The sequence below is a fragment of the Glycine max genome, chromosome 1, assembly GCF_000004515.6.
Source record: "Glycine max cultivar Williams 82 chromosome 1, Glycine_max_v4.0, whole genome shotgun sequence".
NCBI classification, from domain to species: domain Eukaryota; kingdom Viridiplantae; phylum Streptophyta; class Magnoliopsida; order Fabales; family Fabaceae; genus Glycine; species Glycine max.
Window position 1 is genome coordinate 4,441,968 of NC_016088.4, and position 72,089 is coordinate 4,514,056.

The following is a 72,089-nucleotide window of genomic DNA, read 5'->3' on the forward strand; positions in this document are numbered from 1 at the left end:
GAATGACTGATTTATGAGGGAAGGGAAAGAAAATATCCCAATTTTATTCTTTCCTTGGTTTGTTATAGTATAAAAGAGGGGAGGAAATATTAATAATATTGTGAGGTCTACTGTTTATTTGTTCCTTTATCTTTTCAGAGAAAAGGAAGGAAAGCAGTTGTACGGTACAAAATGACATAAATATATACTTTTCTATTAGGAATATATATAACTTTATTTTTTTATAAAATAATTTAATAACACCTTTTAATAAAAAAAATATTTTAAATTTTTTAACCAATACTCTAATATTGTGTTTGGTAGGGATAAAAGTGTCAAATGAAAAAGTGGATGGAAATAGGAGAGTTGAAGGTAATTAATACAGATGAAAGTGGTATGAAAGTTTTGAAAAAATGGTGAGGTCCCCACTACAATGTTTCCATGCAAAGCAGAGAAGATGAGTGAAATAATTAGTGTTTGAGTGTGAGAGGGATCAATAAGACAATAACATTATTTTATCAATTTAGTCCTATTTTTTTCCCCTTTGCTTGACTCCCAAAAGACATAATTGGTTATTGACGTGTAATCAGGTAGTTTATCATGGTACAGGTACTATTTAATAATTGACGACAAACTTTGTAACTTAATATGCCACCAAAGGCATATAATCAATTATGCCTTACTTTTATTTTCTCTTTTCAAAAAACCGTTTTCATAGAGAAAAAAAATCTGGATATATATTATTTTGAATAAGGGATAAGATGAGAATTGTGTTAATGGTTAAATTCTTATTTTTCTTATCTATCGAATTACTTTAATTCAAATATTTGATCCTTTTTCATTCTTTTTTACTTTAATCAAATAATTTTACTTTCTGTTTTCTTTTTATTTTATTTCACTTCTTTTAATTTCATTTTATTTTTTTCCTCACACTTTAATTCTTTTTCTTTTCTCTCTACCAAACACAATATAAAAACACCAATTAACATTTGTCATAAAAAATTGATACAAAAATTACCATACATGGTTTGAAAGTTGAGACTCAGTATGGTGATTTTACAAATGTTACATAAAAAGACTAAAACTACATTTTAAAGTTGAATTTAATTAGAATCAATTTACATAAGTATGTAATTATAAATTCTCATTTATAATAAAATTATTAATTTTTATATTTATTTTTTTAAAAGTTACATTTATGTTAATTTTTAATCAGTTGACAATATAAATTTTGTGAAATTACTCGGATATAAAAATTAAAGTTTTTTAAAAAAATTCAAAATTATATTGTATATTTTTAAAATTTAAAATTAAATGTGCACATTATCCTAAGTTGAAGGGAGTAAATTGAAATTTTTCCTATGAAAAATAATGATAACTACTATTTCGTCTAAAAAGTAATAAAACAAATAATTTGAATACATCTTCCAATAACATCATTTTTAAAATTATTCTAATTATTAAATAAAAATATTGATAACCACTATTTTTTTTACATTCCAACTATTATTTATATTAATTGTATTTTAAATATCTAAATTGAATCCTATTTTTATTTTTTATTAGTTGTATTCACTTTTTATTTGATATGTTTTTAATAAAAAAATATTATTCAGAAAATTATGTTGTGCCATGCGCACTTAACCTAAGATGATATAATATTACTCCATTCATTTTATTATAACAAATTTATATTTTTAAATTATGAAGGGTGGAAATAGTACTACGTGCCTTGCGCGCACTCACCCATCATTAGAAAATAGGATTTTAACATTGATTATTAAAAACTTTCAATATCGATTATTAACCGATATTAAAACTATCGACATTAAAAGTCTCAACATTAATATCAGTTGTTTTCTAAAACCAATGTTAAGCAAATTACACAACATCAAATTTCCACATAAGAAAATAACAAAAAAAATAAAATATTTAGAAGTACACATTGGTTTTTTTATGAAAACTGATGTTGTCACTAAAAAACAACATCGGTTTTCCAAAAACCCGATGTTGTCAGTCAAACCGATGTTGTTTTTGACTGACAACATCAGTTTTCATCAAAGACTAATTCCAAAAACTATTCCACGCCTTCCTCATATGCATGACTCATGTGACTTGCGTTCATCCAACTTTGATCCATCTAATTAATAACTCTATGATACTGATAATTGCTATGTATAGGTATATTTTAGGATTAAATCATATAAGAATTATTAATTTTCCTCTCTTATTTCTACCTTTTTGTGTGGATAATTGAAATTCTAACATCATTTAAGTTTTTATGCAGAAAGTATTCAAGTTTATGAATTTATAATAATAATTTTTGCAGAAAATATAAAGTAAAGTCTGAGAAAACAAATTGAAGATCTGAAGTTGCTCGCTTAGCGCGTCTCAGACACTCAGCATGACGCAGTCACTCAGTGGGAAGAACACGCTTAACGCCATGAAGTATGGAGAAGTCTGATACGTGAAGGTGCGCTCAGCGTGAGTCATGCACTGAGCGCGAGGTTACTGTCGTACTCGCTAAACGTGGCAATCACGCTTAGCATGAAGGTTGCGTGAAATCCAAGCTAAACTATACCTATAAAAAGAGGAAAAGGAGAAGGAGAAAGGACACAAAACTACATAGAGAATATTCAAGAGAATACAATTCCTTATAAAAGGCAAAGACTAGAAGTAAGAAAGTCAATCATTAGGAGTCACTCTTTTCCTTTATTTCCTTTCTTATCTATTCCCTTAATTACCCATTACCCTCTTGCAATTGTAAAGTCTCTCATGACAATGAGAGACTAAAACCTTTTTTGTTGGGAGCTTAGCAACCAACAACTTTTGATGTAATTACTCTTCCTATCTATTTAATATTATTACTTTTTCATTATCCTTTTCTATGCTTAATTTCATTGTTTATGGTTTGATCACACATATGCATGGTAAGTTTTAGGGGTGACATTGAGAAGTGTTATTCTCTAATAGAATTGGAAAAGAGTATCTAAATAATTCATCTCTAGTGATAGAATGATTTTATTTAGTCTTGTTATACATCTCTATTCTGAATGCAATTCAACTGTTTTACCTCTTAAAGGGATTTGTGAGAGAAAATAGATAAATTAACTCTTTCACTTGAGGAATCATGGTTATAGTATATGAGTAGATGCATGTGATAATTGAAATAATCTTAAATAGAAAAAAATTATTAACATTACAACAAGAGTAGCTCTGGTAGGCTAAGCCCCCAATATTCTCATCTTTTGAATTAACTTTTGCTTCTAATATTGGCTTCTCTCATCTAGTTTATTTTAATTAATTAATTTAATTTAATGTTTGTTTTTCTCTCTTGTTTATTTTAATTTAATTTTATGCCAATTATTTTACTGTTCTTTTCACAACCTTTTAAAGCAATTTAATTATTGCTTGATAATTATATATTCACCTACCTAAGTACAAACAAAGTTCTTGTGGATTCGATACTCGAACTTCCGTTTTAACTTTACTACTTGTACACATTGGTGCATTTGCCAATTGATTAACAGATACTTACAAAGTTTTTCAATGCATGAAAATCTCACTTTTTCATTAAAGGTGTGACCCTATCCCATTCAGGAATAAATATTTTTATAGAAAATTCATACGTAAAGGTTAAGTCTTTTTTCTTAAATTTAACGAAATTTCAGTAACATTTTGCATTGATCTCCAAGTACACGACATGAAAACAATGAGATTAATTCCACGACAATCAAGTATGCACTCACAGAACAAAAAAAAATGCATTGTACCAAAATTTCATCAAATTTAAGAAAATATACTTAACCTTTATGCATGAATGTACTATAAAAATATGACTCTTCCCAAACTATCCAAACGGACAATTCAAGATTTAATACAACGATTAATGCAAACTGTCCGTAAGAATCATTGTATTAAATTTCAAACGGGAATATAAGGTTCACTCACGAGGAACAATAATTATATACAAAGCAATAGTCATTAATGACATAAAACAAGGTAAAAAATGAGTCATCATAAGAAAAAAGAGCCTAACAAAAGTAAGAAAGACATTCGTACATGTGATAATGGTCACTAACAGTCTCCAACAATGAATATCGTGATCATGATGCAAACAACAAAAGTAAAAATGCCTAAAAAATTACATAAGCAGTTAGGCTTGAGTCTGCATGACTTTACTTTAGGCACTTTATTATCTTATGTCTAATGGGAACGATCATATTAACATACTATATTTCATTTGATTCTATCTTGGTATTCAAGTCTTTGAATTCTTGGGCATAAACATCTAAATCTAATGATAAAATATTTCACCAAGTTCATTTGGCAAACAACATTCTGTTCTGAATCCTGACAAGTATATGTTGAAGCAGGTTTATTGGTGGCATGACAAATACAGGCCTAGGAAGCATGCATAAGCTACGTTATGATTTAGGAAGTGTGCATCACAAATATTCCAAATTACATCAACAGTTATAGACAACATGTCTTTCAAAATCACAAGTCATAACAACCTTCACAAAGGTCTACAACAGTGAAAACACAAATCAAACATGGAGTAGCAACCCAATAGGCAAATAGTAGTAGAAACTTGACTCTCTTTTCTCCAAACAAAGATTGCTTACAATGATTAGTTCAAGGATTGTGATATTATAGGAGTTAAGATGACACACAATTATTGATGATAATGGATAAACCAAAGTAGATAGTTAGAAGAGAAACTTTATTGAAGTTGCTACAATAATTTTAAATACAGACAATTACCTTGCTTCGTACACATTCTACTTTTAGGCTTTTATATAAGAGGTTGGCTTAGCATTACATTTCTTTTCATCATTTTTCAAAATTAAATAACTATAAAACAAACCATAAAAAACACAAGTCAGAATGCCTTGCCCATTTTGCCGACCATTAATACTTAAACATAACAATAGAAGTGTTCATGGATTGGCAAGTACATCAATTTGTCCCAAGTAGTAAAGTTAAAACGGAAGTCCAAGTATCATATTCACAGAGACTTTGTTTGTACTTATGTAGATGAATATTTGATTAAGAAAAAGGTTTAGAAAGGTAGTAGAAAAATAGTAATTTAAATTGACAGAAAATTAAATCAAACAGGAAAAAGAATTAAACATGAATTAATTAATGATAGAAAAGATGAGAAAATCCAATATTATTGTAGAAGGAAATTCAGAAGATGAGAATGTTGGAAACTTAACCTACCAAAGCTACTCCTTGATGTAATATTAATGATTTTTCTCTATTTATAATTATTCCAATTTACACCTGCATTTACTAGCATACTCTAACTTTGGTCCCCCACATGAAAGAGTCTATTTATCTATTTTCTCTTGCAAATTCCTTTAATAGTGAATTATATTAAGAATAGAGATGTATAACAGGTTAAACAAATATGAACCTATCCTTAGTGATGACTTTATTTAGATACCCTTTTCTAGTTCTATTCGAAAATAATGTTTTCCAACACTACCCCTAAAACTTATCATGCAAATGGGTGATCAAGCCACAAGTAATAATATTAAATGCATGAAAAAATAATGCAAATGTAATAGTCATAAATAGATAGGAAGAGAAATTACATCAAGAGTAGTTAATTGTCAAGTTCTCAACAAAGAAGGTTTAACCTCTCTTTGTCATGGAGACTTTACAATTACAAGAGGAAAATATTTAGTAAAGGGGGAAAAGATAAGAAAGGGAATGAAGAAAAGAAATGACTCACATTGCTTGCTTCTTCTTCTAACCTTTGTCTTCTATAAATAATTGTATTCTCTTGGAATTTTTGTGTATCTTTTCCTTCTTCTCTCTTCTTCTTTTATAAGTGCAGATTAGTGGGTTTCTTGGACTAAACCCGCCTTTACTTTTCTTAATTAGCCATGATTTTCTTAATTATTCTTCTTTTCTTAATTAGCCATGCTTTCCTTAATTAGCCACCTTTTCTTAATTAGCCTTACTTTTCTCAATTAACTTGCTTTTCTTAATTAGCTCGCTTTCCTGGGCTTTATTTTACTCACTAAGCATCATAAATTCATCATTTTTAATTTAACAATTATTTGCTTAAAAAGGAAAAATTAGGAGAGAAAAATTACAAATGCTCAAAAAGGAAAAATTAGGAAAAAAAAATTACAAATTCCTATATAATTTAACCTCAAAATATACCCATATTAGCAATTATCAAAAAACAACTTTTACCAATTTTAAGGCATGGTACAAATAAAATAAAGAGATAGAATGTAGTAAATAGAAGACTAACTCATAAGTGTATAAATAATGGCTGTAGGACCCAATCTTTGCTAATTGCTCACGCAATGCTTTGTGGTCACTTGCAAATCACCCTGGATAAACAACATTAGGACAATGTACAATATATATTTGGTGTTCAATTGATTTATCAAAAATTGATGTTCACAACTTTATGTTATTTACGAGTATGTCATTACATTTTTGTTAATATCGATTTTTTTTAAAATTGATGTTAAAAACAATATTTCTAGTAGTGACCCTCACATCTTATTTAATTACTAATTAAAAATACTATACTAAATTATCATCAATTATTGAACGATACATTGCAATCACAATGAGAAAAATGGTTTTCCACGTACATTTTGCTTCATATTCATAACATACTTTACTTTTCAACTTTTAGAATTGTATACTTTATTGAGTTGTTGTCAGAGGAGGGCATGCCGGCATGGCAACAGCGAGAACTTTCGGTGGAAGTTTGCTGATTTCTTGTCATATATGATGCGAGTGTTATATTTATAACGTTTTTTGATATTATTTTTTATATTTTTTTCTTTATCTCTTTCTACTACATTCATTATCTTCTTTCTTAGGGCATTTACTCTGTTTTCTCTTTGCATTTCTTTCTAAATTGTGAAGTTTGCTATAAATTATTTTACAAAGACATAGAACAATCATGTATGAAAATAAAATGAGATGATACTATATTTATTCGTAGAATAGTTAAAAACTCAACTATTGAAATTTATTTGGTGTATTTGGTTTAACATTTCAAAAGATATTTTTGACATCTTGAACAAATAATAATTATCGGCATGTTTGGTTTTATGTATAAGACGTGCTATCTGTGTTTTTTCACGAGTTGTTTTTACTTTGTTTTATCACAATATCAAATAATTGAAATCAAACATAAACTATAATTATTATATCTGAAATGTAATTTTTTACTTCTCAACATTTTTCCAAACACGTTAATTACATAGTACAACTTTCGAAAAAAAGATATAATATATATATATATATATATATATATATATATATATATATATATAATATGTAAATTATTTTTTCTTCCTCTTATTCTTATTTATTTAGAATCTTCATTCTTAGCACTATAGTAATCTAACTCTTTCCTTTTGAAGCTAACTCCACATCTTGAGCATTATCTTGGAGGTCACCACTTCCCTTGTAATGATATCTTTGAGCCACAATCAGAAAATAAACCAAGTTGAGGACTCCAGTTCCTGCTACCAGATAGTAAAAATAATCAAGCCTTCCAGCATTTATATCATTTGTCAACCAATCTGGGTGGCTATGTGTTCTAGTGACATGATGAACAGTGGTGACTAGTGCACTGCTAACATAGCTAGCCCCAGCAAAAGAGCAAGAGAACAATGCATTGGCAATGCTTCTCATATGATCAGGGAATTGCCTGTTGAAGAACTCAATTTGTCCAATCACATTGAATGCCTCACACAGGCCCATCAGGACTAGTTGTGGGACCAGCCACAGGACTGACATGGGGGCAATTCCAAGTGGGCTTGGATTTGCATTTGCCAAATCTCTTCTCACTTTTTCCACCAATGCAGCAACAACCATGGATAAGATGGAGAACACCATGCCAATTCCAATTCTCTGAAGGAGTGTGATCCCCCCCTCATGCTTAGTGACTCTCCTTAGTGTTGGCACCATGATTCTGTCATAGAATGGAACCCACACACCTATGGTGATGAATGATATGACCCCAAGTGAACCGGCTGGGATTTGGAATTTTGGTCCAAGGTGTCTGTCCATTTTCAAGGCTTGTGACACAGTAAATGTTCCTTGTTGTGCCATGGAAGTAAAACCTAGGATCCCAGCAGCCCAAATTGGGAAAATCCTTGCCAAGCATTTAACCTCTTCCACTTGTTGGATGCTGACAAGTTTCCACTTATTTGCTCTACTCCTATCAGGGTTTAGCTCCCCCTCCATTATTACAGCTGCTTTATTCAAACCCCTATCAAAATATAAATCAGCCCATGTTAAGTTAAAACATTTGTATACAATAATCTTTCTAGCATTTCCCCCTCATCAAATTGGCTAGCTAAAGTATACTAAAATAATTCCACAAGTTAGAATCCAAGTTCTAGAAGAAATCGGTATACATAATAATATATTATATTTTTGGGTCATTGTAGGTGCATTTATCAGCTTTGTTGTGATTAATTTTTATAAAAAAATTTGATTAATTATCTTTAATGAAATCTCTCATCTCAATTATATTTTTTTCATTTATAAGATTTGCACTTGAGATATTACTTAAAAAGACCTATATTACTCAAACCAATAATTTATTGGTATATATAATACACTATATTTTGATTCTAAGATATTATTTGTAGCAACTTTAATTATTGGTCAATGATATAGGATAATGAAACACGCACCCATAATTGTAATATATGATAAAGCTCTTGCAAATGCAAATTGGATACTCCACCTCAATGAAAGAGATATCCATCTTACTAACCTAAATTGGTTGGTCAATGGTAGCTTTGACAAAACGTTTGTCCCAATAAGTGGAGGATCATAGAAAACCCCATCAACATGCTTCTCACGTGGTAGCTCAACTTTTCGTTTTCTATAAGCGGCCACTAGAACTTGTGCAATGCTAGTGAAAATGCTTCCTTCTGGCTTCACATGGACGTAGATCCTTGTTCCCACAAAGAACATGATGATGGAGCAGAACATACACACTGTTGGTATGGCAAAACCTATCTTCCAGCTAACGGAGTCTTGGATATACACAACCACTGTTTGAGTGATCAACAACACCACCGTGAAAGTGGTGTAGTACCAATTAAAGAAGCTATTGATACCTTTTTTCCCTTCATCTGTGGAGGGGTCAAATTGGTCCACACCAAATGGGATGCTACATGGCCTTATGCCAGCAGAGCCTACGCTTAATAGGCAAAGTCCCGTAAGTAGAGCACCTAGGTGAGGTGTGCTAGCTTTAACACATTGGTTCAATGCTTGTTGCTGAGGAGTGCATGGTGGAGGATGCAACTCTGGTAACCATGCTGTTAAAGTCACCACCACCATCCCCTGTCACAAAAAATTTCAATAGAAAATTCAGTTAGTTTTTCTTTAATGTATAGGAATCAAAGAGAGGTATTATAAAATAATTCACACATTATGTTAATAAATTGAATTGAATATCTTTTTTTAGAAAATTCAATTAGTTATGTGCCTATGTATGTGTATGGAACAAGACAATAAGAGTAATGCTATATCTTTTTACTATTCATCATTCATTAAATTTTCTTGCTTTCTTGTAATAAAGCATTATTGAATGAGAAAAAAATAAGTATATTTAATATTTAAAAATATAAAATATATTCAATACTTCTCGTGTAAAAAAAATAAAAATATAAGATGCAGTAGGAGAATTTGGAATTGTTATCGAATAAACATCCAAAAATAAATGTCGAAGACAAAAGATAATAAGATACCATTGATGTCACGTTACGCATCATATCTATGAAATGGGAAATGATTATATATATTATTCGGTTTTGTTAACAATGAGTGAAGAAATAAAGTAGAAAAGTTAGCTTATATTTACCTACGTCAACCACTTTTTGAGTTTAAAAAGCTAATATAATACATAGAATAATATAAGATATAAAATATAAACACATATATTAAACTAGAGATTTTTTTAAAAGTTATTATGCATCCTAGTAAATATGATGAATATTTTTATTTATCTAACTATAGTAGTATTATATATACATGAATATTTTTTAAAAATAAAAATAAATAATTTTTAAACAATTTTTCAATCATATATACCAAATGTATATAATGATGCAAAAAAAAAAAATATCCCTGATACACCTCTGTATCCAACACACGTTCAACTCGTGTATGACTATTATATTATTGTAAAGCCTTCAAATATAATCCAAAAGTTTCGCAATTGCATTGTCATGTCTCTTTTTTCTTTTCACTTCTTTTGTCTCTTTCTGTGTTTCCATCCACGGTTCCAGTGACTCCACGAAGTGTCTGATTTTGAAAATTTTCAGTTTTATTGTATAAATAATTATTCTTATTTTAATTTATTAAAATTTAAAAGTAAATATAAGAACTATATAATTATATAACAAATTCATTCATCACTTTTCTACATTGATGTTATTTTTTCATTGCATCGCTATCCATCACATTAAAAGTTTTATTTGATACTTTCTCTTTTCTTCTACCTTTCTCTTTGTTGTATAATTTTTTTATGCAATTTAGAAATACAGTTTCTTTAAAATACAATTCTTTGTTAAATTAAAATGTCAGCCGCTCCAAGTGATTATCGTAATAAACGACAACAAAAATGATCGATTTGGGGCACACAAATCTATTTCACACCTAGTAAGATATAGAGAAAAAAGTATGAGTATAAAAGGCGATATCAAGTGATACATAGATAAAGAAGAAAAGAAACGATGAGTGATAATGGATGCTTGGAGTGAATGAATGTCCATGTGTATCATTATTCAAAACAAAAATATAAAACTTAGGATATAAAAATCATGAACATATAACAATTCTAGGTTATATATATTACAGCAAATTATCAATGGTGTTATGTTGTCCAAGCCAGAAGTTACAGCAAATTAACTAAGTGACCGTATAATAAAAAGAAAAAAGAAAATAAAAGTGACAATAATGAAGCTAGTTCAGTCAGATTATTAATTCTACCACGTCTAACTAAATTTAGACATGTACGTTGAAAGAAATCTGTACCAGTAGAGAAGAAAAGGAAGCAAAAGCTATGGTCCAGAAGCGACCAACATAGGCATCAGAAATGAAGGCACCAATCAAAGGGAAGAAGTTGGTGATACCACTCCATATGTTGAGAATATTTGAAGCATAAACTTGGTCCAAATGAAACTCTCTCGTCAAATACACCATAAAGTTAGCAAACAAACCAAATGCAGCCAACCTCTCAAACGTTTCATTGCCTGTAACATTAAAGCTTCAAACAAAAAGTTAGCTTTAAAAAGAAAGAAAATCTAGTTATTTAATATTGATCACCTTTCTTTTGTGAAAGAATGATGACATGATTATGGAATGAAGGAAATGAAAATAGAATAAGACCTAAAATAAAAGGCATGGCCTTCCATCCTCCTGGCTTCTTATTGGATGATGATCTTGAACTATTCCTGCTTAGTTCTTCACTGTTTTTTTCCCTTTCTGCTGCTGAAGTAGTTGTTGAAGAGATACCATTTCTACAGCATAGTAGGGACCAAGAAGAGTGAGAGAATTTTTTTCCCTTATCCTCTGAAGCAGACATTATCTCACAACAATCAAAATTTCTCCACTGTATGTATTGCTATAGCAACCTCTATTCTACGGTTCTATAAATGTTAGGTATTAGGTGGGTTGGAACTAAGAACAACCCAAGACACTTATTTATATAATGCTCAATGATTGAATGGTGTACCGTGTACGTATATAAGGATTGTGCACCGTAGCATGGTATTCAGTTTGTATAATACATCCAAACGAAAAAAGACTAAGCGAGTGCTGTGTTTAGCATTCTGGCTCATGCACGAGCGAAATTAATTAATGTAAATGGATTGCGTGCAGAGTTTGCTATTCTCAGTAGTGGACGTGTGGGGACCATGCACCTACGTTCAAAAACCTGTGCCCCGTGCCACTATCTTTCTTTAACGACCACTTGTTACATACGTGTAGATTATATAGGTTGCATGCTAGGATTAAACTCAAAGAAAAGTATTTACGTTTTGATTTTTACTGAATTATGTTTAAGAATTGAAATTATTATGATTGAATGTACTCAGTGTGTTATTCATACTGATTATGAATATGAATGATGAAGGTTATAAATTTGGGAGAGTTTCATTGATTTCACTTGTGAATTGGTAAAGAGTTTATTTTATATGTAAATAATAATAAAATATTTATAAATAATATATCAATTAAACATTTTAATAATATTATAATAAATTAAAATAGTAAATTATAACTTAAATAATCAAGTCTAGTAATATATTACTACTAAATAATAATTTGTAAATGTTATAATAGTGGTATATCATTCCCATGAAAAATTTAATATTATTAGAGAATAAAAATTTAATGTTATTAAAACAGAATTTTTTTTCCGATAACAATACATATTAAAAGAAGGCATTCGTAAAAATTAACAAGTTAAGGGAAAAGTTTGACAATTCTATGGATGATTGAGTAATTAAATTGGAACAGTTTCAGAAACTAAATACCAAAATAGACTTATTTGGAAACGTGTTACTCACATGGAGTTGTTCTAACCATTGTCGAGAGCAATTTGCTAGTCAAATTAACTAGTTTTGTGCGGTTAAAGTCATACTTGCTCGTTAGTGGTTTGATCAACCACAATGACGTCACGTTTTTTAAAATTGAGATTGACTTCTATATGAATTGTCACGCGAGTTTCATATTTATAGAAATAATAAACTATTCATCTAATAAAAAAAACATTCAAATTAAGCTCGTTATGTCATTAAGTGGTTCTCTATATATAATGAATCTTTTACAACTATTCGAGATATGTTATACTTGATGTTTGACCATTTAATAAGGCTCATGCCTCACCCACACAACTAAGTGTAAAAGTTTCAAATGCTTTTAATTATACTATTTTATTATTTTTCTAAAAAAAATAGTAATGTGGCTTGCAATATGCGACTTGATATTTTTGACTAGTGTATGAGACCCTCTTGAGAGTAAGTCCTATTTTTAATTATTCTGAAAATATAAGTGGCATACATCAAACTAGTAAGTTTAACTTTAATCACATGACATGCAACATGCTAATCAAAATAGCTAGTTCTATGCCAAGTTCACCAGTCAAGGTTACTAATTTTTCTTTGATTGTGTATATGATATGAAACTAGATAATTTGACTAGCAAGTTCACCAATCAATTGTTAAAACAATCTCATGTCAATAATATGTTATAGAACAACTCATAGTATCTGAAATTGCTCTATTTTTACCAATCAACCATTTAGTTGGAGAAAGCATTACAATTTTGAACGAGTTGAATTGACACTACCAAATTAAAACATTGTATATCTCACTTTTGGCAACATAGTGACAACCTTGCAAGGAAAAAAAAAGGAGGAAAGCTTGGTGGGTAGTTTGACTAGCAACTATTTGGTCTCTATGGCTACACATGAATGCTATTAAGATTATCTTCAATAATGATAATTTGAGGGTTGTAACATAGTTAATTAAATTGAGATCATGATTCGGGTTAAAGTCAAAGCACTACCACAAAAAAGACAAATGACGATGGTGGAAAACAACATACAAAGATGGTTTTGAATTGTCTTTAAAGCTAACGTCGTCAAAAGTGTAACTTTTGACGATGATTCAATAAACACCGTCTTAAAAAAAATATTGTCTTCTAAAACGATCGTTCACTAAGCAACGTCTTAAAAAGTGGTCTTAAGGTAAATGAATTTTGATGCTCATTCTATGAATTAATAGTCAGTGGAACCAAACATTTGTTTAAACAATTTATTTTATAGTATTTGAGGGGGATATTAACATAGATATCATTTTGATCATGGTTAATTCAGGTTGATCACATTGTAATTAGAGTTAACTTAGTTAGTTACTCTTGTAAAATAATTAGTTATTGTTTTATCACCTTGTCTTATAGAAGTCATGTCCTACTACAATTCTCAAATTCTTAACAAATCACATTGTGAATATATGAACTTTAGATCTTTCCATATGTCTCGTGCATCATCCATCCAAAGAATGTTTTGTCTGATCGAAGGTGAAACTAAATGGACTATCCAAGAAATCATCATATTATTACATCTTTTCCAAGCTGCGTGAAGAGGATGATTTGATGCATATCCTTGAATTGAACCATCAACAAATTCAAATTTGTTTTTTGCACTCAATGTTGTCAGCATTGATCGACTCCATAAACTATAATTCGAAAAATCAAGAACTGAAGAAACCAACGCTATTGCAAGATTTTCTCCCGGATGAAGATAATATGAAATGAATGTTTAATGACTAATCTTGCTTATCTTTATTCATAATGAAACCCAACGAGAAACCAAACAAATATAGAAGAACCAAAGGATAAGAAGTTGCGCAGCACAACTCTTCAAGAGAAGAGCTCTGCTACCATCACAAAATCCATCTCTGCTATGGATGAAAAGAAAACTTGCAAAGGAAGCTAAAGAACAAAGAAAATGGAGGAAAATCTAATTAACATAGAATGAGAATTAGTTTACAAAAGTGTTGACTATTACAGATTATATAATTAGTTACAAGAGTAACTAATTTGTAACTAAGCTAACTCTAGTTACAATGTGATAAACCTGAATTAGAGTTACAATGTGATAAATCTGAATTAATCATGATCAAAATGATGTCTATGCTAATACGTGGGAGGAGGGTCGATTACAACATCATATGCACCATGAGGTCTGTCACCAACGTGAGTTAATCAGCGCCATACACATCTGTACTGTTTCTGAATTCTGATAAATGTAGCACCACAATGGAGCATCAGTTTGGACTGTAGCAGAAGTATTCATTTATTCTATATCAGATTTTTATTTTTTTTTTTGTGTTGTAATGAAGGCCTGTGGTCACTTAGTAGAATAACAGAATTTGTAAGGTTTTGCACTGTATATGTTTTTTATTTGTAGAATTCGGAGATAGACCTAATTGAAATTTTATACCAACTCAGGCACATGTGTTTTTTAAGTGCTTTTACTCTTTTATTAAATTATCTTACTCAAATAACCTTAAAATTGGAAAGTATTTTTTTAAAAAACAAAATCAGAACGTGAGGGGAACTTTCAAAAGTTTTGACAAGAATCTACAAAATGCCGTGCGATCTCCATCATTGATATATAGTTTTGCGCCTGCGCCGGCCAACATCAACATGATCACTTTACCAATATACAATGATGAGACATTTCTGCATTTCATGACCACTATTAAAGATCACTGTGATTCAATTTAATAAAATAGGTAATTTAACACCTTTACTTGTCACTAAGAACTTCATTTTATTATGGACACTTTGACATACACAATATGCAAACAATATATAGATAAATAATATCCCACATTCCCCCTCGATTTCGCAAACGCTGGTTCTGTCTGTCACTAAATGTTCTCTATTATCATCCTTGACTTCAGAGCGAGACAAAGGCATTATTTGACATTCATCAAGTGGAAATCAATCCAAAAAAGTTGTGATAAACAATGAACCACTTACATATCACTACCTATTTTAAACGGATAATATTTTGTATATTAATTCAGTATATAAGAATGTTAATAAGAAATTAGTAAAAATTTAAATTATTTATTTTAAACGTCAATCCAAATTAGAAAGGAATCAAAGGATACATCTATATTATGCAGCTGCATTAAAAAATTTTAAAAAGTATTTTATCATCCATTTTATGATGATCCTATCGGTCTCAAGTTAGATGGATTCAAGTGAAACTTGAAAATAATAAGAAAAGATAACATAGATTGGGCGAATAGATTCATTGCAGTTTGTATTCTGTAAAGTGAGATCTTATAAGCAATGATTGCGGCCAAAATATGAAAAGATTTGGATAAGAGAGCAAGGATAATGGGGTTGCTTTCCAAGTTTTTGGTGTTGGATGTACGACTTTATTGTATACTGTTACTTCAGGTGTAAATACTGGAGGCCACTATACTTTTTTATTGTTGTTTTGGACGAAATAGATAATGAGACAGAAAAATAAAATATAAAAATAAAAGAGTCTAACATGTTTTGGTCTTAATAATTTTTAAGTTAATTTTTATATATTTTTGTCTATTTTTAATTTTTTTTTGTTTGCTGCCATTATTATTAATTCTTGTTTTAAACGTGATGATCAATAACTTCGTGATATTATTAATTACTTGTGAAACAAAGTTAATCATCATTAAATATTTCAATAATTTAATAAACTTTTTAACCATATAAATACCAAAAATTATATACAATTATGTTTATTTACTTTAAATCACTTATAAAACAAAATTAACTATATATATAGATGTAATTTATCACATATTTAGGTGCATAATGGATGTAAAATTTCGAATATACATTTAGTTTTTTCCTTTTATTATTAGCATTGTTATGAACCAACACCAAATTGATGACACTCCTTACTAATGAAGAGGTAACCAATGGAACAGAATCGTCTTGTTGGAATGAAATTTTAGTGGTATAGAAAATATTTGAGAATGGGAGATATTAGACAGTTTTGGAGGAAGAGGTTACTTGTACAAATGATCACTTCTTGATTTGTGACTTGATTGCGTCTTGATACAAACTCTAATACATCACCTCTATTTATACTAATGACTCATCCTAAATCAATGGTTAGGATTTTTCCAACACACACTTAATCTAATGACTACAAATGATTCTTGGGAACTTTTCTCATAAATACAAAGTTACTCACATTCTAGAATATTTTATAAGTTACTCTAGAATTATCTTCTACAATAGATTTCTCTAGAACATTCTTCTAGAATTTTAGCTTAACATGTCTTCTAGAACTTAGGCTTTTTGATAAGACCCAAAATCAAGTTCATATTTCAACATCCCCTCTTAAACTTGATTTTGTTACTCCAATCAAACTTCTTAGCCTGGCGAAGTCTTCTTTCTTAAGTGGCTTGGTGAAGATATCAACTACTTGATCGTGAGTCTTTGCGTACTCCAAATGCACATCCTTTCTCGCGATGCACTCTCTAATGTAGTGGTAGCACATATCAATGTGCTTATTTTGGTCATGGTAATCTGGGTTCTTAGCCAAAGCTATTGCTGACTTGTTATCCACGAAAATCTTGGTTGGCTCTTCTTGTAACAAGCCCAACTCTTTTAGTAGATTTCACCACCAGATTGCGTGGCAAACACATGAAGCAGCAACCACATATTTTGCTTCACATGTAGAAAGAGTAACAATCGATTGCTTCTTTGACATCCATGTGAAGGTAATGTCTCCCATGTAGAACACAAAGCCAATAGTGCTTTTGTGGTCATCCACATCTCGACTCCAATCACTATCGCTATATCCAACAAACTTGTAATCATCAGAAATAGAATAGTACAAGCCAAAATTTGTTGTACCTTTGATGTATTGAAGAATTCTCTTTGCCGCCTTTAAATGAGTGGTCGTTGGATTCTCCATGTAGGGACTAACAACTCCAATCGCATAGAGAATATCAGGCCTTGTGCATGTTAAATACCGTAAACTTCCAACTAAGCTCTTAAAGAGTGTTGGATCCATCCTTTCTCCTTCCTCGTGCTTTGATAGCTTGATTCCAAATTCCATTGGTGTGTTGATTGGGTTAGAATCATTCATCTTGAACTTCTTAATCACCCCCTTAGCATAGCCTTCTTGAGTGATGAAAATGCCTTTATCTTTTTGCTTTACTTCAATGTTGAGGTAGTAAGGCATGCAACCAATGTCGGTCATCTCAAACTCTTTCATCATCTCTTTCTTAAAATCATCGAACATGCTTGAATTGCAACCTGTGAAGATCAAGTCATCTACATACAAGCACACAATCAAGACATCATTATTTTGGGCTTTGATGTGAAGTGGATGCTCATATGGACACTTGATGAAGTTTCTCTCGTGTAGGTACTTGTCAATTTGAGCATTCCAAGCTCTTGTAGCTTGCTTTAACCTATAGAGTGCCTTTTTGAACTTTAAAACCTTGTTTTCGTTGCCCTTGACTTTGTAGCCTTAAGGTTACTCAATTTATACTTCTTCTTCAAGGACTCCATTAAGGAAGGAAGATTTCACGTCCACTTGATGTATCCTCCAATTATTTTGAGCTACTAATGAAATAATTAGTCTAACAGTTTCTAGTCGAGCAAGGAGAGCGAATACCTCATCATAGTCAGTACCAACTTTTTGACTATAGCCTTTTGTCATCAATTGTGCCTTATATCTTTCGACTTCTCCTTTAGCGTTCTTCTTGGCTTTGTACACCCACTTCACACCAATTGCCTTGTGCCCTTTTGGAAGTGAAACTAACTCACATGTGTTGTTCTTCTTGATCGCCTTGATTTCTTCATCCATAGCTTTTTTCCAATTCTTGTTTTCAACGACTTCTTGGAAACTCTGGGGCTCACAATCAACAAATAGACAAAAGAAAGTAAGATTATCTTGATTTTCAGCTACCTCATAAATTTCTTGTAAACCTTTGAAGCGTGGAACTCTTTCACTTGTGCAAAAGTCTTCTTGAGTATTTGTAATTTATGAAGTTGATGGGTGTTAGTCGTGTAGAAGCAAGTTTCATGATGATGAATCAAGTTGATTCAAGTAGTTTTGATGATGACAAAGATGATGACAAAAATCCCAAGAGAATGATTTCAAGATGGAGTCAACAAGTTCAAGATCAAGATAAAATCAAGATTAATTTCAAGTTTCAAGAAATGACATCAAGAAGAATCAAGATTCAAGAGAAGATGACTTCACAAGGAAAGTATTGAAAAAGATTTTTCAAAAACCAAACATAGCACAGTTTTTGTTTTTACAAGAAAATTTTTTCTCAAAATTTTCTAAGTTACCAGAGTTTGTACTCTCTGGTAATCGATTAGCAGTTTCCTGTAATCGATTACTAGTGGCAAAGTTTGTTTTCAAAAGCTTTTAACAGAATTTGCAACGTTCCAATTGATTTTTAAATGGTGTAATCGATTACAATATACCGGTAATCGATTACCAGTGTATCTGAATGTTGAAATTCAAATTCAATTGTGAAGAGTCACATCTTTTCATAAAATGCTTTGTGTAATCGATTACATGGTTTTGGTAATCGATTACCAGTGACAAGTTTTGAATAAAAATCAAAAGATGTAACTTTTCCAATGGTTTTCAGTTTTTTCTAAAGGTTATAACTCTTCCATTGATTTTCTTGACCAGACATGAAGAGTCTATAAAATCAAGACCTTGACTTGCATTTTTAACAACAATTATTACAACCTTTACACATAACTTTTTAATATATACTTTTACAACCTTTGAATCTCTTTGAACATCTTTTTGAACTTCTTCTTCTTCTTCTTCCTTTGCCAAAAGCTTTATAAGTTTTCTGGTTTCCAAACCTTGTTCTTTCACAGAAAACAAAAGTGTGTTATTCATCTTTTTCATTCTCTTCTCCCTTTGCCAAAAAGAATTCGTCAAGGACTAACCGCCTGAATTCTTTTTGTGTCTCTCTTCTCCCTTTTCCAAAAGAACGAATGACTAACCGCCTGAATTCTTTTGTGTCTCCCTTCTCCCTTTGCCAAAAAGAATTCGCCAAGGACTAACCGTCTGAATTCTTTTTGTGTCTCTCTTCTCCCTTTTCCAAAAGATCAAAAGACTAACCGCCTAAATTCTTTTGTGTCTCCCTTCTCCCTTTTCAAAGAATTCAAAATGACACAGTCTTAGAATTCTTTTGATTCTTCCCTTTCTCTTAAACAAAAGATTTCAAAGGACTAACCTCATGAGATATCTTTTGTTTCCCCTTCACAAAGTTTCAAAGGACTAACCGTCTGAGAACTTTGTCTTAACACATTGGAGGGTACATCCTTTGTGGTACAAGTAGAGGGTACATCTACTTGGGTTGTTGTAACTGAGAACAAGAGAGGGTACATCTCTTGTGGATCAGTTCAAGTGGAGGGTACATCCACTTGGTTGTTCAAAGAGAACAAGGGAGGGTGCATCCCTTGTGGATCTTTGCTTGTAAAGGATTTTACAAGGTTGAAAAGAAATCTCAAGGACCGCAGGTCGCTTGGGGACTGGATGTAGGCACAGGTTGTTGCCGAACCAGTATAAAACTCTTGTGTTTGTCTTCTTCTTCCCAACATTCTTTAATTTCCGTTGTGCACTTTAATTATCGCTTTTACTTTTGGTTAAGTTTCTATTTCTATTCTTTACTTTCTTAACATTATAGTAAAAGCCTAATTGAATTTAGTAACATTAAGAAGGATAGATTTTTAATTAGTAAAGGTTCGTTAATAATTAATTCAACCCTCAATTCTTAATTATTCCGAGGCCACTTGATCCAACAAGTCATCATCTACAACTAACTTTTGTATAGAAAAGTTTTTTAAAATGTATATATTTTCCCCAATTTATGGTTCTTTTTGTAGGATTGTAAATATTTCTTGTTTAGTTTTTATCTTTGCTCAGTAGAGGCTATTCACATGGAATTAATGTAAATTTCACTTCAATTTCAGGTAGAAAGGAGAATAATTGGAAGGTGTAGAAGCTGTTGTCTCGCTAAGTCGAGACTGTGCGTTTAGTGAGTATCATCTACTAAGTGAGGCAGCAGCTTGCTTAGCGAGTAAGAGGAATCTTGAAGGGAATCTGTCACACTAGCACGCGCTCAGCGCATCATCAGCTCGCCCAGCGAGAAGTTTGTCTCTTCTGGAACTTAGCGTGCCTGGCTTGCTGAGCCAAAATCCACTTACTCGCGCTAAGCGCGAAAATGGCGCTAAGCACGCCTTCGAGGTTAGAAAGCCCTTTTTAAGCCTGAAATGAAGAGAAAAGAGAGAGATTGGCAGATAAAGTGTGAAGAACAGAGACTAGAGGCGCAAAACAGAGCAAGGAAGCAAAAACCTTAGCTTTTAGGAGGATCTTAGGTTTAGGAGTGATTTCTAGGTTTCTAGAGGTGGAGGAGACATCCCTACCACTGTGTGCTCTGTTATCTTCTCTGAAAACCCATTTCCTACTTGTGAAAGGTGCTGACTTGTGATGGGAGACTAAACCCTCAGTTGGGGAATCCTACTAAGAACTTGATGTAAATTCTTATCCTATCTATTTGAAATTGTTTTTATGTGTTCAATGTTTCTATCTGTGCTTAATCTATGCATGCTTGTGGCTTGATCACCCATTTGTATGTAAAGTTAGGAGCTTTAGCATTGGAAAATGTACTGCATCCTTAGAATTGGATAGAACGAGATAGGTTATCGTATGTCTGGACACGGAGTGCGATAACTTAGTTGTTTTATGTTGTGACCTTAATGTTGTTCGGTTAAGCTAAGTTCGACGAGACATCGAAGAACGAAGTTTAATTAGAATTGAACCATTCATGCGAGACATCGATGTTTAGGAATGTTGTCCTCATCATAGAACACAGGAACATCTTTGAATAGAGAAAAACCTTTAGTTGCATCAAGTAACTTAGTAGGAGGACCCAACGCTTTTAACTATCTGTTTTAACACCCACTTGCTGATATTTTCTGTAATTAGTAATCAAAATAGCAAACATCGTAGCTTTATTCATGTTCATTGTCTTTTTATACAAATGCCTACTTATTGAATGATGCTTCACTAAATGAAACAAATTCCCTGAGTTCGATACTCGGTTTCTTACCGTTTTATTATTACTTGCACGACTTAGTACACTTGCCGGTTAGATTTACGCATCCATAATAACAAATAACACTGCGGCATAAACAGTGGGGTAGTAGACTCCTTTCTTGATTGTTTTGTCCTTGATTTCTCTATGCTATCTTTGAATCACGAAAAAAAGTTATAGTTTCCATCATGTGGTCCCCAATCCCATTCTCTTTCTTCATTGAAAATAACATCTCGACTAATGATTGTCTTCCTCGAATTAGGATTGTAGAGCTAGTAGCCTTTAGAATTGGAGTCATAACCGATGAAGATGTACTTCTCACTTTTGTTATCCAACTTGCTTTTTTTTCTCATCCAGTACGTGAACATGAGCAATGCTTCCAAAGACTCTTAGATGTGAAATGTTAGACTTTCTTCCACTCCATGTTTCTTGTGGTGTTTTTCCCTCATACACTTCTTGTTAGAGATTGGTTGGAAAGGTGAACTCCTTTGGAAGTCTTTTGTTCTTGAGCATGCTCCTTGCCATGTCTAAGATTGTTCTATTCTTCCTTTTTGTCACTCCATTTTGTTGGGGTGATCTTGACACCTTTGAGGGTCGTTGAATTCCATGATCTTCACAATACTTTTGGAATTCATTTGGTGTGAATTCTCCTCCACAATTGGATCTTATGGCTTTAATCTTAAGACCACTTTCCTTCTCAACAAGGGCTTTGAACTTCTTGAAATTCTCAAACACCTTTGATTTATGCTTCAAAAAATACACCCATGTTTTTCTTGAAAAATCATCAATGAAGATAAGGAAATAATTACTTTTACCGAGTGAGCTTGGATTGATCAGATCGCACACATCTGTATGTATGAGTTGCAACGACTTTTTAGCTCTTGAGCTAGACTTCTTTGGAAACTTTTCTTGAATTACTTTCCAAGTAGACATCCTTTGCACACTTGATCGGGGTGACTAATGCAAGGTAATCCTCTCACCATTTCCTTCTTGGAGAGCAACTCCAATCCTCCAAAATTGAGATGCCCAAATCGAAGAGGCCAAAGCCAAGATGCATCATTATAGCACATCTTGAGACATTTTGTGACATCATTTTGAATGTTGAGCACAAACATTCTATTTCTTGACATCGGCACCTTAGCAATCAAGTTACTTGCATTGTCTCTTATAGAAAGGTTATTGTCTTTTAAGCGAATATCATAACCTTTCTCTAGGAGTTGCCCCAGGCTCAAGATATTACTTTTCATATTCAACACATAATAAACATTTGAGATGAATTGATGTTCACCATTCTTCAAATAGATAAGAATGTTACCTTTTCCTTTCACTTCTATCTTGGATTCATCTCCAAAGGCCACATTTTCGCTCACCGATTCATTAAGTTCCACGAACATGCTCCTTTTTTTGCACTTATGATTGCTTCCACCAGTGTCTAGGTATCATCTATTGTCTTCACTTCTTTCTTTACCCAGGCAATCCATGAATAAGGTGTCACCTTTTTTTCCTGCTTTCTTCCATATGGTTTGCCTTCTCTTCAACTCTATTTCTACTAGGAGCTTTACATTCAAAAGCATAATAACCAAACTTCTCACAATTGTAACATTTCACATTTGACTTGTCGTACCCCGATCTTGAGTTGCCTTGCCCACAACCTCTTGTTAAGCTTCCTCCTCTTTGAAAGTTGTAGTTTTTATCATAAGGCCTTCAACCTCATCTTCTTCCTTAATCTCCACCACAACCTCGTTCTCATTGGCTTTTATTATTATGACTACTTTCTTTGTTGGTCGAATTAACTTGCGCCTTAAGTGGTTGCTCCGTGACCCATTCCTTTTATTTTTCTTTTCTTCATAAGCTTGTAAAAAGCCCAAAAGTTTCTCAATGGTCATAGCCTCCTAGTCTTTTGTTTCTTCGATAATGGCGAAAATGTGTTCAAACTTTGGATCTAATTATCTAAGAATTTTCTCCATAATTTTTACATCATCAAGATTTTCACCGTTTCTATTAAGTTGATTGGTGATTGTTAAGATTCTAGAGAAATAGTTGGAGATGACTTCACCTTCTTTCATATGCAAAGTTTCAAACTCGGCTCTTAAAGTTTGAAGACGTACCTTTTTGATCAGATCTGCTCCCTTGTACAAGGTTTGAAGCTTCTCCTATGCTTCTTTCGCTAACTTTGCTTCTGAAACATTCTCAAAAGCATCATCTTCTAATCCTTGATAGATTAGATAGAGAGCATTCTTGTCTCTCTTGAGTATCTCAAACTATCCCTTTGAGTTTTAGAAAGACTACCCTTATTCTCTGGCTCGGTGTAACCTTTCTCTACTATCTCCCTAACATCTTGCACATTGTCATAGTTGCTCTTGTTGTGAATTGGAACTTGGAATGAAACCAAGCCCGTACTCGCTATCTCCTTAGAAAGGACCTCCTAACTCTGAAGCCAATTTGTTGGAATGAAATTTTAGTAGTGTAGGAAATATTTGAGAAGGAGAGAGATTATAGAAAGTTTTGGAGGAAGAGGTTACTTGTACAAATGATCACTTCTTGATTTGTGACTTGATCCAAACTCTAATACATCACTCCTATTTATACTAGTGGCTCCTCCTAAATCAATGGTTAGGATTTTGTCAACACACACTCAATCTTATGACTACAAATGATTCTCTAAAACTTTTCTCATATATACAAAGTTACTCACACATTCTAAAATATTCTATAAGCTACTCTAAAATTAGTTTTTATAATAGATTTCTCTAGAACATTCTTTTAAAAATTTAGCTTAACATGTCTTCTAGAATCTTCTAAAACTTAAGTAAGACCCAAAATCAAATTTATATTTCAACACGTCTACTTTTAAAAAGTAAATGGAAGATAAAAAAAATGTTATATTTTATTATTTATATTTAGTGTATATTCAGTGATGTTTAAAACCACTTAATCTCACCTATTCTATCTCCGGACTAGAATATAGCAATATGGATCTCCACTAGAATCTAGCTTGTGTTTGTATTTAAATTCTCATTCACATAGCTCCAACGTGCATTATATATTATGACATAAAAATATAGTGGGATGCATATGTGTATAGCTGATACTAAACCAAACACACTTCATTTTTTTTAACGTGAATTTGGTTATAGTTACAGATTTGGATCCCATATGTTAAACCAAACACAAGCAGCTCTAACCAAAAAACAAAAATTGTTCACATTGGGCAAGCATGTTTGAGAAAAGTATGATAATTTTTTTTTAAAAAAAAATGTCAATGTATCCTTTATATTGCTTCAATTTTTGCTTTCAAGAACCGGTAACCTGCATGACCTGATATGGAGTACATGATTAAGCTGAGACATTATTATTTATTAATGCATCATATGCAAGTGTATATTCCTCAGCTTTAACACTGGCTCTTTAACCATATCTATTGATGAGCACAGATTACCCATATGCATCGTATCAGAATGACACTTGACTTGAGCATTATAAACAAGTTTTTTCAGATTAAATGCAGTGATAGTATATCATTTAAACAGTGGTCATGACACATTCTTTTTAATTCACAACAAGTTGAAATTTTTATGATCTAATTATTTTACTTTTACCATAACCTCAAGGCTCATGGTGTGTCCTCCACTTTAGCTTTGACACTGACCTTGTAACGGTAGTGTTTGGCACAGAACATAAGGTAGACGAGATTGAGTGCACCTAATCCCGCTATGAGGACGTAATAGTAATCCAATCTTCCTTTGTTGATGTCATTGTTCATCCAATCTGTTTTCCCTACCCTTTTGAGTCACTTTCTACACAATGGTCACCACCGAGGTGCCATTGTAGTTTGAGAATGCCACCAAAAGATATTGCAACGATATTTGACCAAATAGGATCGTCCCAATCCTATAGAACCTATCACTAAAATACCCCTACTAGAGGGAGGTAGGATTAAGAGGAGGAAAAAGGGTTTTTCGTGAGATGAGAAATCAAAACTATTAGTCCCTCGCAAGGTTTGTAAATTAGTAATTGTCCGATAATTAGCAAGGAATGTACATCTACCTATGCTACCTATGCTTCTCATTCTCTCCAGCGATTCACTGTTGTAGAATTCAATGTGTCCAACAATGGTAAATACTTCACAAAATCCTAACAATATGAATTGTGGGGCTAGCCATGTGGCAAACATTGGTGCACCAAGTGAGATAGCCACACCCCTTCTATGTCCTTCCACCAACCCAGCAGTTACCATTGCGAGATTTGAGAACATGTTACCAAGTATGATCTTTTGAAGGCTTGTAAGTCCTTCTTTTTGTTTGGTGATTTTTGCTAGAGCTGGTTGCACAAAGAGTTCATAGAATGGGAGCCATATACCAATGGTGATCAAGGACACTACACTGCATGATGCAGAAGGAATTTCAAAGTGGGGTCCTAAGTGGCGGTTCAATTTCGTGGCCTGGGATACAGGAAAGATGTTTTGTTGTGCGATTGGTATGAAACAGAGGATCCCAGAAGCCCAAATTGGCATAATTTTAATCAAGCATTTGACTTCTTCAACTTGCTGAATGCTGCAAATCCTCCATGAATTTGTGACTCGACCTTGTGCATCAAGTTCATTGTCTTGTATCAGAGCGGCTTTGTTCAAACAACTATGCAAAAATCAAAATCTTGACTACACAGTTAACAAGAAGTTTGTCCTCAATTAGACTAATGATGATATTCTTCCCAATGAAAGAGCGGCAGAAACACGTTGTTTTTCACGATGAATTATTAAGTGGTCAAGAATAATCATCATTATTCTCATTAATCTTTATATTATACATAGTTGAGCACGTCACGTAGGAATTGGTCCAAACTATAAGCACATGTACATTTGGGTTATTTAGTTATTTCTCATTATCACACTTTTTTTAAACACTTATTAGTTAAAATTTATTATAAATTTCAAACTCATCCGCAAAATTACTCACAAAATTTTATAATTTTTAATAAATTTTAACTAATAACTAACAGTATATTCAAAACAGTATGATAAAGATGGTATTGCTTACATTTCTTTCTCCCAAAAATCTTTTACACTACTCATTTACCACATTTTATGGAAAACAAGGAGAAGAATTCTTTCAGTACATTACCTAAGTTGTTTGGTTAAAGGCATCTTCAGTACCGTTTCATCATCTTCCAACAGGGGATCATAGTAAGCATTCTCTTCATTTGATGGATTCTGGAGGCGATGTTTCTTACAAGCTGCAACAAACACTGGTGCAATACCAGAAAATATGGTTCCCTCTGGTGGAATGTAAGCATAAACTTTTGTTCCAGGAAAAAAAAGGATAACTGCACATACCATGAGCACACCTAGTGTGCCAAACCCCAATACCCAGTTTTTGTTTTGGATGTAAACTATTATTGTCAAACTGGTCAATTGGAACAACGTTTGTGTAGCGCAGTACCAACTAAAGAAGCTGCTTACACCTTTCTTTCCTTCAGGGGAAGTTGTGTCAAATTGGTCAATGGCAAAGAGAATAGTGCATGGTTTGATTCCACCTGTGCCTATAGCCATCCAACACAACCCTAGTATTAAGATGGCAAATTGAGTAGTTGTTGGGGGAAGACACACTTGCTGGCCAGAAGGGTCAGATGTGCATCTTGGAGGATGAAATTGTGGCACCCTGGCTGTCAATGTTAGTATCAACATTCCCTAATTAATCACCAACTAAGCAAATGATTAACTCATGCTCGTCCAAAAACAAAGACATAAAAATATTATTTGATTGCTTGAATCATTTCATTCCTGTAACATGGCAATTGCGCATGTGTGTCAAGTTGGATGTCACTTAGGTATTTAACGTACTAGTTCAGCCATTTTAACGGTGTTAGATGATACCAGCTAACTAATAATGACGGGACTAAATTTATTGATTACTTAAAATTTGAAGAAACATTTTTTCACTTTATTTTATTTTATTTCAGAATTAATTTGATTGATAATTTACAAATTCATGAATCATTTGTCATTTTGTTAATTTTAAGAACTAAATTTGACCAATTAGTATAATTTCAAAGTCTAAATGGGTGATTCATTCTAAATTGTAACCTTAGCTAATTTTGTGAATTTGTAAGCTGACAAAATGAAATCACAGGAATTTAATGTGACTAATTAAATTAACTGTTTTTTCTTAAGGGGTATGAATGAGTTGAAATGATCTAGGAACGAAAGAAGACTAATTAATATTTCCTAGAAATAGACTTATTTTTGTTAAATAATCATTTTTTTTCTCAGCTTTGTAGGAGACGTTTAAATAATAATAAAAAGAAAGATTATTTTTTATAATTAAACCAAAAATGTGGCCCAGCAACAGTTACGTTGTGGACTCGAAAGAGTACTATTAGGGAAAGGCATGTGTTAAAATCAGGAATAAATTAAAAGATAAAGGATGTTAATTTCTTGCATTTATAAACTTGAACCTGAAAATACAAGTTTGCATGCTATATACTTTCTGTCTTATAATAACTGTAGTGTAATAAAAAATAAGTTTTAAAATTTTAACTTTTAATATAAAATAAGGTTAATTTTATAAAATTATTATTATTTATTTATTTATTAACTTTTTTGATATGTGAAAAAATCTATGACAACAGTACTTGACATGAAACGGAAGAAGTACATGCCTAATCTCCTTTGATGAGTTACGGATACATGCAGGTCATGCTTCTCTGGAGGCTATTAAATTCGTTTGAATAAAGCAAAACAAATGGGGAAGGTTGACCACTAATTAATATGCTAAGAGAAAATAATGTTTGAAGATAAAAGGTAAAAATTCCCTTAATATTTGAATTCACATATCATCATAAATGTATTCTTGAAAATAAGCTTTCTCGTTCAATTATATATTTTTTTGTTTAAATTTATTCGCAGGTCTTCATATTTCTAAAAAAAGCAATTAAGTTTCTGAACTTTTTTTCCATCTTTTAATTGAATTCTTGAACTTTATTTTTTTCCAATTGGATCCTTTTGTCTAATTGTTGCTATGAAAATTAATCCCAAATTTCTAATTAGAGATGCAACAGTGAATTTGTATTTCTGAAATGTATTGTAAGCAAAACTGAACCAGTTGTGAAATTTTTCTGCAAAGTCAAATAATTATAAGAGATTCACGAAAAAAAATTTGGTTGGAATTAACCTGCACAGGGTACAACTCTACAAAAATATCTTATAATTGACTTAATTATGGTTAAAATCAAGGGATCCAATTAAAAGAAGAAAAATTCAAAGACCTTTTTTTTAATCAGTAAAATATACTTATATTGTATGAATACCAGTGGTACCAAATGAATACAATTACCAATCGTTAGGTAGGCCAAGACTTAAGGTGAAGCAGTAATTAAACCCATACCACGGAATGAATATTACCTAACCCAACCAGGAACGTCACTACCAAACATAAAAAGAATCAAAACCCACCCCGCAATAACATAGTATTGTCTGGCTCACCCAATTCCCACCACATATAATCATGGATTTTTGTTAAATTCACGTTGGATTACTTAGTGGACACACATTATGAATTCTTGAGTTGAGAGTGACTCCTAAATTGTCGATTCATCATGACAACTTGTACGACTCCTGTGAGACCAGGAATAAGTGTTATCAAACTGGAGGATGATAGATTGGGTTTAGAAAGGTGAAAAAAGAATGGGTGGTTTGAGTCATCAATATTGAAAAAACTCCTATGGATTATTGTCCATGATGAATGGGAATTGGTGCAAAAAAATAAATGATTTGAAGATGATGAGATATTGAAGTTTACATTTGTACATTACCCATATTTATACAAATAAATGAGTCGAGCTTTGAATGGAAGAGATAGCTTAGTTATAGGTTGTTGATTGTCATCGGTGTTATCTTGGCCACTACCTTTCTGGCACAAAGGACGAAACTTTGTAGGATTCTATTGCTATATATATTAGGTGATCTATTATTTTCACGTGACTTATACCAACGATTGAAATCGCACCGACAATATAAACAATTTAGATTGAGTGTTAATTAATAACGTTTGGTTTGTGCTATTAAAAAAAATCAGTGTTTAGTCAAATCTTCTCGTAGAAAGCATTATGCAATTACATCGTCTTGAAACAAGTAATGTGAGTTCAAATTGTATGGGAAAAAGTAACGTGGGGTCAAATCGTTTTGAAGAAATGAAGATTTAGTCAATTTGTATCAGAAAAATGCGATGCTCAGTCAATTAATGCATTGTTCAGTGTTCATTCAATCAATAAGGGTAAACTAACAATCAACATAATAGGTCATAATTAACAAGGGCAAACAATTAATTTCGTGTGTGTCCACCAATTTCACAGTTGGGAGGTTGCTTGTTTCTTGTCGGCTATTGATGTACTCGTCCATGTTCTTGTGGTTCAAATTGTTCATCAGGAACAATAGGTTGTTCTTCCTAGATGAAGTCATTAGTGGAAGAACTGCTGACAATACTTTGGTGAAAGGATGCAAACGAAGGTATGGACATACTTTGCATGTACTCTGGTGTTTGAAGATTTGTACTCATGAGATTGCTCATAAATTGTTCTCCGCTAGCACTGAAGAACTACATATCGTACCCATAATCTTCTTGATGATGATGATGAGATTGTGGTATGAATTCATATGATTAAGCATGTGGTTGTAGGCCTTCATCATGTATGTTGGCAACGACTGATGGACTTTGTTGTGGAGCTGAACGAGATGTGGCAGCAACGTTTGGATAAGTTGCAAACCATGTTAAGCAAATTTTTGAATTTGCTCGGTACCAATTCATGTAGTGACTCATATGTTCAATCTTTCCTAGAATTGGTTGGTCAATTAACACATATTTGCATCTTTCCTTCAAAATTGCAATCCATCGTTAATGTTCTTCTGTCCAATTTGTTTTATTATGTCCTCTCATGTCAGTATGATGGACTTTGTCAAGATTATGCAGTGGATTTGTTATGTCTTGACAAAGTCCAAATTGGAGCATGACTTAATCAGTTTTATGTCATACTACCACTGGAAAACAAATTAAAGCTACACAAGCACTCCATATTTTGGAATTCTTGTATGCATTTTCTGGTATAAATGTCTCAAAACCTTTATAAGGCATCCAATGGAACTGAAAAAATAATTTGCGTTAGTTATTTTATAAACAATGTAATTGATGTTTGAATAAATAAAACAAAAAACAAATGGTTCTACCTCCTCGTTGCTCATGTTGTCAAATCTTAACCTGTAGCCTATCACATCACCACGTGGGATTCTAGAAAACCAAAGGCCTCTATCGCTCCATCTAGTGAAATAAAATATGTTAGTGTCAAATATATTACCAAAACTAGACTTTGTTTGAGTGAGAATTTTTCGTTTACCTGATTGCAAGCGAATATGACAGTTGGCACTCAACCCTTGGTTGAATGAATGACATGTTATACCATGCCCAAGACTGTAACAACATTGTACATCCTCCTGTTTTTTTTATGTGGGATAAATAATCCTACACATTTCTCTGTACTAATGTGCTAAACTTGCCAAACCCCAACTGTACTAGCCAACCCGATTAAGATTTGCTAACAGGGGTAGATACTTCAGGTGAACTTTGTTCTCTGACTTGTCTAGCATCAACACCCCACCAATATGCCCTACAATGTATGCTCTACAATGGGCTACTAGTTGTTGTGGTGTGGGTTCTGTTGGGAGAGTCAGCATGTGTTCTTTTAACCATTTTAGTTTAAGTGTTAATCCCACCAGTGCATTCTCTGGAGGAACAACACCTATATATTCTTCACACATTTGTTTCTAGTCATAATATGTTAGGCTAATAACTGGTCTTCCATCAACACGTAAACCCAGCTGAAGAATAATATCTTCCAAAGTGATTGTGCATTCATCAATAAGAAGATGAAATGTGTGTGACTCAGGTCTTCACCTTTCAATCAAAGCAGTCACTAAAGTGTCATCGATTTTAACTTGTTCAAGTTTTTCAACATTTTAAAAGCCAACTTGAACCAACAAAGGTTCAATTATCTAGGACTTGGAGAAAGCATAGTCTGAGTATATGACTGGATTACATCAATTGTTACCTGCAGAAATCAAAATAATAACAACATCGTTACTTGTGAATCATAACATAGTTAACATTCAATTAAACAAAATGTATTACATATTTCTCTAAATCTATGAAGGTGTTGTTTCGAAAGAAGAGGAGCAATTGTAGATGCCATGGTTTAGGCTTTGGTACTAACGTCAAGAAGATCTTGGTCGTTGATTTTGTCGGTGGGATATTGGTTGTTCAACGTGTGTTGCTCCAATCAGTGATATCTAGGCCGTTGATTTTGTTGACAAGATCTTGGACATTCAATGTGTGTTGCTCCAATTGATGATATATAGGTTGTTTATTTTGTTGGTGGGATCTTGGTCATTCAACACGTATTGCTCCAATCGGTGATATTTAGGCCGTTCATTTTGTCAGTGGCATCTTGGCCGTTCTTTTTGCAGTGTATATGACAAATCATTAAACATTATAAATATGGTCTACACTGAGACAATCTGATCTATCACCTCAATCAAAAACCTTTCTATAACCCTAATCCTAAACCATGACTTCATCATCAATCAACGCAATTGTGTATTATGATGGTGCAATCATAACAACTAAACATGGTTCAACGTTTGTAAGCAGTTTACCAAAGATCATTCAAGTTGACAACAAAATGTCATTTGATGCCTTGAAGCAAGTTATTGGAAATAATATTAGTCTACCAAATGGTAAAGTGGTCAAGTATATACATTTTCGATTACTTGATTACTTGTATCATTTGTTGGTGATTGTGGCCAGTACAGGGCATGCATGTTGCAAGATGATGAGAACGTATGACTATGTTTTCTATCTTCGTCAAAATCTTCAAGCTCACATGCTTGGAGTTATATATTGCCACCAAAGACACACCCACACAAACATGTGCACATCCACCACCAATTTATGCCAGCTCTTTGAATTTGGAGGGTTTGGATAAATATCTCCATGAAGCAATGAACCTTGAATTGAGTTTTAAAGATCCCTCCCCCAATTTGTTTGATTGCTATTTTTAATATATTGGTATATGCCTATCAATGTAAGAAAATTAAAAATTTTCTAGTAGAAAAAAATATGAACAATTAATTCATAAGATAATAAATAAATCAATAATGTTACATGAACACAAATCATAGTGACTAATTGATTATATTGATTTAATTTGTTTTTTTTGCATGCATTATATATTAATTATGTAAGAGAATCTTTAACTTACAAATAAATTTAGTTAAAAAGTTTATCCTTGTAATATAGTATACATTTTTGTATGTATTGCTTAAAAAAATTCATCCCTTGTACTTTCATTTATATATATAACTTTTTATTTTAATATATTGACGCGCGCATATATATATATACTAATGTATAAAAATTTTAAAATTTGATAAGGTGAAAAAATATTGAATAATTTATTTAGGTAAGAAAATAATAAATAAAAATGAATATATTGATTAAGTTGATTTAATTTGATCTTTGCTATGTATAATTAAATATATATTAATTATGCAAAAGAAATTTCAATTTTTATTGGATAAAAATCTTTTCAAAATTTAAATTTCTTTTGCATAGACTAATCTAGATACATTGCCTATAGACATTTTTAAAAAATTGTCACTGATTGGTATTTCTTAATAAAGAATATTTTTCTACTCATTAATTTTTAATTAAAATTTTATGTAATTTTGTTGATCAGAGAGTGATCTTACACATGTTATTGTATGGCAACGGATTTAAAATTGACGGGATGAATTACATAAATTATTGATTCTCTATTTATAATAATAATTAAGGCATATATAAAAATACATTAATTGTCTATTCATTAAAAAGAAAATGTAAAAGTTCAAATTGTTTAATTTGAAATAATGTTTTTAATTTCATTTAATTGTCTATAGACATTTTTAAAGAATTGTCATTAATTTCTAATAAAAAATATTTTTTTACTCATTAATTTTGGTCTGATTAATTATTTTTCAATCAATTAATGCCAATTGTTTTGTTTTCACGTCATTAATATAAAGATTTTAATATTTATCATAATGATTTAACTAATTTATTGAATTTGTTAACACAAATTAGTTGTTATAAAACATTATTTGTTACTTATTCCTTATTGATTATCTTTTCAATTATGATATTTATTGAATAACTTTCTTTCCCTCTACTAATTTAAGTTTTCTTTTACGTGATATTTGTATGTAAATTTATTAATATATATATATATATATATATATATATATATATATATATATATATATATATATATATATATATATATATATAACTCTTGGAGTTAACATTTTTTATTAAATCAAAGAGAAGTTATACTTAACTCACGAGAAGGAATAATTTACCTAAAATTGCATTAAAATTTAAATTATTAGAGTTAAATTAATATTTTTATTTATTGTTGTTATACTCTTAATATAAATAAAAAAATTCTTGCTTACTATGACTTAATTAACTTATTGAATATGTTGTTTTATCTAGTGTGGACATTATCATACAAATTTTGGCAAGAAGGTTTTACAAATTATTTTTGCATTTAAATTTTTTTTTATTACTATTACAATTTAACCTAATGAAAAATTGAATTTTTAAATCAAACTGTTGGGATGAACTTTTTTTATTAAATTAAGTAGAGAAATTTACGCTAAACTGATGAGAAGGAACAACTAACCTAAAACACATTAACAGTTACATTTTTAGGGTGAAATCATTTTTTAATCTATTTTTTTGCCCATTTAATATAAATATAAGTTTTTTCGCTTAATTATTAACAGAAGACTTAACCAATTTATTGAATATGTTATTTTATCTGACATCACATCAATATTTCCTTATACGATGAAACCGAAAAATTTATACAAACATAGACTTGATGCATGATTTATTGTAAAAATTTTCATTCTCTTACCAATTTGGGAAATAAGATTTTTCATTAAGTATTTAAATTGTTTTGGCATTTAAAAATCATTTTTATTGCAATGAAAAATTTAGAAATTTTATAAAAGCATAAGCTTGAAGCATGATTTATTGCAATTTTAAGATAAAATAATTACTACAAGTATAAATTATTTAAAAAATTACAATTTTATTAATTATATATATATATATGAAAAATAAAAACTATTTATATTTTATTGAATCATATATATATAATAATGATGAAAACACATCCCGTGCATAACACGGGTAAAAAATCAGTATTAAATAAATTTTAACTAATTATAAAAAGATTTAGAAATAGAACGTTAACATTCTTCTTCTAAAAAAGAAAACTAAAAATCATACATTATTTTCGTCTGGCGCATCAAACGTGAGTGCGTTGATACTAGCCCTCGCTTTCTTGGCGTAGGGTGAAGGGTCCATGCTGAAAATAAAACAAACGCCACGAACACGCTATCTCTGCGAGCAATTAGCAGTGTGCGTAATTACAAAGTGTGGATAACATAATTGTGATCATAATAACAAAAAGTAGTAACTCCCTTGAAGCATTGTTCGTTGCTTCCTTCGCGCTCTCACCCTTTTCCCCCTTCTTTGTTTTCTTCCATTCTTTCTTGCTCGCCAGCACCACTCCTTCTCTGTTTCTCTCTCGCCGAGTAACTGTTCGACGAAATGCCCCAACCATGCACTTCCTCACCGCACCCTCCTCCCTTTCGCTGCTCTCGCCCCATTTGACCCCTTCCCTCGTCCCCCCTCTCCACTTCCCCGCCTCGACCGGGGGGGTGCGCCGGCTCGCGGTTGAACCCGGTTCGGCTCTCCATTCTTCTCTTCTGAAGGTGAACCGCTACAAGGGTTTGTGGTTGTCCTGCACTGGGTTCTTGCGGCGGTGCAAGGGTTGGAACGGAGAGTTTTCATCTCTTGAGTCGGAGATTTTGGAGTTCATGCAGAGTACCGGTAAGCCCGAAGTGTTTCCGACCAAAGAAGAGTTGGTTGCTGCAGGGAGGGTGGATTTGGTCAACGCTATTGTCAATGAAGGAGGGTGGCTTGCGTATGGGTGGGATTTGAATGGCGGGTCCGGTGAAATTCGGGGTCTTGAAGATAATAGTAGCGGTGGAAATGGAATTGAGGGTAATGGGGCTCAGGCTTCTGGGGTTTCTTCTTCTTCTTCTCAATCAGATAATTCAGTGTGAGAATCTTGTTATGATGACGCACCTCTTCTTGACTTTTGCTTTTCAATGCTCCGTTTCCCGCTTTTCCGTGTTTGTGCATGTTTGGAATTTCTCTTTTTGGTGGCTTGAAGTGTGCGGGGAAGGTTTGAGGGCCCATGTTGTGTGTAGGTTTACTCTTGCTGCAAGATTCTTGCAGGGTAGGTGACATGTAGGAGTGACTTGAGTGTTATTTGTGAATTGTGACAGAAAGATATAGGGGAGACTTCACTGTATAATTACAAGACTTTCTATGTTCGATTGAATTGAATGTTAGGTGATACAAAACTAACGAGAAAATAAACTAAATATAGTAGACATAAGAATGTTGCATTAGATGAGTTGGCATACTAGATAAGATAGGATTTGAGAGAAAGGTGTGGTGTCACTAGAACCTATTACAAGAAAGATGGTAGAATCTTTCCTTAGGTAGTTTAAGCATGTGGAAGCCCGAGTGGCTAGTGAGCAAAGCAAATCAGATAAAGGGTAGCCCAATTGCTACAGGTAGAGGGAAACCAAATAAAGTTCATTATGTGAGATTTAGAGGCCTGTAGTTTCTCTGTAGATATGAGTTATGATAGAACCTGATGGTGTCGTTTAATCAATTTGGCTGCCCCACCTAGTGGGAAATGGCTTGTTTGTTGTTGCTTAATCTAGCAATGAAGAGCTAATTTATAAGTACTTATAAGTACCCTCAATTTTTTTCATTCCGTTGTATTTTTCCTGTTGTCATATAGATGAATTAGATGTAACTTCAAGTGATAAACAGTATACTGAGTGTTAGTTTCTGTTATACAGGGACATTGAAGCTGGTGAATCTGGCATTGAGGGTATATTGAGTCGGTTGGAGAAACAAAGAAATAGATCTTTTGGACTTGACTTGGATAATATTTCTTTTGAAAATAATGAAGATAAAGATGAATGGGATCATAGAACTACAACGGATGCAGTAAGTAAATATTATCCCCTTCAAATGCTCTGAGTTGTTCTTTAGTTTCCATTACTAAGTACATCATATGCCAAAAGTATAAAAAAATGAAAAGAAATATATCACCTATGTTGAAGTTCTGGATCATTTGAATATTGAAAACTTATAACATTCACATTTCCGATGTTACTTCTATTATATATTTCTACCTATCAGTTAAAGCTATTTAAGCTATAGTTTTACTATTCAATGCACATGGCAATGAGCTGTTACACCCTGAAGCTGAGAGAGAATCAATTTTGGAAATATTACTTTTGAGTTTTGATGCCCCTCACTACTCTGTTGAAGTTTTAAAATTTTTCTTTTGGTATCTCCTGTGTTGTAAAGGTAGCTACTGGCCTAGAAAATGGTAGCATAGCATCCTCATCAAGCTCTACAAGCAGTCATCTTAGTGGTTCTCAGATCAAACATGATCCATACGGATCTCAATTAGGTACTGAAAATTTAAGAAACTCGCTTAAGCCAGAGACGTGGAGGAGTTGGATTGTTCAGAGAACTGGTTTTCGGGATACAGATTTTGAAGGTAATCTAGTTTACATTTTCAGGTTGTGTCTTATTATTGTAGTCTGGATCAACTGATATCTTCATAATTATGACATAACAGATGCTGAAATTGTTCCCAGTGAAACTGAGAAAGGAGGCATGAGTGATGCTTCAGGACAACCAGATATCCTCAACAGAAGGGAGTTTTCTTCTGAACATATAAACAGAGAAACGGGTTTATATTCTCTTGATGGAAATACAAATCACAATGACATTAAATCCCGTATCCAGAATCTGGAATCGGAGCTATCTTCTATACTTCACTTGTTGAGGTCTAGCTCGGATAAAATTACAATGCAGATGGTGAGTGCAATAATTTAATAAGCTAATGATGATTAGACTTGTCTGTGAATTTTCCCAACAAAAAGAAAAAAACAACACAAAATTTACCTGTATGCTGCCTGAGAGTTGCACCATGATCCTATGATCTTTACTCTTCCAAAAGAAAGAGAAGGGGGTGGGGGGATTTCATTTACAAATTATTGGAAATGAAAAACAGTGAAGTATATTCAATAATTGATCTTTGCTGCAGTTTTCTCTTTTTTTTAAGCCCTAGTGAAGTCTGCTTACTCATTCATAGCATTTTTTATTCTTTGCAATAAGTTTGGACTTGGCTAATTTGTATGAGGATAAATAAGAGAATTGGTTGCCACTTATTTTGGAGGGCAGATGGGAATTTTTGTGTGCAACTTGTTTTGGGCTGGGAGAATCAAACAAGCCAAGGGAGTCAACTAAGGATACAAACACAATATGTTTATCCATTTCATCTTTATAATACCACATATTGAATTATATACACCAAGAAATTTGAATGTTACTAAAACTCTGCATTAAAAGTCTATCCAATATTGTTCACTAAAGAAACTTAGTTGTTACTTCTCTTTTATCCAAAACCTTTCATTTGTTTGGGCATCTCTTTATTTCTCATGTCTTAGTATGGACTTATAGATATGCTGTGTGTGGCTGTGTGCATTGACTGGTGCCAGCAAGGAGTTTCACAGGCTCTGTGCTAGCAAGGAGTTGTTGTGTGATTTAATTGGTGTAGGAGTAGCTACTAGCTACCACACACTTAGTTTTCTACACTGCGAAGAAACTAGAAGAATGGTTCTCTTTCAATATAATAGTTTTTCATTCACTGTCAACGTTAATATGAAGGCCTCTCCTCGGGATCCTAAACTAGTACTGATTTGCTTCCTGTATATTCTTCAACAGGTCCAGAAGAGCTCTTCTGATGGTCTAGCAAAGCTTTCTGATGCTTGGGAATTCCAGGAAAATGAGATCATGAATGCTCAGGGCAGATTGCGTTCTATACGGGCTAAGTTGTCAGTGTTAGAAGGAAAGATGGTGTTGGCAATAATGTATCCCCCAGGCACCATTCAATTAATGTGTCATATATATATTGATAGATCGATAGATTACCTAAATCTTGACCATTTTACATCCTTTTCTCCCAGGGATGCACATAAGGTAGTTGAAGAAAATCAGAAGAAGATTAATAATGCTCAAAAAGCTTTGCAAATTCTGAAGACTACTTGTGTAGTTTGGCCTAATAAGGCTTCAGAAGTTCTTTTAACTGGATCATTTGATGGTTGGTCCACCAAGGTATAATATCTTTCTGATAACTTTTTATTGTTATAATAGATATTAGAACCTGTATGTTTGTACTTTTTTTAGAAGAAAAAGAGATTTTTTTAATCATAAAACATGTTTAACGAATATAACAAACAAAAAAAGCAGTTTTAGTGCTTTTCTTTTAAGCTAAAAAGAGTAGATTCTGATAAAAAAAAAGTATTAAAAGATTACATCATGAAAGTGCATTTTTAAAATGCTTTTCCAAACTCAACCATAATGTATTCAGATTACTTCTAATGCTTTTCAGATTGCTTCTATTGAGCACATTCAACGTAAATACATAAATATTAACTAATAGTAATTATATTGCAGAGAAAGATGGAGAGGTTAAGTCTCGGTGTATTTCTTTTGAACTTGCAGCTGTATCCTGGAAGATATGAGGTTAGTTGTATTTTATCAACTAATGATTTCTTAAACCTTTTGACATTGTGCCCAATAAGATACACGTAGCAGGCAGTTTAATTATTTGTTTTTCCATTGCAGATGAAGTTCATTGTAGATGGAGAATGGAAAATTGATCCATTGCGCCCTGTTGTTACCAGCAATGGCTATGAGAATAATCTTCTCATCGTTCATGATTGATGTAACAGAGAGTAAGCCTGAGATAACATCTGTAGAAGAAGAGGATGACATGCTCTAGGTTAGTCACCCATTTTTTCCATTTTTTCACCAGTGTACAAAATATTCAGCGAGTAGTTCATTGATTCTTTTACTTAGTCCTTGTACCACTTCTAGATGTAGATATCTTGATTGATGGCGAACTAATCCCATTCAATCATTTTTAGCACGATCATGTAATTGTGTAAGTGGTGCCTCACCATATCGAATGATACGAGTAAATGTTGGTAATAAGGTTGCATAACCACGTATTCTCTGTTTTCAATATTGTTCTTGGCACACTTTCTGATCAACTGTAAAAGGTGAGAAATGATTCGGTTTAGCATATTTTTAGAGTTCTAGAAATTAATGCTTTTGACATCCAGCTTGATATTTGTCTTTTCCTTATTTATGCTTCTTCAATTGATAAGTAGCGAGGGTGGAAGAAACCATATTTGGCATTCCAATTTCCAAAGTCCCAGTCAATTCGAATATAATAAGAAACCGAAATAATTCCTTTCACTTTCTGTTGGGAGAATAACAGAATTAAATGGACTAAAATTTTGAGTCTTCCAGTAACAAGGAAAATCATATGGCGAACAGTCACCCACTTATACTCAGAATGTCATTGCCATGTTCTAGCATAAGTCCATAAACAGGAAAGAGATGAATAGCTATCTATTTTTTGTTTGGTTAAGAGGATCATCCATATTTACTTCCCTTCATAGTTCTCAAATTTGTGAGGGGCCAATGGAGCCTATGGCTTTCCTGAACAATGCAGCCTCCAAAATAATATTTGAGAAGCAGAAGACTTTCTTGGCATGTACCAGCTATATATTGCCACTGGAGGAAGTTCAGAACCAGAACCAAGCTGATGGCAACTTCTTTTGACATGCATATCAAATCAGCGTTCAATCAAGTTTGAGAACAATCTAGGGCATGGTTACAGCAAACGTGAACCCACTTCCACAGAAAACAATAACTGATGCAGCTTCATTCAGATCATAACCAAGACTTACTGTAACAGGACTGATTCGGTCGCGAGTATCCCCTAAACCAAGTTGACCATGCTCACCCCAACCCCATGTCTTTATTTCTCCATGCTCTGAAAATAAGAAGGAAATAAGTTAGCACTTTTATGTGATTCTAAACTTGCTTGAGCTTAAGAACAAAAAGACTACATCTTGCCTGTGACAATGACAGAATGCTCAGCTCCAGTAGCAATATCAGTAATTTTCGTCCCATCAAGACCAGGGACTTTCTCCAAATTGACTTCTCTTAAATCTACTAGATAATAACAATGCATAACATGAATGAGTAATGCTATTTAAACATTTTCCATGATACAAAAAATCGCATTTTTCTCAACCCACATTATACTTATGAATTTATGCAGTGGTCGTAATACTAATTTTTCACAAAGGTGCGCAATCTATAATAGTTCTACATATTGGATGCCTCTTTTGGTCTCCCGAATCCATTGAGAACTTTCCAAAATATACACTCAGTTTACAAGACTTTATTTGCATTTAACTAGTGACCAAGGTTATGTATGATGGTGGCAACGAATGGATAGTTTAAATCTAGTAATATGGAACTCGATGACAATAAGTGACATTCTCAAGGATCAGACACGTATGCAACAAGAAAGTACATAAATTATGATGTCTTTATGATTTAAAGTTATTCAAATGCATTACGAGGTAAATGCTTAGCTGGGCTTATGTTCTGAAGATCACTAAGCACTCCAAGGTGATTTCCACCTAGCATACAAACCTCCCCCTCACCTATGCAAAAAATTAAAAACAAAATACGTATTAAATAGGGAAGTGACAATAAGTGAGGAAATAAAAAAAAAAAATCTGTTGGGTGTGTAGTGCCAATAAATACCACTCATAGCTAAAGCATGGTTCCACCCCAGAGCAACTTTGGTAAAATTCAATGAAGAGTTTAAGCACTGAGGAACACGAGCATCTTCAAAGCCCTTGAAGCCTCTTCCCCAGGTGTAAACATGCCCATCAACTGAAGATAACAGAACAAGTTAGAGAAGAATATAATGCCATTTTCAGGCTAACTATTTTTACTGAAAAACAGAAACAAGTTAGAGAAGAATATAATGCCACTTTCAGGCTAACTATTTTTACTGAAAAACAGAAACCACACATATCATGTAAGGGGAAAGCGGTGGATTTACCAGATACTGCAGCACTATGGTCACCATTAGCAGCAATTCCAGCGATTTCAACACCTTCAAACCCACTAACAACTTTAGGAACATTAACAGATTTGACCCTATCGTTGCTGACACCCAGTTGACCACGCTTCCCAGAGCCAAATCCATAAACTTGATTTCCTGTACAATCTGCATCACAATGAACGACCTTTGCCAATTAAAGGAGCAAAATGAAAGTACTACAAAGTGAGAGATAAACACATTATACATATTCTAGGAAACAACCAGAACCAATCCAATACCTTTTAACAAGACAAGGGAATGGCGCATGCCACATGCCACCTGCTCAACATGCTGATCAACAAAGCATGACACTTTGACAGGAGAACAGTGTGAGGCATGATCCCCATGCCCCAGTTGACCAAAGGAGCCATCCCCACAAGTGAACACACACCCATTATCTGAAAACCAACCAAAGAACTAATCAAAATACAAAATTAATAACTTCCAACTTGGAACAAACCTCAACAATATATAGTGCATCTTTAGTTTGTAGTTAGAATTGAAATGTTGATACTAGAATTACTTTTGTCTCAAACGCAATCTTGCAACAGAAAAATCTAACGGATAAAAGTAAAATGAACGCAAAAGAGTAAGGGTCATGATCTGTTAATAAAACTACTTTCGCAAATTTTACAACGAATTTCCAAATATGCACAGTCATATACTTCACAAAAACAGTGGAGACAGAGACAGAAGAGTGCAAACCTGAAACAAAACCAGAGTGGCCCCACCCAGCAGAGACATGGGTTATGAAGTAGCCATCCAATGATGTCACAGCCTTGGGATACAAAGAGTTACTCACAACCAACCCATGGCCTAGTTGGCCAGAATTGCCCCTACCCCATGATAGTACCTTCCCAGCTACAATATTTTAATATAATATTAACATCAACATAAATTGCAAAGTTGAAACAAAACAAAACAAAGAAAAAAGAAAAGATTGAGTTGATACCAGAGGTCAAGGCAATGACATGAGCGCCGCCACAGGCAAGGGAAGAGATGGAGGAGAGAGAGGGTTGATGAAGGAGTTGTGGAAAGTGCTCATCCTGAAGAATTTTTGTTCCTAACTGACCCTCGGTTCCAGCACCCCAACTCCACACTCGTTGTTCTGATTCATCCTTGTCATCTTCGTTCTCTGTTTTTTTTGGTTCTTCCATCACCCCTTTCAGTTTGAGTTACTCTATGTCTGTCGAGTGTTGACAATGTTCACTGTTATCCCACCAAACAGACTCTTGTTGTTTTTGCCTTTTCCAGTAATAATAATATGATAAGTGGTGTGGTTTTTAATATTAATAGTGACCGATTAATTTTTTGAGAGTTTAATATTTAAGTTTTTACACTTTTCATCAATCACAAATTTTAAAGGGGTTATATACATGACAATTAATAATAGTATAAATTGTTTTATATTTTTAATAATTTAATTTTCTTTTTTAAACAAAATACCAGCTTTCTAGCTGCAAGGTGTATTTGAATAAATTCAAAAAAAAAAATAATATCTTGGAAACTCTTGGAATTTGTTTAATGGTTAGAATATGATAAGACATTAAAGCATAATAAAAATATGATAAGATAAAAAAAATGATAAGTTTTAATTATATTTAATGTTTGATACACATCAGCTAATAAATCAAATTATAATAGGATATAATATAAATTAAATTTAAATGATAAAATTATTATTTTGTTAAAATTACATAATTTTCTATAAATACAAGTGTAAAGATCCAATTAAAAAGATGGTTCGGAAACCTAATTAAAACTTCAGGAACCTACCAGCTAATTTATCCTAAATTCAAAAAATGAGCTTTTTACGGAAAATAACGAGTTAAAATAGCATTTTCATACTAGTCAAACAGCCTATTATATATTTGACTTGTTACGTTCAAATTTTAATCAAATTAAAATTTAAATAAGTAAACTTAGTTGGTTTAATAAATGTATTAATTTTAAATTGTAATAACTAAGTATTTTCTAAACTGATGAAGAAGTGTGAATTGGTATAAATTATTTTTTTGATATTTATCTTTGATTACTACAGATAAAAAAAACACTTGAAAAATGTAGGCACATTCTGAACAAAAAATTCCCCTTGTGAATTTATATAAAAATTAAATATAGAAATGAAGAAAAATGTGTTGAAGTTTTACAATGAGGCAACAACCAAACCGTTCAACTAAATTGTTGGCAAATCATTGAACACCACTGTAAACTTTGGTAGAGTTTAAACAGGAAAAAGTTTAATTCATACACATTCAGTGTCATTGATCATGTTCATTTCTTTTATAGTTGTAATAAAAAAATAGTATAATTTAATTGATTTCAATCATAAATATTAAAACACGTATATAATAAAAGATTTAATTCTTAGTTTAAAGCACAAGCCCTCAAACTTGTAATCAATGTCTGAGTTGGTCATGAACCAATGACTGCAAAATTGCAATAAGCAAAACCAATGAGTCAAATTAATCGAAGAAAAAACCTATAAAATAGTCTTCAAATTATATAAATGGAGCATTTCAGATTTTGATATTTTATAAATCCTGTATTATTTGCTAACTTTAAAGAAATCTTTCATTTTTTTTTTACGAGAAATCGCTCACTTTACTCTTCTTTTTTATAGTCATTTTATAAAATCGGAGACTAACAGAGTTTTAAAGAACTGAGGAACTAAAACACTCGACATACACACTCTTAACAACTAACCTATGAGTATACTCAAAAATAAAAAAAGGTTTTGTGATGTGAACAATCATGGAAGAACATCTTACACTTTCAAATCCAAAGAATTGACGAGACAACAAAATGTAAATCCAACTATTTACATTACATCTACGATGTAGGTATTAAACATCACAACCAACTCCATAAGTTACTTCCCAGTATCTCATTGAGCACATACTTAACAAAAGGGAAAAAAGAACTACAAAGAGATCTAAAGCCCAAATTCAAATCATTGATACAGAATAAGACTACCCTCTAACAATACAGATTTTCATAGTCAGAGGATATCATCATAAGCAACAATTTCTCTGCCCTTGAAAGACACTTCTAAAACTGAGCTACCTGAGCTAGCCTCGCTAAGTTTGGTATTCCCTATGGGTGAAGCAAGTCTGTTACCTCTTCCATGCTTGCTCAAAGGTACCTCAGCACGCACAAGCTTTGACATAGAACCTTTGTTCCTGCTATTACCAACTCCTTCCCTCCACATGGCTAGAGGGTCCGTTGCCCACAACACCTGAACCTGTTAAACACAACAATCTCTTTCAAACTTACCTTATAAATCTATTTACAATATATTTAAAACAATGATCCGAAAATGAACACGTGTTAGTTCCTCATCACTCTTGTTTCCCGTGCATTTCTCCTCACTCCAGCAGCAGGAATTCATGTAACCACTCCATATTAGGATATCGGTTGGACGACCTCAAATATTCCTTTGCTTCTAAAGCAAGGAATTCTTCTTTTTCCATTTTTTGGTTCAAAATTGATTTTAAATTAAAATAGTTTCAAATAGCATTTGCCTTAGGTATAAAGCTAACTCAATTCACTACCAAATCTATCTACTTGCTATATATTAAAACAATAATCATTCCGATTGAACATGTGTCATCACTCCTGATTCCCGCGCATTTCTCCTCACCCAGACAGGAATTAAATGTAACAATTATGTGCATGTTTGAATATCAGTTGGAGGACCTAAAAAATTCTTTAGCTCCTAAAGCAACAAATTCTTCCTTTTACATTATGTGTTTTAGAATTTGGGAATATACAATGAAATTTTCGAAAACACTATTTCCACTTTTATTCAAACATAGCCTACCCTGTTGAGAAACTCTGAAATTAATTTTTGCTTCAAAATTGATTTTGAATAAAAACAGTTTCAAATAGCTTTTGTCTTGATAATAACGTAACTCCACTAACAAATCAATTTTACTTACAAATTAATCAATTTTAACTCAAATACGTTCACCCAAACACAAAGGTTAAAATTTTACCAAAATTCTAAACTATTGGTACAAAATATGTCAAATTTGTTCAATTTTCAGGCCTTATAATTGTTGCTTCAAATTCAAAGCTTCCAAATTTTATCTAGTTCCAAACTAATAAGCTGAATATTCGTCTATCTAGTTCAAAACTTTAGTCAAAATTCTAAACATTCAATATCAAAACATGAGTTCTGAAACCCTAAATGTGAGAGAGAGAAAGGGGAAAAAGTAAGCACCATTTTAGAGTTAACGGTGATTCCGAAGGTGGGGTCGAGGCCGGCGGCGATGGCAGCGTCGGCGGAGTCCTTGGTCCGGTAGGTGATGTATCCGACGGCGTCGCGGTCGATGCGGATGCGGGAGATGGCGCCGTAGATCTCGAATCGGGACTTGAGATCGAGGACGGAGCAGTCCTGGGGGAGGCCCATCACGACCACCGCGGACGGCGGCGCCGGTCTCATCGTAGGCGTCTCCTCCTCCGCGGGCTCCGGCAAGGGGAGGCGGCGCTTGGCGGCGTCGTGGCGGGAAAAGTAAGCTGACCTGTCTCTCTTGCGACTCATTGTTGTGTTGTGAGGGAATATGTTACTGTGCAAATTTAATTCGATTTTTCTAAGGTCTTGTCTGAGTGTTGCTCTAAAATAGTAATATATCATATGCAACAAAATTGTTTAGGTAAGTAATTGGTGTGAACCTCATTCTTTCGGTAGATAAAGGGGTTAATTACATAAATGGGCAAATTTTTTTTAAAAATATTGTAATGGATATCAAAAAAATTATAAAAATAGATAAATTGTACTTTGATATATGATTTTTTTAAAAGGAGTACGAGTTTACTTTTCATTTATTTTAAAAAAATTTCTCTAAAAATTAAAATCATATATTGAAATATGATTTCAGTTTTCTTTTTCTTTTTTCTAATGAAATATAAAATTTCTAAAATAATTAAAAAAACATGTTAAAAACGTATTTTAACATATGATTTCAACTTTTAATAATAAAAAAATAAAAACTAAAATTGTACACATATAGTGTAATAAGTTTTTGCAAAATAAAATCGTGCTTATTTTTTTATAATGAAATTGTACTTCAAAATATGATTTGTTCATTTTATAATTTTTTAAAAATATATTCATTATGATAAAAAATTTAAAAATTATATCATTATGGAGCAAGAGCCATAGATAAAGTTTGTTGCCTTTCATTATTGATAAAAAAAAATCAATTATATTAATGTTATAACGAGTTTAATTTTTATGAATATGATTGTAAAAAAAAAAAAAAACTAAAAATCACGATAGATATAAGATAACTGTTCCCATAAAAAAAAAAAGATAACTGTTTATTTTTAAGATGAATAATATTTTAGCTTGTACAATGTGTAAGATAAATGTTTATTTTAATAACTAAAATATATAATCAATAAATACTTTTGAATATATAAATTGTATTTCTTTCAAAAAATATAAATTATATTATAATTAAAATTATAAATAAATATTTTTATTATATAAATTATATTTTAGATTTATCATAAACATTTTATATTGTGATATAAGATTATTTTAATTATTGAGCCTTTTTTAAAAAAAATATTGAAATTCAATTTAAAAATAAAAAAGATAAGAAATTAAGAAAATTAAAAATGTTTTTTTTAAGTAAAGAGCCTAAGTACAAAAAAAAAAGCAGAAGTCCATAGGAAAATGACTACAATCAGCCATTACGCAATAAGTTTAATGAAAGGAAAGCATATTATTATTATTATTGTTCAAAAAAGTCACATTGTATCTTGAACTTAAATATGAACAAATCTAACTAATTTCATGCCTATCAGTCCTAAAACGTCATTCATTTAAATGCATCTCTATTTTATTCATGATAACAAAGTTTCAATGAAGATATTTAAGGAATAATTTATTTTTAAACTTGAGATTAGTAAAATTAAATGATGTCAACTAGCTTTCTTAATTAGTGTAGAATTAATTATTCTTTGTTTATATATTCAATCAAAATTTATGATGATTCAAATGTTTAAGGATAATTGTCAAATAAATTCAATTTTTAAGGAACTTAAATAAATTCCTTTTTTAAGAGAAACTTGATTATTTCATTTCATTCAAAATGATAGAGGAAACAAAGTGGGGAATACAATAAAAAACTTGAGAGCCAGCTTGTGATCTTGATGCTCGAGCTAAGGAGTGAGTAATAAAATTAACATGTCTCCTAATTAAACTCACACTAGAGTTTTGAATACAAGATAAAAGATGTTTACATTTATTTAGAGTAACACAGATGGTTGAGTTCCCTTTGCTGCCAGAGGTAATGTAATCGCAGATCATCTTGCAATTTATTTCCAGAATGATGTTGTGTATGTTCTGTTGTTGGATCCATTGAAGATAGTGCTACATAGTAGAGACTTCATCCACAGTTGGTAATGGTTGTCTTGAACCGCAGAAAGTAACAGCCGTGATGAACTTGCCTTCATGGTCTCTGATACAAGCTCAATACCAAAAGTGATTCTCATTCTTGAAGATGAATGCATCCAAATTACATTTGAAGAAACCCTGAGCACGTGGATTCCATTGTGTTGGTATTGCATTAGTTGTGTGATGGTTTATTGCATTATGTGAACGAATAACAAGCCATTCATGGTAAAATTGAAAGTCATTTGAAATAGCAATCTTTAGGTAGGTTTCATCATTCTCCCACACTTTTCTATTTTTGCTTCTCCAAATGCTCCAAAAGCACTACTATTATTTTGCTCAAAATACTAGGGGAAAGAGAGTTAAACAAACCAAAAACAAGTTCATTGTAACCCTCTGTAGTGTCAAGGTATAGTTGGAGATGTTGGGTTAGTTTTGCTTCCTTCCAAAGTTGTTGCACTTTAGCACATGAGATAAAAATGTGCCATTCATTTTCTATTTGATTCTCATAGAAGCAGCATGAGGGTAGGCATTGGACTACTCTTGAGATTAGCCTTTGTCTAGTTGGTAAGCAACCTCTTAAAGAATGTCAAAGCATGTGCTTCAGTTTTGGAGGTACCTTTAAGTTCCAAATTGCCTTCCAATTGCCATCAACTTTTAGATGGGTAGTGTTCAAAATATCTTTCACTACATAGTGGTATGTTGTCACCACTGAATACGAACCCCTAGGAGTAAACTTCCAACTTAATTGGTCACTGTCATGCAAATTCAAGAGAGGAACTGATTCAATTGCTTGAATGTCTTCATTTGAGAAGAAATATGGCAAGACGTTTATATTCCAACACTGCATGTCATGGTCAATGATATTGGCAACAACCAAATGCTCATTACCTTCTTGAGGGATAAATTGGATGTAAGGGTTAGAGCTTGAATTGAGCCATGGATTCTTCCAAATGTTGATTTCTCTATTGTCACCAAGTTTCCGCTTTATTCCTTGTCTCAAAATTACTTGTGAAGCATAAATATTATGGCAAACAAAACTCAAATTGCCTCCCAATTCGGCATCTAGAAAACTCCCATGTGTAAAGTATTTTACTTTGAAGACCTTAAAAACTATAATATCTTGGTTAGTGAGAAGTCTCGAACCTTGCTTCCCTAGCATAACAAGCTTAAAAACATGAAGTGTTTGAATCCCATGCCCCCAAACTCTTTCTACATAAATAGCTTGTCCCAATTTAACCAATTAATTCGTCTCCTTGGTTGCTTGGTTGAACTCCACTAGAAGTAATTCATCATTTTCTATAACTCATCTTCAAGGGTAGAGGGAAGAAGAAATACACTCATACAATAGGTGGGGATGGCTTGTGCAATTGATTTGATAAGTATCTCCTTATCGGCACTTGAGAGATGTTTTGTTGACCAATGATTGATGCGCTTCAATAATCTATCCTGGATAAATGCAAAAATTTGCTTCCTATTTTTGCCAATTATGGATGGTAGGCCAAGATATTTTCCAGTGCCTATATTTGCAATGACTCCAAGGTGAACTAAGATGGTGTGCCTCAGGTCTTAATCAGTGTTGGGATTGAACAAAAATTTTGATTTTTGAAAGTTAATCAACTGACCAAAGGCTCTTCCATAATTATCCAGGATATCCTTTATAAGGTCTTCTTCTTTTTCAGTTGCCCTGAAAAACAAAAAACAATCATTAGCAAATAAAAGGTGTGTAAGGATAGGTCATCCTTTACACACTTTGACACCATGGATGTCTCCCCTGTTCTCAAATTTTATAATAAAAGTAGAAACTCCCTCAATGAAAATATGTAGGGTGATAGTGGGTCACCCTGTCTAAGGCTTCTCCCTGGGGTAATTTGTCCCACACAATCACCATTAATCAAGCAAGAGTAGTTGACAATTTGAATACAAAGATGGATCCAGTCAACCTATTTCTCATGAAAGCCCCTTTTCCTTAAGAGGCAAAATAAATCAAAAGCTTTACTGATATCCATTTTCAGTGCCATCTCTCCAATCTTTCCTTTTGATTTGCCTCTCATATGATGAATGATTTCATTAACCAAGAGGACATTATCAACAATAGACCTATCCTCCACAAATCAAGATTTGCTCCTAGGAAATGATTTTAGGTAAAAAGGGGTTTCAAATGGTTTACAGGTACTTTTGAAATAATTTTATAAAGTACATTGCAAAGGGATATGGATTTGAAGTCTCTCATAGTGGTAGGGTTATTGATTTTTGGGGTAAGGTTCCATTCGCTAGCTAAGAAATAAGAGAATGAAAAATCTCAGGGCCATATAAATTCCAATTTTTTTATATAAAAAGCAGGGTTTAGTCCATCAGGTCCAAGTGATTTATCAGAGTGTATTTGAAAAAGGGAAATTTAAAATTCTTCAAGTGTAAAAAGAGCACTTAGAGAGGCATTATCATAAGAGGAAACACAAGTGTATATATTATTCAACACTAACAACAAGTCATTACAATTATTATTAGTGGAAAGAATACTGGAAAAATAAGAAGTGGCAACATTGCATATATCATTGTGTTCAAAAGCTAAGGATCCATGTTCACGAGTGAGGGAAGAGATGATGTTTGCCTTTTTTTGGTAGATGCAACAAAATGAAAAAACTTGGAGTTGAGATCATCATCTTAAAGCTAGTACACCTTAAAGTGTTGCTTCCAATAACTTTCTTCTTGAGCAATCAAGGAATAAAGTTTTTGTTTAAGCTCCTCATATTTGGGTCCCTCCTTGTCATTCAAGGATTGTCTCGCATACTTCATATCTCTTTTACAAGCATCAAATTTTCCTTGAATTGGCTTTGGATTTGTTTTCCCCATGTGCTCATGCTTTTGTAACAAGTCTTGAGCTTTTGAATCAACTCAGCAGATAAATTACCATTCTACACAAGTTCAACAATATTCTCCAACTCAGGTTCAATTAACCACAAATTTTCAAACTTAAAACGCCTCTTGAATTTGCGCATGTTGTCACCATGAAGCTGGATTATTATGGGTGTGTGATATGACTTGGAAGCAAGGCCATTTGTTATTTTGCAATCAGGGAATAATTCAATCCAATCAATAGTGGTAAGGCCCCTGTCTAATATCTCTTTAATAACATCATATTCCCCTTTCCTTTTAGCCCACGTGTATTGATATCCATTCATGGGAAGGTCATAAAGTTCACAATCAAGCAATGCATGGTGGAATCCTTGATTGGATAAAAGGTCAATGAGACCACCCATGATTAACCATGGGAGATTATTGTTTGCTGCCAAAGTACGTAAAAGGTCCTAAGAATCCTTATGATGATGCATTTCAGGGAAGCCATAATACCCAGTGAGTCTCCAAGTTTGAAAACCAGCTTGATGGACCTATATGATGATAAAATTTGAAGAAAAATTAATCAAATGACAAGTAAAAGGAGATTTTCACATCAATGCCAAACCTTCACTTCTTCCATTATTGTTCGCCGCAAAACAGGCATCAAAACCCAATTGAGAATGTATTTCTTTTGTTTTGTTAGAATAAACCGGTGTTTCACACAAAACCATAACATCAATACGATATGAATAGACAAAATCATGTAGGATAGGAACTATACATGAGTTGTTCAGACCTCGATAATTCCAACTCAGTTGAGTCATTGTCCCTAGTGGACCTACTTGCCAAGGCCCACCAATATTTCTCTTGCATGGTGCAACTCATGTTGGGTGAATCATCATCCTTGGGCATGCACCATTTTTTTCAGCAAATAAGAGCTCATCAATTTTTAGATTCTCAACATTCATTGCCTCATAATCTGTGTCATTAACTTTGATTGGCTGGTTAATTCTGATTGGGGGATTTGGTTGCAATTTTTTTTAGGATATCTGCCATAATAAGGGAGTAGTTATCATCATTCAAATGATTACCATGAATTTTGCTGCCACAATAATGGATTTAATGATGTTGTCGACTTCTAGTCATCTTTCTCATCGCCTTCTCGGAGCCACCACGAGCCCTTCTTTGCGCATAATTCAAGCCCCTGTTAAAAGGAGTTTGACACAATAATCATCTAGATGGCCCATGAGGCCACAAAGATAACAAAAGGGCCCAAGGCACTCATACCTGAATTGAACTTCATGGCTTTGGCCTCATTTTTCTTAATCTTCATTGTAACATCCCTGATTTTTTTACTTCTCGGCGCTTCTCATATTATGACACTTCACGCGATGACACTTTACTCAACATCCTTGTTGGTCAGAACCCTTCGTCGGTTGCCCTATCCCCACAAACCAACATGAGACTTTTTAGTGTCCTCACTCACACGCTTTCTGGGAAACTTCCCAAAAGGTCACTAATCCCATAATTACTCCAAGTCAAGCATGCTTAATTATGAAGTTCTTAAGTGAAAGGCTGCCACAAAGTAGATGTATCTTGTTGGTATAGGTAGTACCAATTAATTCCTTTAATTCTTCCCCAACTGTATAGTCCCACTCCTGTACAACCTCTAGATCTTTCTCATTTTCGTGTGATTCGATCTGGGTGTTACATGTCCACCAGCTTTTGCCTGGTTCATCCTCGAACCACACCATACTGTGAAAGAGGTTTGTTCTAATACCATCTGTAACATTCGTGATTGTCGACTTCTCAACAGCTCTCACATTATGACACTCCACGCGGTGACACTTGTCTCAACATCCTTGTTAGTCAAAACCCTCCATCGGTCAGAACCCTCTATAGGTAGCCCTTTCCAAGATCTCGACAATCAGCTCTGTGTGCTTCTAGGATCAATGACTATCCCCACAAACCAACATGAGACTTTTCAGCATACTTTATCCTCACTCACTCGCTTTCCTGAGAAACTTCCTAGAAGGTCACTCTTCCCATAACTACTCCAAGTCAAGCACACTTAACTATGAAGTTCTTATGTGATAGGCTACTAAAAAGTAGATGCATCTTATTGGTACAAGTAGTACCAATTAATTCCTTTAAGTTATCCTCAACTACAAAATTCCAAACCTGTACAACCTCTAAATCCCTTTCATTCTGGTGTAATTTGATTGGCGTGTTACATTTATCACCTTCTTGATTGGTTTGAGGACATCAATAAGCACTCTAATTCTCATGTATTTCCTTAAGAAATTAGATTTGTTCTTAGAATCGTATTCCATAAAATTTCCTAAGTAGTTTTCCAAGCTTTCACCTACCTCCTCAGACATAAAACTGACTGGAACATTCAAAATGTTGTAATGTGGAGTGGTATATGCGTCACATTTTTGCCTTTCCTTATCCCTCCAAGAATTAACAAATGCTTCTCGAAACTCCATGGATCCCCTTTCAGGACTCGTTGTATTTCAATGGGGTGGTAGAACCTAAACAAGAATAAGGCTGGTTCAATCCCAGTGATTGTTACACATGTAAAGGTCTCCAAACATCTACCATGTGATCTTTCATGATGGGCACTCTGATGTTTTTATCAGCCAGGAATCTTCATACAAGGCACAGGGAGAGATCTTCTTCCTCATTTACTATATTCTCTATATCAAACTCCAATTTTGGAATATAATCTTCGATGTTCAAATTGTCAATATTTGGTTGTTCCATGGGACAATGAGGGACAAAAAGCTAGGGGGATTGATTAGGTAGATAAGGGTTTCACTCTCAAAGGGGAAAATCTCAAAAACCTCACCAAGATCTCTCTAGAAAATTACACTCAGGGGAAAGAAAAGGTTAATCTTTCACAAGGGAGAAAAACATCTCACAAGGGAGAGAAAAAGTTTAAAAATAGCTATTTGTCTTTGATTACTTATCCTCTTAAATACCTTTTTTTTATTGATTAAATAAATTCTTAAAACTAGTTATTCGTTCAATTATAAATATCGATGCTAATTTATTATAGAAAAAGAGTAGTAAACAAAATTGTTACCATTATGCTTGGCAAATTTTTTTCATGTGATTCATTGGACTCGTTTTCAACCCAAATCAATTAAAACCCAAATACAAAAGTCATTAATAGGGGAATTGCTATTATCATCCCTAGTTTTTACAAAAAAAAATGTAAAAAATGGAGAAAATTACCCCTTTTTCCTTTCCTTTCCCTTCCTCCCCCACATTTGACTTTTAGTTGCAATAGAGTAATGATTTCATTGTATTAAGGACACAATGGAATCACGATCTGATTTGTATTTGGCACAAACAAAAATAGAATCACATTTCCATCATAGTATGGGAGTTTTTAAAAAATAAAACGTAAACATGTTTTCGTTATATAAAATATACAACAAAAACGTATTTTCATTAAAGTATATGGGGGTGAAAAAAAATCAAAACATAATACATTTCTAGAACAACAAAACAATATTTCTATTTTGATTTTTTTTCTCCCCATATACTACAACTGAAATTATTTCTGTTGTATATTTTATACAATTGAAAATGTATGTCAATTGAAAGGGCATCTTAGGGGAAAAATTCAAAACATTTGGGAGTGAGAATAGAAAAACATGGCGTGACAATAGCAATTTCCCATTAGCAGAATGGAGGCGAGCCCAGGTCCATAATCATCCCAACAAAACATAATGTCGATCAAAGTCTAGATGCAAGGCAGACACATCATTCAAGCACAACAGGAGTGCATCAACGGACATAATGATAGTAAAATAAAAGCAAAAGATAAATATTTTATTAGTTAATTAAGGAAAAATAAAAGAAAAAAATTAATTAAGGATATTATATTAAAAATAAAGACAATTCAATATTAAAAAATTAAGGAAAATAAAAAAATATTTTTTTTGTTATATTAAAATATTATTATATTCCTAAAATTATTAAAATATATTAAATACTCTTTAACCTATGTCTTTATTGTACCCAAAAAACCTATGTCATTAAAGCACTAATTAACAAAACTACAAAATAAAATAAAGATTCACGTTTTATGCGAGACTCAATAAAATAAAATATCATGTTAATAAACTTTACAAGTTAATACAATAAAGCAACTATTACTTACTATCTTTGTCAAATAAAGTTCACCTTAAAGGTATTTACACGTACTCTTATTTGTTGCAAAGTGCAAACATTGTCATTACGGAACCAACATACATCAATAAAGATCATGTGATAACCGTTCGTAGTGGGGTCATTTCATTCATTCAAACGCCTTGTAATTCCATTTTTATCCCGGTTTTCTTTCAATGCTAAACTAAACCATATTATTTTAAACATCAACTCCCATGAGATACGTATTCTTTAAAAATAACTCTATTTTTAATTATTTAAAATGATTAATTAGCTTACCAAAAACATATTTTAGAATCCAATGAGTGTAGTTCACATTGAATTTATAAAAGAGAACTTAAGTTCGATTTTTGCTTAATAAAATTTTGGGAAGAGACAAAAAACTTTAAGTGTATATGATTAAGTTCCGAATTAATTATTGTCATAACCAGTCAAAAGAATTCAAATTTATGAGAATAACTCGAAATTTTACCAAAAAAAATCAAAGGTACTAATTATGATGATTGATTAGAATTTTTTTGTCAAATAAATTATTTTTTTGTTAGCTTTCCCTAAAATAGGAATGAAAGATCAGAATTTTTTACCCCAATAATACAAATAAAATATACATTTACCTAAATGATACAAGCCAATTATTATTTACATCCATAATATAAATTATTATTCATATATGAGAAATCGGTTCCAATTTAATGCTCTGAAATTGGTATTCTTTTTATTTAGTGTCAATAACACTCATACTAAATACATATTAATCTAAAGGATGTCTAATATCAAAGTAATATTGTAAATGAAAGAGTTTAACGTCGGTCAAATCCACGCATAACACCTATATTATAAAAAATAAAAAAATTGTTTATTTTATTAAAAAATACTTTGAAAAGCATAAGTACTTTTTTCATTCATATATACTTTGATATTAAAAAAGGGGTTTTTTTTTAAAACGTAGGTCAGAATGTTTTTCTTTCTTTTTTATTTATTTTATTTTTTTCAACAGTTTTCTAATTTTTTGTTACCCGTTTTTTTTTTAAAAAAATTATATTTTTTAAATTGTTTTTTATTTTTTTGTTACAACATTTTAAAAAAAATTAAGTGTTTTTTTGTTTTAATTTGTTTAAATATTTTTAGTTTACTAATTTATGTACACTTATGTAAAAACTTGAATATAAAATACATGTTTAAATTGATTAATAAACCAAGTTAAACTCTTAAATAGTTTAAATCAAAGTTGAAAATAAAATGTATAACCAATTATAGACCAAACTCAATAATTATATTTTTTTTTACCTACTTATTAACATGTTTTATTTTTTTACATGTTTGTTTTGTTATCATATCGTAAATTCTATAAAAGTTATATCTTTTATAATTATTTTTTTCTCTCTCCCTAGATGTATGATAATAATAGTGTAAATATTCATCAAATATTTTTTTCTATGAAATGATATCACTTATGATATGTATAATATCAAATGTTTTGAATTAAGAAGAAGAGAGTAACATTGAATAAAATATTAAAAGTCACTTTTTAAATTAGAAAAAAAATAAGTTAAAGGTAAAATTAATTTTATTTTATTTTCAAAATTTAATTTAATAAAAACATTTAGCTTATTGAAATAAGTGGAAAAATATAAATGATAATAAAAAGAAAACGAGCATGTAGCAAACAATCAAAAGAAGATTAAAAATATAGAAACAAATTCAATTTAATTAAAATATTTAAATTTGAATTAATACAACAAAATTTTACAAATACAAAAAATATGACTTATATTCAACGTTGTTGGCTTGAGCCTACATGGTGAAGGCAAGTTTTCTTTGTATGACCTGAAATGTGACACACTAAACATCACTTTAGTTGATCTGTTTTTCTGATATCCATTTCGGTGTGGATACGAGTGAAAATAGGATAACCCTTAATACTTCTTTTCTTTTCTAGGTCAGGGGAGATCATTGGCTCGTGATACGGTTGCCAATAGACTTTGTTGTGCAATTCTCCAAACAATCTTTTGTATACGTTGGAGACACTTTCCAACGTATACATGAGATGTATGTAATTTCTGTACTCATGATGAACATGCTTACAACTAGCAACAACATGAGAACAAGTCATGTGAAACTTTTGGAATTTGCCACAATCACACCACCTTTCATCCAGCCTGACCGTGAAATCTATAGTGGGCCTAATCTCTGTCGAGTTTATTGTCTCTTAGACCAAGAACCATGTGTCGCGTTGATCAAACTCAAGAATATTGTGAGTGTTTGTCTTTCTAAGTGTGCCTTTGATGTTCTTGTTTAGTACTTCCATATATACTTGGCCAGATGCTAGCATTGTTGCGTCTTCTCTCCCTTTTTTGTTGAACAATGCAGTACACCTTACATATGTGGATTTTACTAGCACACCTATTGGCAGATTTATTGATTTCTTGAGTACGAAATTAATCGACTCAGCAAGATTGGTGGTCCTGTGCCCCCATCATCGGCCACCATCCCATGCGAGAGTCCATTTTTTTACGGAATCTTGCCGAGCTAATTAATTGCTTGGTCAACATCCGCTTCCTCCCTCAACATGCTGTAGTAGTAATTGAACGTAGGCCTCATCTTTGCACATCCTAAGTAGTTATAAACATACAATTTCATTTTTATGAATAATACAAAATGAAGTGACATTTTATATGAAGAGAAAGAAGTTTGACACTCATCCATATTGATAATTAATATTTTGATGGGGTTATTCTTGTACCTGTTCATATAATTCTATGCAATGTGTCGAATACATAACACATGCACATAATTTTATGTTGTCCACCCACTATCATCACGTCTTGAGTAGGGACTTTTGACTGACTCATGCTTCTCTCAAATCAAACATTTTTCATCAAGTAGTATTTTAAAACAGTAAGACTAAGTGTCAAGTCTACAGGGACTTTGACTGTACTCAGAGTTTGCATATGTCTAATTTTAAGCAATTAATGAATTGAATTGGATGTTTGTTAAGTAATGAGGCACAAAACGTAAAATTCAACATAAACAAAGATAAAGAATATAACACATGCACGACACAGAAAAACAAACACTTGGGGTGGTAAGTGTTTTTGCTTTGCTAGGTCGACAAGTGCACCGATTCGAACAAGTAGTATATTAAAATGGTAAGACCGAGTATCGTATCCACAAGAAATTTGTTTCACTCAGACATTGTACATTCAGTGTGCAAACATTTGCATGGATTAAAAGCAAAGTAAATATCAAGTTGAATTTTGTACTAAAGTCTATTGGAATACAAACTAAATATCTAAAGTTTGAGAAGTAAAAACAGTCAAGTAAAAAGCGTCGGGTCGTTCTATTGAATTTTCCTCGATGTTGTTATGTATTTTTCTCTATTTAATGCTATCCTAGTGTTCTTATGCTAAGAAATTACCCAAACCAAGACCTCTCTAGTGAATGGGCCTAACTCTCTTTAAACCTTGTCCTTAATCCCTCAACAAACTCAGCCTATAAGAGTTGCATTAAGTCTACAACATAATATGGACTAGATTGCTGCACTCCATTCCTAGACATACAATTTACTAGCTTGCTCTACCAAGTTCTAAGGCTTTAAAGCACTTTCCAATGCTAAAAATCCTAACTATACATACAAATGGGTGATCAAGCCACAAGCATGTAAAAATGAGCATAGATAGAAGCAATGAATACAGAAAACAACATTAAATAGATAGTGAAAAAATATTACATCAAGGGTTCAACAGAATTTCCCAACCAAGAGGTTTAGCCTTCCATTACAAGAAATGAACTTTCAATACAAGGAAAAACATAATTTAAGTGGAAGAAAATGGCTAAGAAGGGTTGAGGATGTCTCCTTCAACCTCTAGAACCCTAATCTCACTCCTCTAACCTAAACTCTTTTGGTGACTTGAATTCTATCGCTTCAGCTTCTCCCTTGACTCTATTTTTCGACTCCTCTCCCATTTTCCACTACCTTCAGTGTTTTAAATGCTACTTGGATGTTTCAGTTTTTGAAGGCTCACTTAGTGAGATTGGCTCGCTAAGCGAGAGTAAGTGAAATTTAGCTTAGCGAGTTGGGCGTGGTAAGCGCGTGAAGGGACAACCTACTCGTTGGGCGAGCTTACGGCGTGCTGGGCTAGCACATCTCTGACTGATCCTCTTCTAGGATTTCCCAACACGCTAAGCGAGCTGCATGCCTCGCTTAGCGGATGTGACTCGCTAAGCGCATATGCTTTGCTTAGCGAGACATCAACTATTTGAACATTCTCTTCTTTTAGACTGAAATTGAAATGGTTTCAACATTAATTCACAAAATGAGAGTATCTACTATATAAAATCAAAATAAACATGAAAATATGTACAATTCCTACAAAAAAACCATAAATTGGAGGTAAAACACTATTTTTTGTGCAAATATTCAATACAAAACTTAGTCGTGAATAGCGACTAACAGTAAATTGCTAGTTAATGCAAAGTTGCATAAGGTGTTGGATGCTCGGCTTACCAAAACTACTCTTAATGCAATGTTAGAGATTTTCACCATGTAACGTTATTCCAATTATTACCTTCATCTGCTAACCTACCCTAACCATCATCCCTAATGTAAAAGAGCCTAAATTATCCAATTTCACTCCTAATCCCTTAAGAGTTACTTCAAATAATTTTCTTTAAGAATAAAGATGCATAAATAAGGCTAAATAATACCATTCTATCCCTAGACATGGATTATCTAGAGGCTTTTTTAGAGTTCTTAGGATATAAACATTTACCAATGTATAAACCCTATAACACTACATGAGCATGAATGATCAAATCATAAACATGACACTAAACTTAGAAAAGAAGCAATAACATCAAAATACCATTAAATAGATAGTAAGAATCATTACATCAAGAGTATTTGATTGTTGAACTCTCAATAATGGGGTGGTTTAGCCTCTCATTGTCATGAGAGGCTTACAAATACAAAAAGGAAGTAAGAGGGATGGAAGAAAATAAAGGAAATGGTGCCCAAGTGAGTGGCCTTCCTCTCTTGTCTCGTGCCCTAGCTCTCCTATTTGGTGCCAACTGCTTTTTTTTGTTTCCCTCCTTTTCTCCTTTAAAACACAACACATTCATGTTTTTCGACATTGACTATGCACTAATTTTACATGTGTGCATTAAACGCACATGCAAAGTCCAGTTGGCACAAGTCGCGAGGAGTGGGCTAAGTTGCCTAGTACGGGCTAAGTCGCCATAAGCGCGCTAAGTCGACCTCCACGTTGGTTTTTCATGCTGAGCGGTTACTGACGCGTTGAGTGCACTGCTTCAGTTCTTCAACCATCTTCCATGTCTCCTGTTGTGCAATTTTACAAAAAAAATACAACCAAAAACACTGTAAACTAACAAACTTTAGTATCCACTGGATAAAAACCTAGAAAAAGCTAAATTTCTAATGTTTTAACCCAAAAGAAGCATTAAAAGATAGGAGAATTAGATAATTGTTATTTTATTTAAATACACAAATTAATTATGCATAGTAATTATCATGGAACATGACGAAACCCTTTACGGGTTGACCTTCTTGTTGTGGCCATAACAATGTTTCCATCTCCACCACCATACCAGGAAGAAATTGTTGCATGCTTACAACAATCTTGGTAGATCGTGGTACGATCTTTCCCAGTTGTCGTAGATGTCTTTAACAGTTTTTGCTTTACCAACCATGTTATGTTGTTCGTGGTGGTTTATCCTTCAGTACTTTTGATGTGTGCTATCAAGGTTGACACTAAAGTTGATGGATCATTTTCAATTAAGTTATGGATGCTTTTACTGATAAAAAAATATGACAACTTTGCATGATTTTGTGAGATTGAAGGATTTGAGCATGTGTGGGGTTCACAGAGCTTTCTTATTTCCCAATGTTTGGAGGCAAGGACGTATGATGCCCTGCACCTCCAAGCACAACTATCGTCATTACAAATGACAATTAGCTTTGTTGGGTTCGATAATTATGTCTTATAGTTAGCTCTTTTGCTCACATGATGGTGCTACAAAGCATTTTGCACGTCTTGTTTTCTCAGGAAATGCATCTCTTCGAAAAGAGTCCCTGACCAAATGTTGGACTTCTCTACCATCCAAGCTATGCCCGTATTCAAAATCTTGAAAATAGGATTCTTCAAAATTTTTCATATGGGGTGGTACGGTTGTGATTGGTGAAACATGTCGGGCTTCTTCCTCATCATCTTTCTCTTGGGGTCATTATGAAGAACTTTGTCTTCGTCCTTACTAAAGGGATTGGGTTCTTCGTTAGGTAAGCCTAATTCTACTGTGAACCCAGGCTCATTTGATCGGGTTGATGAGAAAGACTCTATTGTAAAGGTACTGAAGTATGTGTGAGGATGATCCTTAATAGCATCAAATGATTGTGAGTCAAAAAAATTTATGGAAAATGACACAGAAAGAAGTTGGGTAAAAGAAGATTTATTTGCTTCAAATATATTTTGTTCTTATTGGGATAAAGCTAAAGTGTCTTGGGTTGCATCGGAGAATTGTGAATAATGGGACTTAGGATAATATTGTGGTTGATAAGGTATTGGTTTAGGGTTTAGGGTAGGAACTGTATTATGCTCGATGTTTGCACTCGCAACATTGAAGAATTTTAGTTTGATGAATAACTAAAATCATAGCTTTCACGTCTTCGTTGCCAACAAGTTGGACTATTGTAAATTTCAGCATTTCGCTCCCCACTACTTGTGGGTACCAGAATGAAATATTGCATACTTGGTCGAATGCTTGAAGATGGAGGCGTTGGTTGATTTTTGTTTTCAAGGCCTCAAGTGTGAGGCCTCCCTTTGTTTTAAAGAACAATGATTTGGGGCTTCGAAAATTATCATCTTCATCTATTTTGAAGATTTGACCATCGTAGTGCACTAACTATTTGACAAATGAGTAAGACATATTGTGTACGTAATAGACAAAGAATAGGGAAACAAATGTGACACAGGATTTGTGTTTGAAAACTTGGATGAAAGTAAAAGAGCAAGGAAGTGTTGTGTGGATGTGTTCAACGAAGGTGAATATGGGTTCTATATATAGGGATCAAGGTAAGGGATTGTGACCTAGGGTCAAGGTAAGGGTTAGGGTTTGGAGCATTGGATTCTTTGGGGTGAATAAATAAGGGTATGAAATAAATTAGATTCCCTAACATGAGTAGATAAGGGTCTGGAATACATTGGATTCCCTGACGTGAGTAGATAAGAGTATGAAATAAATTGAATTCCTTGACGCGAGTAGATCTTGTCTAAAATATGTTGGATTCCTTGGCGTGAGTAGATAAGGGTTAGAAAAGGATTGGATTCCCTGACATGAGTAGATAAGGGTTTGAAATTAATTGGATTCCACGACGTGAGTAGATAAGGGTCTGAAATTAATTGGACTTGCAAGTGAGACAAAACAAATGCATGAGCCAAGTGGCCAAAAACAAGAAATTAGTAAGAGTTGAACATTTGAATCCACGATGACAACTTTTGGCACTTAGATTGTTATTTGTATCAACTGTTTTGGCTAAAATAATATTTTATTCTCATAATTTCCATGTCAATAAACCTATTAATACAAATTTCGAGTATTGATTCGGTCCTGAAACACATGAACCAAGTGGCAAAATATAGGAAAAAATTACTAAAATTTAAAGATTTCAAACCATAAGGGCAACGTTGGGGACTTAGATCTTTATTTGTATCATGTGTTTTGGTTGAAATAATGATTCATTCCCATTTTTTTCATGTCAATAAAGCCATTAAGACAACTCTCGGGTTTCGATTAGGCTCTCAAACGCATGAACCAAGTGACAAAACATAAGAAAAAATTACTAAAACTTGAAGATTTTAATCCATGAGGGTTACTTTTGGCACTTAGATTGTTATTTGTATAAATTATTTTGGTTAAAATAATGTTTCATTCCTATAGTTTTCATGTCAATAAAGCCATTACGACAAATTTTAGGTCTCGATTTGTCCCTCAAATGCATGAACCAAGTGGCCTAAAACAACAAAAATATTACTAACAATTGAACATTCCAAACCATAAGGACAACTTTGGGGACTTAGATCTTCATTTGTATCAAGTGTTTTGGTTAAAATAATGATTTGTACCCATTTTTTCATGTCAATAAAACCATTAATTCAACTTTCCGATCTCCATTTAGCCCTCAAACGCATGAACTAAGTGGCCAAAAAACAAGAAAGAATTACTAATAGTTGAACATTTGAATCCATGAGGCCAACTTTGGGCACTTATAGATTTTAATTTGTATCAACTATTTTTGTCAAAATAATGTCTCATTCCCTTAGTTTTGATGTCAACATAGCCATTAACACAACTTTCGGGTATCAATTCGGCTCTTAAATGCATTCAAAAAATAGGGAAAAATGAAGAAAAAATTATTTACACTTGAAGATTTCAATCGATATTTAAAACTTTTGGCATTAAAACACAAATCAAGAAATCTCAAAAACACACCTATGAGTCCTGCAAATCATTAAATAATAAAATACCAATCAAATATTTTTTTTGGGGGGGGGGGGGTGTTCATACTTAATGGTAAACAAAAAATTCCAACATATCACATTTGACTAGATAAAGCGACATAGGCATATGATTTTCTGGAATTCCACGATGTGATGTCATTGGCTACATGTCAAGATTTGACAACATGCATATCTTTTCCATTCCTATCAGTCATCTAAAAATAGTAGATCACCTATTATATATATAGCAGGGGGTTAGGTACAACTTAATACATTTGTCTGCTACTCACCCTATCTCATCATCCTCAAACCATTTATTTTTCTCTCAAATTCTAATTCATAATGGATAACAATCCATGGGAGCTTCTCGACATTGATGGCTCAGACCTTCCATCCATTGTTTGCCCAACTAATCACTCATATCCTCCAATTCAACAAGACATATGCTTGATCCGGCTGGGGCCGTACAAGCTGTCATCATGAATCAACAATCTAGGGAGCCATTTCCAACTCAAGAATTCATAATGTGTGCCCACCAAGTAGCCCAATGTGAATTTAACATAAATCCATGATTATATGTTTTATGTTTCGTTTGATCACAAGGTTAGCTAACGTTAAACATTTATTGTATTTGATGCACCTAAACATTCAATTGATTGCTGAATTTGTATAATTATAGGACCGGTAAATGTTGATGACACAACTCAAGAGACAATATTAGGGTCCATTGATTATACTTTTGATCGTGTCCATTTAACGGTCATCATTGTCAAAAGTTGTACTTTCAACGGTTTTGGCGACATGAAACTTGCGCTCAAGGTAGTCAACTTTAGTTTGTTCTTTAATGATTACGTTGCTATTTTTTGGATATTCATTCATGAGAGTTTTAATTTCAAGATCCTACCGGGACTATTGATGCCACCATGAAACATACAATCATTGAAGATCAAGATTGTAGCCCATATATGATGGACATTCATGTTGGTTCTGTCTTAGTTCTGGGAGACATAAGTTTGTTACTCTTGTTGTTAATTTCTTAGTTTCTTTTTCATATAGAATTTATTTTTTATTGAACTAAATGGTATTCACTACAGGTGGGGTTGTGTTTTGTCCCTTTCCTCGTCACTCCAAATGTTATTTGAATATTATATTGTACAATGTTGTAAAGGTAATGTTTTTGCATTTTAGGTTACCAATAATTTTGGTATTCACAAGTTTGCATTGTATACTCATATGTTGTTCATATTTGACGCAAGTGTTTCCAAATAAGAATTGACCGCTTGTGAAGCAATCTATGTTTCATGCTTGTAACATGTCATCAAGTATGTTTCATCAATGACTTTATCGTTTATATTTCTTTTTATGTGTAATGTTGTTTTATTTTGTGCGTGTAGCATTCTTCAATTTTATGGATTATCGTTTATGTACTAAGGATTTGAAAAAATAATTTGCATTAGTAAAATTCTCTAGTTTCATTTAAGGATTTATTATTTTTTTTAAACACTATTGTAGATTAACTCATATTTAGGTACTCATAGTTTTACACCAATGCGAACTATCAAAATTGAATATGTTTTATTTTTTTTATTTATTTTGGTAAAATAATTAAATCACTTAAATATATGCATTTTTCTTAAATGCTATTATACATATATTTTATTTTTTTTATCATTTAATATATATAAATTAGTGAACTAAAAAAATCAAAACAAATAAAAACAAAAACAAACAGATAATTTTTAAATAAAAAACAAACAAAATAAAAAAATTTCAAATAAACAAAAGCAAAAATAAGTAAATAAATAAAAAAACAAAAAAAACATTTTTAAGTAAACAAAACCAAAGAAACTAAAATAAAATCCAAAAAAATAGTTAATTTTAAAATAAAAAACAAAAAAAAATAAAAATAATTTTACATAAACAAATCCAAAAAACTAAAATAAAAAAAAACAAACAAAAACAGATATTTTTAAATAAAAAAATAAATAACAATTTTTAAAAAATAAAATTAAAATAACTCAAATAAATAAATGAAAATGAAAAAAAATTGAGACCTATGTTTTTTTATAAAAAAAAATGGCCTACGACATTATTACGAACCAATGTAATAAGGTCTTCATGAAAAAGAAAAACACATGTTAAAAAATTAGTTTTTCAGGAGTTAATATCTTAACGCCAAACTAAAAAAAAGGTGAGAAATCAGTTTGGGAAAAACTAATTTCTCACCTATGAACCATGATTTGGATAATAGATATAAATAATAGTTGACTTGTATCATTTATGTAAATAATAATTTTTTTATATTATTTATGTAAAAATTCAAAAAAATGAAAAATATATTATAATTATAAAGTTTACAATGAAATATAATTATATAATTAAAGATTAAGCATCAGTTTAACCGACATTATATTGAGTAAAAATATATTTGAGAATCAAATCATTAAACATGTATTCAATATTAGTCTAATCGACGTTAAATAAAAAATAATAATTTCACAACATAAAATTGAAGAAAAATAGAAAAGAGGTAAATGAATCGATTTTGAAGAATTATAAACAATAATTTATATTATATAAATAATAATTGACTTGTATCATTTAAATAAATATATATTTTATTTATATTATTGGGATAAAAAATTTCGAAAGATCAAGATAAAAAAAGAAAACCGAAACAAAATTTAGAACAAAATACCAACCTGCAAAAAGAGTATGACACAAAATCTTCCCAAACTATTATGACCCCTACTATTCATGCTGTCGTTATCCCCGTTATAGTATCGGACATCATCAGTCTTTTATTCTCTGAATTCACTAGCATTTGTCTCTACCATGCCTAAACTGGGTCTCTTTGCTGGTTCCACTCTTAAATGTTTATTTCTTTTATTTTAGTATATACTACATATGTATCTTTTATATAGAAATATATAATCTTATTCAAATTAGATAAGATTATTAAAAAAGATAATATTCTTCTTCTTTTAAATATTTAAAGCATTTATATATCAATTTGAAATCTCGGCAGTTAATCCACGTAATTGAATCAAAGTTGTGTGTGGTTCATGATAGTTACTAAACTTTCCTACACATATTTATATTGCTTTCATGTAATTTTTAATAAATTATAATATTTTGTTCAGAGAAAATAGCATTACTCTTGATCTTGAAATTGTGACCCGAACAGCCACAGATTGATTCTAATGCATCAAATGTCTTATTATTACTTAATATTTCTCTCAATCTATCTTTTCTATCTTTCTTTTTCTATTATATTGTATCACCTATTATAAATATAATTCTCTCTTTTCTCTCTAGGTGTCAATTAACACTAAGGCCTGTCCAGGGATGTTTTTCCTTGATTTTAGGAACATAACTGATTGCAGGGTTCCTCCTGCGAGAATTCCACTGGCTTCTGTGTACCTCTCTTGAAGGTTATAACCTTCAAGTAATTATGCAGATAGATAGTAGGAAATGATAAGTTTTAAACTGAGAACCTGTGTTAAAGATGTATTAATTGGTTAGGAATATGATTTAAGTATTTGATATAATAAAATTTGACAATTCTCTTTTCTTAACTAACCTTTAAAAAGAATGATGCACATATGGTTTTATTTCTAATATAGTATTACAATCTATTCGATCCTAATATTAGACTACCCCCAAATATTTATAGTGATTCTACGTCCAAACTTCATAGCTTCTGAATATCATCACATCAAATTTCACACTCCAAGAATGTCTAGTTCAGGACGGGGGGGGGGGGGGCTTTTGGGAATGAGTTAAAGATTGGTCTCAGTTCATTTTTTAATAACTTAACATGTACCAATTCCCGAAAAGTTCAACATCAATTGTGACCTTCTTAATTTCCTCACAATGACCCAATAATAATGTCAATTCATTTGGATCTGCTAGAGAGAAGGTATCTTGGAGGACCTGAGATAGTGGCCACTCAACGTAAGAAAGTGAGCTTTGCTCTATGGTGTCCATCCATGAATAGATTTGGCACCACACACACATTCCTAGGGTGTGCTTGGGGTGAATAGATTTGGCCTTTCGTTAAACCCAAAGGTGTGTGTATCAAATGGTTCATTAATCATTACTATTGAAGAAGAAAATTGGAAGTGTTGTATCACATAAATTATAAAATCCAACTGGGTATGTTGATTATAGATCGACCAACAATTTGCACTTTTTTCGGATTGGGAAACTTGTCTTCATGAATTCTCCTAATCATGCTACAGTCACAGTACTAGTCATTAAAGTGTAGCAAGGCACCATTAAGATACAATTAAGTATGATGCTCTACTTGTTGCTTTGTTAGGGACCAGAAGGTTGACGAACAAAAGTAGCCATAATAATGAGGAACAAGCCTCATTATGGAAAGTAACAAGCAGCGTGAGTGTTTGGTTGAATTTACTTTATAGAAATCATTATTTTTTTTAAAAAAATTAAAAAGTGAATATCTATTCGAAATTGATCTATATAACAAACGTGAACAATTCTCTATTCATGAAAAAGTACCTCTCACCAAAGAATAGTCAGAAGAGGATATATCGGAGTACTACCGATTAGGGAATTTCTGAAATAATAATAGGCTTTGCTTACTAAACATCATTTTCGTGTTACACTAAGTTATTATGAAAAAATATAAGGGTCTGCTAGGTTTGAGAAAATGTTTTCTATTTCTATTTTTTATTTTGTAAAAATTATTTTTATTTTCAATTTTTCGAAAAATATGTTTGTTGGTTTTCTTTTCATATTTATTTTCGTTTTCTGATTTTTTAATAATTTTTTTTTCCATTCATTGCTTTAAAAATTTATCCAATGGCATTTCAAGTATTGCACCAGTTGGGAGGGATTTCAAGTTTAAGTGCATGATCAGGTTATTCATATGGCGGTTACTAGCTTCGAAGAGAGAGAAAATATTATGCAAATGAAAAGAAGGCCTAAAATATTTCATAAGTGTCACGATTAGTGAAAAGGCAGAAAATAACTTTTTTTAGTTTTCGAAATTTTCTAAAATACTGAACTGAATTTGTTTCCAAAATTGAAAATGAAAATATCTAATCACACATATTTTCTCACTTATTTTTTTATTTTCATTAAAAATGAAAATAGAAAATGATAAAAGCAAAATGTTCCTAAGTAACCCTTTCTGAAATAATAGTACAATTTTTTTTATCAGTAGAAATTTAAAAAAATTATGAAAACAATTGTGTCTCTCTTATTTAATACATTTCGCACATGAATTTTTTGGATTTGAATAATTTTTAAACATGAATATATTGTGTCTGAACTCAGCTGAATACTCTTGAAGTTTATTATTTTTTGTTCTACCAATATTCATCGAAGACCCAATTCTTTTTCTACTCTAAAATTATGGTTAATAGATACTTTCCCTATGATGTTCAACAAGTCAATTCTATAGAGTATATTTGCAAGTTACTTTAGTAGTTTGTATTAGTTTTATTACCTTAGGTCCTATGTAGATAATTTATCTATAAATACTTATACGAGAAAAAATAAAAAATAAATGTAAAATAATTTTTTTTTAAAAAAAATTAATTTAATCTGTGCATAAATTAGTTTATAGAAATTCTCTCATATTAACTTTTTCAAAAACTGTTTAGTTTATAGAAAGAGGCTAGCTATTTCATTTTTCTTCTTACAAATACTTAATTATGAAGAGTACGTTATATCCAAATAGAGTCTTATAAATTGATTTGATGAAACTAAACTTCTTTAGTCTATGGACTAATTTTAGTATCTTTTAAATTATTTTGATCAATTATTTTAACTAACTTTTAACTTATAAACTACAACCTTTTTTCTTTTACTATTTTTATCTTCACTAGTTTTCTTGAAATCCATTTTTCTACCTTTTTCCCCCCTTTTATTAGAACTCCTTGTACTTACCTCTCACTTTTATATCATCTTAAGTTTATAAACAACTTTTTGATTAATTTAATAAACAATTTCAATTCAATAAACTAATTTATAAGCGTATAACTTTTCAATTCTTAGCTACTCACTTCAAAGTTTTCAATTAGCTTATAAAGGTCCAACTAATTTATGAACTAATTTTGTCAAACACACCTTAGAACTTTTTTAAAAAAATTTAAAAACTACGTTATATTATGCCGACTTACAATATGATGAATTCACAAACTATTTAATTAGTATGTATAACTTGGGATAACGATTAATCAATTTGAAAATCGCTGAGAAAATGAATTTGCGCCATTTATCCTATCCTTTGCATGCATCAATTATATTTAACTTAGTATTGCAAGAATTAACTTAAACGAGATTAGCTTCAATAGAGGATATACTTGATTTTTGCTATAAAAAAAAAATGTTTGAGCAACTTCTTCATCCACTTATTGTTACTTTAGAAAAATATTATTTTCCAAATTATTTATAGTTTACTATAATTCAAAATCAAGAAAGAATTAAGAATCATTTTCTTTTATTATTATTATTATTATTTTGGGGAGAGGGAGTATTAGAATTGAGAAGGTGAATGAGAAGCATCAGTTGTTGTTGTCAGCGCTATCCATCACAATTCACAATAACATCCGCTCACAACCTACAACCGCGTCTGAGAGCACCAGGACGTGGGCTGGCACGTGGGCCTGGGCCCCCCACGACAAGGACCGCACACACACCCATATGACATCACTTCCCACAAAAAGCCCATCCCATCCCCGCCCGGGCCCATCCTTATCTGGAGGAAAGCGACTCTTGTCCCCTTGGGCCCGCACTTTGGCGTTCCAACTTTAACCCTGCACCATGCGATTTCAGCCACGTAGCGCCCCCTTATAACACACCGTGGGCCCCGCGACCCCACCCTTGCCATGTTTGCTCTGTCGCACGTGGGACGCCCCGAAACGTGGATGGCGGATACGGCGCCGGCCACGGTTATGGGACACGTGGCGACCGCGTGATGTCGGTTTTGCGACGTCGTCGGCAGAGAAATATCTTTCGGAAAGACCGTCATGGGTGGTTTTCAGGGCACATGTGTAAAGCGATTATTTTCCAAATTTAATAATAATAATAATTTTTTTTTTTAAAAAGTTATTATTTTCAAATAAATTAATTCTAGATATTTTTATTTCGCCCTGAGCGAATGGAGATCTCCTGTTTGGGTTGTTGGGGGAGAGTCTGTGACTGTGAGATGTTGCTGGCAACAAATTTATAAGTCTTGTAGTATTAGTTTCTTTTTTGTTATACTAGTAATAATTATTTAACATTCTTATTTATTAGACAAAAAAATAATAATAATCATACATTAAGTGCCATCATTTTAATAGAAATAGTATATATTCTAGGATTTTTTTTTTCTGAAATAAGATTAATAATATATTGAATCAGCCCTAAACTAATTTGAAATTCTACTTATTAATTAGTTCGATGAAATTAATTCATAAGTTAAGTGAGTTTAAACTTGTTTTTTTTTAAAATTTTGAATTAAGCTTGTTAATCATCATATGAAAGAACATAAATATGATTCTACTTGTTTAGTTCATGAAGTAATTTGATATATAGACATATAAAGGGTATAAAGTATTTGTGCAGAATATATATACAAAGCATTTCCTTTTATCTTTGACTAGGAATTTGAGTAATTTGTCTTATTTTAACTTTTGGTTCGTGTAATTATATTCGAGAATTGAATTGATAGTTCATAAAGTAGCATAGAAATTGTTTTGTACACATTTCGTCCATGTAATTTAATCTTGTAAATTAAATTAAATAATTTAACTTGAGTCGCGGAAGAATCAGATCATTTTGATTAGTCTTATAAAATGGAAAATTGCCACTAACACGAGATTTATTGACATATTTTCTTCACTAAATGATGAAATTCATATATATTCTACTAAATGATGCAACTCAATCTCATATTGTATTTAATGACTTAATTATTTTTCAAATAAAATAACCCTCATAAATTTTACTTAATAATCAATATATATTAAAAAGAGTATGCGAATTGTGAACACAAGTTAACATTCTTCAAATGGAACGATGATGAATCCTATAAGATTTTTTTCGGAAGCATTGATTTTTTATTTATTGTGTATTTTACAACATGTTGCACTGGGTTTCTGTGACAACTAACAAGTTATAGGTATCCAGAAGAAAAAAAAAAGTTATAGGTTGGTAGGTACGTTCTACAGTGTTTTCATTTTTTTTACTTATTTAAAATATAGTAATTAACAATTTAACATCCCTAATGATTCCTACCACTAAAATAAT

At 32.3% G+C, this 72,089-nt stretch overlaps 4 protein-coding genes across 4 annotated transcripts; 1 reads left to right on the forward strand and 3 right to left on the reverse strand.

Moving 5' to 3' along the window:
* Nucleotides 1-7,166: 7,166 nt before the first annotated feature.
* On the reverse strand, nucleotides 7,167-11,700 carry LOC100776472 (protein NRT1/ PTR FAMILY 2.13). Its single transcript, XM_014773064.3, has 4 exons — nucleotides 11,380-11,700; nucleotides 11,026-11,243; nucleotides 8,756-9,330; nucleotides 7,167-8,242 (listed from the first exon to the last, which is right to left on the reverse strand). The coding sequence occupies exons 1-4, from the start codon at nucleotides 11,573-11,575 to the stop codon at nucleotides 7,369-7,371; spliced, it is 1,863 nt and encodes a 620-aa protein (XP_014628550.1). The 5' UTR covers nucleotides 11,576-11,700; the 3' UTR covers nucleotides 7,167-7,368.
* Nucleotides 11,701-24,921: 13,221 nt separating this feature from the next.
* Nucleotides 24,922-27,198, reverse strand: LOC112997804 (protein NRT1/ PTR FAMILY 2.13). The gene is made up of 3 exons (XM_026123873.1): nucleotides 26,771-27,198; nucleotides 25,698-26,284; nucleotides 24,922-24,968 (listed from the first exon to the last, which is right to left on the reverse strand). Exons 1-3 carry the CDS (start codon nucleotides 27,196-27,198, stop codon nucleotides 24,922-24,924), a joined length of 1,062 nt encoding a protein of 353 aa, XP_025979658.1.
* Nucleotides 27,199-35,050: 7,852 nt separating this feature from the next.
* Nucleotides 35,051-39,901, forward strand: LOC100792611 (protein PTST homolog 2, chloroplastic). The gene is made up of 8 exons (XM_003517716.5): nucleotides 35,051-35,870; nucleotides 36,688-36,838; nucleotides 37,205-37,400; nucleotides 37,482-37,723; nucleotides 38,633-38,778; nucleotides 38,875-39,022; nucleotides 39,365-39,433; nucleotides 39,536-39,901. The coding sequence occupies exons 1-8, from the start codon at nucleotides 35,368-35,370 to the stop codon at nucleotides 39,632-39,634; spliced, it is 1,554 nt and encodes a 517-aa protein (XP_003517764.1). The 5' UTR covers nucleotides 35,051-35,367; the 3' UTR covers nucleotides 39,635-39,901.
* A 245-nt stretch (nucleotides 39,902-40,146) lies between these two features.
* On the reverse strand, nucleotides 40,147-46,530 carry LOC100793672 (ultraviolet-B receptor UVR8-like). Its single transcript, XM_041005159.1, is given in 10 exon segments — nucleotides 40,147-40,754; nucleotides 40,838-40,936; nucleotides 41,350-41,436; nucleotides 41,540-41,671; nucleotides 41,844-42,011; nucleotides 42,125-42,283; nucleotides 42,591-42,746; nucleotides 42,838-43,047; nucleotides 44,859-45,129; nucleotides 46,111-46,530. Coding segments are annotated over 10 exon segments (1,869 nt in total). The 5' UTR covers nucleotides 46,525-46,530; the 3' UTR covers nucleotides 40,147-40,581.
* Between the last annotated feature and the right edge of the window lie 25,559 nt (nucleotides 46,531-72,089).

Coding starts and splice junctions, on each gene's coding strand:
- LOC100776472 (XM_014773064.3), bottom strand. CDS start 11,575: ATGTCTGCTTCAGAGGATAAGGGAAAAAAATTCTCTCACTCTTCTTGG. Junction 11,244..11,379: donor GGCCATGCCTTTTATTTTAG/GTCTTATTCTAT, acceptor TTAATGTTACAG/GCAATGAAACGTTTGAGAGG. Junction 8,243..8,755: donor CCATTGACCAACCAATTTAG/GTTAGTAAGATG, acceptor ATATTTTGATAG/GGGTTTGAATAAAGCAGCTG.
- LOC112997804 (XM_026123873.1), bottom strand. CDS start 27,198: ATGGCTATAGGCACAGGTGGAATCAAACCATGCACTATTCTCTTTGCC. Junction 26,285..26,770: donor CCTTTAACCAAACAACTTAG/GTAATGTACTGA, acceptor ATTTTTGCATAG/TTGTTTGAACAAAGCCGCTC. Junction 24,969..25,697: donor GAGAAGCATAGGTAGCATAG/GTAGATGTACAT, acceptor ACTCCATATCAG/GTCATGCAGGTTACCGGTTC.
- LOC100792611 (XM_003517716.5), top strand. CDS start 35,368: ATGCACTTCCTCACCGCACCCTCCTCCCTTTCGCTGCTCTCGCCCCAT. Junction 36,839..37,204: donor ATAGAACTACAACGGATGCA/GTAAGTAAATAT, acceptor TGTGTTGTAAAG/GTAGCTACTGGCCTAGAAAA. Junction 37,401..37,481: donor TCGGGATACAGATTTTGAAG/GTAATCTAGTTT, acceptor ATGACATAACAG/ATGCTGAAATTGTTCCCAGT.